Below are 72,089 nucleotides of genomic sequence, written 5' to 3'. Positions count from 1 at the left end.
CTGGAGCCCGACGAGCGATTTGGGGCCTGGTTCCAGGCCATGGAGCCCATCAGCTTCCATGACAGGTGAGGGGGACAGGAGTTGGGTGAGGGCAGGGCAGACTCTCTCTGATGGCCAGCTCCAGAGCCTGTGGCCTGGCTCGCTGATCAGCCTCAGAACTCGTAGCGTGGTGACCCATGGGGCACCAGGACTCAGCTGCTGGCAGGCTCTGGGAGGGGCACCTGAGGTGTGGCTCCTGGTAGCTCACAGGCCGCTCTGTCCTGTAGCTACTGGGTCTCCTGCCAGCTGGAGCCCGCACACCAGAAGGCGAGCAAAATGCGGCTCTTCAGGAGAAAGAGGAACCGGACATCCTCCAGTTCAGGGCCGAGTGAGTGTTGGGACCAGGAGCGACTGAATCCAGGGGCTCAGTACAGCTTCGGGCTAAGCATGGGCCTGGATCCCAGCTCCACTGCTGAGCAGGCCTGGGACAGGCCGCTCCCCTCTGCTCTCTGGGACTCGGTTGCATCCTCTGAAATGGGTGATGCTAAATGATGCCTTGTGCATCAGGGACAAACGAGGTGCTGTTGATGGACTGAGCACTCGGTACAGGGTTTGGATCAGAGTGCAGGGGGACAGGGAGTTGTGCCATGAATCTCAGGAAGGATCCCCAAAATAGTCTGTTTCTTCTCTTCAGCCACCATGCCCTTGGCGATGAGCCATCACACTCTGGAGACCACAAGTGCAGCTCCTCCTGACCAGCAGGGACACTGGCGCCCTCGGGGTGCACCGGGCCAGCTCTTCCCACCCTGAGTGAACGAGGACATCCTAAGACTTTCCCTGGTTTCCCCTAAATCCCCAGAGGGAGGGCACCACCCCCTCCCTCTCCCTGACATCACGCCAGCCACTGTTAACCCATTGGGAAGGAGTGATATTATTTCTTTAATAGTAAATGGTAGATTTGACTCTTACGTTATATCCTGTTTCTTTCACAGCCTGGGTGTTGTGGTGTGGTTCTTTCACTTCTTATGCTCATGTAAATGAGACACAGAATCTCACTTTCCTCCTTGAATTAAGAACTTGTGTATGGTCACAGCTTATTGTATGTGGGAGAAGGGAGGAGGGCCAGCCTCCTCCCTGGCTACTGAATGAAACCCTCAAGTCCCCCTTCCTCAGAGGACAGGTGCATTTCAGTGTGGTTCACCTGGGCCAGGAGCAGAGACAGCCCCTCAGATCTCCCTGGATGTAGAGGTTGGAAGGACTTTCCCAGGCAGAGCAATAACCACTGAAATGTGGGAGTCTTTCAAATAGCACTTACCAGGACCATGTCCTTCCCCAGGACAGCGGCTGTCTTTCTACAGCTTTCCAGGAAGAAGGAATGTTTTTTGCTTCTCTTGTTGAGGTTTCTTGGATCAGATATTGGAACTTGCCGTTTTCTAATCAGTGTCTGGATTCGCATCAACACTAAATGAGGAAAAAATGTAAAAAGGTAAAACTTTGCATGTGGAACAGACAAGGACAGAGGAAGACCAGGTGCAGATGGACTAAGGGCCGACAGGACATCCCCATCAGGCCGCCTCTAGGGCTCCCTGTTCACCCTTCGCCTAGACTGGAATCCTCCTGGGATCCTGGCCCATGCCCTTGGAAGTCCTTTTCCTGCTTGTTTCATGTCACTTTATGATGAAGTGCTGCTGTTCACGCCCAACTCTAAAGCTTTATGGATCAGATAATACCCAGTTCATAACAGTCATCTCAGACTGTCCCATAATTAGGTATTTAGTCCCAACCAGCACCAAGTAGCAAGAAAGGTGCCATTTCTCAAAAGGAAAATGGATATCTGCATGGTTTTGCTTTAAAATCCTAGGTGCATGCATTGTCATTCTCTTGTGGAGGGCTGCCAGAAGATCCCGAAAACAGCCCTAAATGCCAAAGACCTGCTGATTCATATGGCCTAAATGGTAGAATAGCTTATACTGTACCCTGGACCAGCTTCAGAGACTTCTTTTGCTCTGAGCCCCATTTGAAACTCAGTAAATATGCGAAGTAAATCACTCAAATGAGACACATATTGGCTCCAGAACCCAAAGAGGCCTACAAAGCATTGGATCTTTTTTAATGTTAATAGGTGGAAGATATATCAACTTAACTTTCACATTGAAGGAGGGATCTCAGTATGCCCCAGAACCCTAGAGCCCTACAAACCCACCAAGTCTTCATGGGGTTTATCTCCCACTCATATATCTTACTAAAGCTTCCAGGGTATTTGCTACTTCCTGCCCAACAAATCTATTAGCATGATTTCATGGATTATTTAGCCTCGATTATGACAGAGAGGGCTAGAGCTGAAAGCAACAGTGAATGTTTTGTTGACCCGATCATGTGGAAGCAAATTACTTCTTGGTTGATGTAGAGAGAATAAAGCATTTGCCAGAACAATAGTTGCACACCAGTTTTTAGAGACTGTGCTGTTTTGCTCCAGTAAGGAGACTACATCTGTAAAAGCAGCAGCATTTAGGATCACCACCTGATTAAGTGTATGAAAATCTGCTACCACTCTCCAAAACCCCACTACCATGCATACAGGCCAAGTCAACACACTTGCATCTCTCAAGACTTGCATGGTGCCATTACTCTCCACAGACTTCCTCAGGGATGCAATATTGCTTTTGATTTATTATTTTGGTTGAGCAGGGAAATTCCAGTGGTTTCCAGTTGGTCTTTCCTATTATATAAGCCATTGTTCTACAGGCAGGGAGCCAGTGTGAAGAGTCTGCTAGTTTGCAAATGTGTTCTTGAGAACTATAAATTCAGGTAAAATTTAGGTACAAAGAGAATTCCTATTGAGTTGTATGTGTGGACCCACTGGGCCCACTGTGAGAAGGAATCAGACCAAAGAACTATTTATCATCTAATCTCTATCAATCTCCACTCTGACTATTGGACCAAAAAGCATTTGGGATCCCCAGGAATTAACATCAACTCCAATTCTATCTTAGTCATTCCAAAAAAATCTGGCTATTTCCCTCTTCCCATGCACAGATACCTTGGTAAAGGGTCCCAGGTCACTTTCAGAAGGGCAAAGAGGAAGATTTACAGTATACTATGTTGGCAGGGTTATAGCATTCTTCCTCAGAGGGACCCCACTCATATCTCAATTTCGAATATCTATTCCTGCACCAGTACCAAACTGTTTCTATTAATACAGCTTTATAATGTGTCTTGAAAATTGATAAGGCAATTCCTAATATATTCAAAGATTGTTTTGGCATTCTTTTTTTTTTTTTTTTGGAAGATTGGCCCTGAGCTAACATCTATTGCCAATCTTCCTCTTTTTTCTTGAGGAAGATTGTCCCTGAGCTAACATCTGTGCCAACGTTCCTCTATTTTGTGTATGGGATGCTGCCACGGCATGGCTCGATGAGCAGTGTGTAGGTCCACGCCCAGGATCCGAATCCTCGAACCCCAGGTCGTTGAAGTAGAGTGCAAGAAGTTAACCACTATGCCACTGGGCCGGCCCCATATGTTGGCATTCTTATATATTTGCTAGTCCTAATGAATTTTGGAATCCATTTGGCAAAATCCACACACACAAAAATTCTATTAGCATTTTTATTGAGATTGTTTGGATTTATAAATTAATTCAGGGAACACAGAAATTTTTCATAACATTAAGTTATCCCATCAGTGAACATGATATATCTACTTATTTGGCCATTTTATATCTTTTATTAAATTCTATAATTTTCCCAGTAGAAGTCAGTACATTTTTGTTAGTTTTAGTCCTAATCGGTCTCACATAAAAAATTTAAAACTTTTATGGACTCACATTCTCATGCAGCTATTTCCCTTTCCACTTTATAGCCAAACATCTTGAAAGAGTTGTCTACACTACATGTTTCCATTTACTCACCTCACTTCCTCTTAAACATAAAGCAATTTGGATTCAATGAGCTCCACTTCATCAAAACTGCTCAGTCACTGATGACACACACAACTTTAAAAATCCACAAGTTTTTTCCTGACCCTTATCTTGCTTGATTTTTAAAAAATTTATACGTTTTCACTTTCAGTTTCCAGTTCTGCTCATAAGGAGCTTGGAAGTTACCGCTCCATCCTGATAACAAGTAAAAAGCTGAACAGACTGAAAAATCAACAAACAACTATTCTTGGATCCATAAGACAGGGGAGGACACAGGGTAAACTGCTGCCCCCAAGAGTGGAGAGATGGACAGGCAAATACAGAAAGCCACAGCTGACCAGAGCAGAGACTCGCGCGCAGAAACCACCTCCAGAACCAGGGCCAGGGTAGGAAAACCTGAACTGTAATGGACAGATTGGTGAAGGCTCAGTGTGGACAACTCTGAAAGTGAAGAACTCTGGGGTGATCCAGTCATAGAGGGGCCCCCAGAACATTGTGAGATTACCTCCAGGAACTTGACTAGGTTCCCACAGTAAATATCTGAGAAAAATCCCCTTGTGCTCCTGGCAGGAGGAGGGGAAAAGGAACCATTCACTCCAGAGCACTCTGTTCTTCTTAACAAGGCACACCCTCAGGGAAAACTGCCTAACAACAGCTTAACCTACTGGAGTATTATCAGAGCCTAACTGACCTAGGGGAGGGGAAATACGCAACTCCAGCCCACTCTAGCCATCCTGTCTCACCTAAGGGGAAAAAAGAAAAACTGAGAAACAGTCATGAAGTTCACAGTGCAGAGGCATAGGCTCACTGAAAAACTGAGACCTAATCTTAGGACTATAGAATGCTTCCCCTCCCCAACACCTCACTGCCACATCACTAAAGGCCTATTTACAGCAGTTCCTTTTACCCAGTGCATCATATACAGCTATCAAGAAAATTTACCAGGCATATACCAAAACACAAAAAACATAATTTGAAGAGACAGAGTAAGTATCAAAATCAAACATGGCAAGGATGTTGGAATCATCAGACTGGGAATTTAAAACAACTGTGATTAATATGCTAAGAGCTCTAATGGATAAAATAAACAGCATGCAAGAACAGATGGGTAATGTAAGCAGAGAGATGGAAACCCTAAGAAAGATTCAGAAAGAAATGCTAGCAATAAAAATCACTGTAACAGAAACGAAGAATGGCTTTGAGGCGCTTATTAGTAGGCCAGACATGGCTGAGGAAAGAATCTCTGAGCTAGAGGATATATCAATAGAATCCTTGAAAACTATAGAGCAAAAAGAACAAAGACTGAAAAAAAACAAACAAACAGAATATCCAAGGACTGTGGGACAACTACAAAAGATGTAACATACGTGTAATGGGATTACCAGAAGGAGAAAAAAGAGAGAAAGGTACAGAAGAAATATTTGGAAAAATAATGATCAAGAATTTTCCCAAATTAATGTCAGACACCAAACCACAGATCCAGGAATCTCAAAGAATACTGAGCAAGATAAATGCCCCCAAAAATTACACTTAGGTATATCTTCAAATTATAACCAAAAATAAAGAAAAAATCCTGAAAGTAGCCAGAGTATAAAAACATCTTACCTACAGAGGAACAAAGATGAGAATTACATCTAACTTCTCAGAAACCATGCAAGCAAGTAGAAAGTTGAGTAAAATATTCAAAGTGTTCAGAGAAAAAAACCCACCAACCTAGAATTCTATACTCTATGAAATTATTCTTCAAAAGTGAAGGAGAAATAAAGACTTTCTCAGGCAAACAAAAATTGAGGGACTATGTTGCCAATAGACCTGCTCTGCAAGAAATGTTAAAAGAGGTTCTTTAGAGAGAAGGAAAATAATATAGGTCAGAAATTCAGATCTACATAAAGAAAGGATGAGAGTTGAAGAAGGAATAACTGAAAGTAAACCAAAAACTGTTATTTTTCTTATTCTTAATCTATCTAACAGATAACAGTTTGTTTAAAATAACAATGTATTTGATTACGTACGCTTACGAATATGTATGCTTATGTGTGCTTACATATAAGTGAAATGAATAACAGCAATGATACAAGGGATGGGAGTAAGGAATTAGGATTATTTTGTTATTATAAAATACTTATGCTACCCAGGAAGTAGTATAGTGTTATTTGAAAATGGACTTGGATTAGTCGTAAATATATATTGCACTCTAGGGTAAGCACTAAAAAAGTTTTAAAAAACTGTAACTGATATGCTAAGAAAGGAGAGAAAATGGAATCATCATACAAAATGCTCAATTAAAACCATAAAAGGCAGAAAAAGAGAGGAAGACAAAAACAGGAACAAAAAAACAAAAGAAACAGGGGCTGGCCCAGTGGTGCAGTGGTTAATTGTGCATGCTCTGCTGCGGCAGCTTGGGGTTCGCAGGTTCGGATCCCGGGCGCACACCAATGCACCGCTTGCTAAGCCATGCTGTGGCGGACTCCCATATAAAGTAGAAGAGGATGGGCACGGGTGTTAGCCCAGGGCCAGTCTTCCTCAAGAAAAAAGAGGAGGATTGGCATCGAATGTTAGCTCAGGGCTAGTCCTCCTCACAAACAAAAAAAAAACAACACACAAGAGAAACAAATAGAAAACAGTAATGAATATAGCAAATATATGTCAGCTATATCAAAAAACACTTTAAATGTCAATGATCTAAATGTGCCAATTAAAAAACAGAGAACGTCAGAAGGGATCAAAAAAACATGACCTAACTATATGTTGTCTACCAGAAACCCACTTTCAATACAAAGACACATATAGATTAAAAGTAAATGGGTAGAGAGAAATATACCATGTTAACAATAATCAAAACAAAGCAACAGTAGCTATAGTAATCTCAGACAGAGCAGACTTTAAAGTAAGGAAAGTTATCAGAGATAAATAAAAGCATTATATAATGATAAAGGGGTCAATTCTCAAAGAAAACATAACAATTCTGAACGCGCATGTGCCTAACAACAGAGTGTCAAACTATGTGAGGCAAAAACTGATAGAACTATAAGCAGAAATAGACAAATCCACTATAATAGTTGGCGACTTCAACACCCCTCTCTCAGAAATGGACAGATCTAGCAGGCAGAAAATCAGTAAGGACATAGTTGAACTCAACAGCATCATCAATCAACTAGATATAATTGACATCTATAGAGCACTTCATCCAATGATAGCAGATTACACTTTCTTCTCAAGCTTGCATGGAGCATTCACCAAGATAGACCACATCCTGAGACATAAAACACCTTAACAAATTTAAAAAAATAGAAATCATACAATGCCTACTTTCAGACCACAATGGAATTAAACTAGAAATCAATAACAACACTTTACATGTTTTAAATTTACATAATTCACTCTTTGTGATGTATATTTCTATGGATTTTGACAAATGCATAGAACTGTGTATACCATCACAGTCATGATCCAAAAAGTTTCATCACCCCAAAAATTCCTGCTTGCTGCCTCTTTGTGATCAACCCCTTCCCACACCCCACTCCTGGCAACCTCAGATTTGTCTTCTATCTCAATAGTTTCGCCTTTCCCAGAATGTCATATAAATGGAGTCATACAATATGATGCCTTTGGGTTCTAGCTTCTTTCACTTAACAAAATACCTTTGAGATTCACACATGTTGTTGCATGAATCCATCAGGGTTACTTTCTCCCTTGTGTTGCTAAGTAGTATTCCAGTGTATAGATATACCACAAACCGTTTATTCATTTATTCACATTTGAGTTGTTTCCAAGTTTTAACAATTAAAAATAAAGCTGAAATAAACATGCGTGTACAGATTTTCGTGTGCACATAAGTTTTTAGTTCTCTTGGGTAAATATTTGGGAGTAAGACTGCTACTCCCATATAAGAATAAGTAAACATATAAGCACTGTATATGTTTAAATTTGTTTGTTAAAAAAACTATTAAACAGTTTTTCAAAGCGGCCATACTGTTTTATAGTCTTATCAGCAAAGCATGAGGATTCCAGTTGTTCCACATCTTTGTCAACACTTGGTAGTGTCAGGATTTTTTTTTTTACCTTCTAATAGACGTATAGTGGTGTTTCATTGTGATTTTACTTTGTGTTTCCATCATGAGTATTGGCATCTTTTCATATGCTTATTTACCATCAATATGTCTTTTTGAGTAAAGTGTCAGTTCAAAACTTATGTTTCTGTCTTTTGAGTTATTTCTTGTTGAATTTTGTGAATTCTTTATATTCTGAATAAAAGTCTTATTTTATTGAGGTATAATTGATATATAACATTATATTAGTTTCAGGTGTATAAAATAATGATTTGCTATTTGTATATATTGGGAAATGATCACCACAATAAGTCTAGTTAACATCTGTCACCATGCATAGTTACAAAATTTTTTCTTGTGATGAGAACTTTGAAGATTTACTCTCTTAGCAACTTTCAACTATGCGGTACAGTATTAACTATAGTTATTATGCTGTACATTACATCCCCACTACTTATTGATTTTATAACTGGAAATTTGTACCTTTTGATCTCCTTCACTCACTTTGCCCACCCCCAACCCCTCAACTTTGGCAACCAGCCATCTGTTCTCTGTAGGCATGAGCTTGTTTTTTTGTTTGTTTGTTTTAGATCCCACGTGTAAGTGAAATCCTACAGTATTTGTCTTTCTCTGTCTGACTTATTTCACTTAGCATAATACCCTCAAGGTCCGTCCATGTTGTCATAAATGGCAAGATTTCATTCCTTTTTATGGCTGAATAATATTTCAGTGTATATATACACCACATTTTCTTTATCCATTCATCCATCAGTGGACACTTAGGTTGTTTCCATGTCTTGGCCACTGCAAATAATGCTGCAATGAACATGCAATGAATATGAAGTCTTTTGTCAGAAATGAGACTTCTAAATATTTTCTCTCAGTCTGTAGGTTTATCTTTTCCTTCTCTTAACCGTGATTGTTTCAGAACAAAAAGTTTTAATGTTTATAATTGCTCACGTTTTGGCAGCATTTGACATTGGCTTTCTCATCCTTCAAGACTCAGTTTCAGGAGGCCTACCTGAATTAGGCTCCTCCAGCTCCTTTATCTTAGCAAATTTCTATCATATTACCCTATACATTTTCTTTATGGCACCTCTCACAAACTGTAATTATTTTATTCATTTATTATGTTTATTATCTGTATTCCCCACTACATTATAAGCTCCATGAGGAATGGGGGCTGCATCTGCTTTTTCACTAGTACTATCAATGACTAATACAGCGCCTGGCAAATAACTATGGAAAGGAAGGAAACAAGGAGAGAAAGAAGGCAGGTACAAATGAAGAAAAGGAAAATCTTGAAGGAGAGGTCCAAGATTATTCTGAGAATTCAACTTCAAGAAACTAGCTAATTGTTATGATTTAAATGGAAATAGAAAATACAGGATTGAACAGCAACTCCCCACTTCCAGCCCACCCCCCATCAGCCCTTGGCAACCACCATTTTACTTTCTGTTTCTGTGAGTTTGACTACTTTAGATACCTTATATAAGTGGAATCATGCAGTATTTGTCCTTCTGTGACTGACTTATTTCACTTAGCATAATGTCCTCAAGGTTCATCCATATCGTAGCATATGATAGCATTCCCTTCTTTTTTAAGGCTGAATAATATTCCATTGTATGTATGTACCACATTTTCTTTATTCATTCATCTGTTAATGAACATGTAAGTTGTTTCCACCTCTTGCCTATTGTAAATAATGCTGCAATGAACATGGGAATGCAAAATATCTTTGAGATTCTGTTTTCAATTCTTTTAAATAAATATCCAAAAGTAGGATGGCTGGATCATATGGTAGTTCTATTTTCAATTTTTTGAGGAACCTCATACTGTTTTCTGTAGTGGCTGCACCATTTTAATTACCATCAACAGTGCACAAGTGTTCCAATTTTTCAACATCTTTACCAACACTTGTTATTTTCTGTTTTTTTGACAATGGACATCCTAACAGGTGTGAGGTCATATCTCATTGTGGTTTTGATTTGCATCTCCCTGATAATTAGTGATGTTGAGCATTTTTCGTATACCTGTTGGCCATTTGTATGTCTTTTTTTTTGTGAGGAAGATCAGCCCTGATCGGATGGCACCCTAACATCGGATGCCAATCCTCCTCTTTTTGCCGAGGAAGATTGGCCCTGGGATAACATCTGTGTCCATCTTCCTCTACTTTGTATGGGACACCACCACAGCATGGCTTGACAAGCTGTGTGTCGGTGCGCTACCAGGATCCAAACCTGCAAACCCTCGGGCTGCCGAAGCAGAGCACGCACACTTAACCGCTGCGCCACCGGGCAGACCCCTGTATGTCTTCTTTGAAGAAATGTCTATTCAAGTTTTTAGCCCACTTTTTAATTGGTTGTTAGTTTTTCGGCTATTGAGTTTTATGAGTTTCTTATATATTTTAGATATTAACCCTTTATTGGATAACTGGTTTGCAAATATTTTCTCCCATTCTGTAGGTTGCCTCTTCATTCTGTTGATGGTTTCCTTTGCTGCACAGAAACTTTTCAGTTTGATGCAGTCTCACTTATCTATTTTTGCTTTTGTTGCCTGTGCTTCTGGTGATATGTAAGAACAAACCTTTTAGCAAGGTATTCCCGGCTTTCAAATTCTGACCCCAGCCTGCCTTTCTTCTTTGAGCTTCACCACCACGCCACTGCACACCACAGTGCAGGCCACTGGACCACTCCCAGTCCCTGAGAATGCCATGCACATGTATGTGTCTCTGCATATTGTCCTTTCTTCTTGGAATATTCACCCTCTGCTGTCTACCCAGCAGGTGCAGTATTACAAAAGTCTCTGGTGGCTTTCCTGATCCTCTTCCTCCCAAGGAAGGATTAGTTGCATTCAGCTTTGTTTGGTCCCCTATGTACTAGAGTTGTTTACAAAATTGTTTCCTGTTCTAGACTATATCCCAGAAATTAATATCTACCAGATAGTGTATGCTATTTTTTAAATAAATTTGGTCATTTTGTCTCGATTTCTCTATCTATAAAATGACAGTGCTTTTAAATTTGCTTGTCAATAATAACCAGCCGAAACTCATTTTTGAAATACAGATTTGAGGCTCCCTCCCATAGATTATGATTGCAGCGTTCCAGGAATTCATATTCGAAATGACCTCACTATGTGATTCTTATAATCAGGTATGTTTAAGAGAACTGAGTTAGATTACTCTAGGGCCCTACCCTGCTCTAAATTTTTTCCTTTTTTTGTCTATAATTTCTTACGGCATAGAAGAGAATAAAAGTGAAGGACAAAGGTGAAGGGCATGTTTTAAGATGACTAGCCGGAGTTTTGGTAACTGACACCCATCCCCTCTCCTTCAGTCCTTATTTTCAAGGGCAATTTTGAAATTTTAAGCCTGGTAAACATGTGGAAATATGATTAGAGTAAAGAGAAAGTAAGATGAGAAACTGATTCGATGTATATATAAATTACAAAAATACCTTAGACAATTTTCCATCAATAATCAAAATAACACCTTACACCGGTACAATGCTTACAACTTGCAAAATACTTTCCACTTCCTATATCTTTTTTACACTTTATAACCACACTGTAAGTTCAGCAGGGAAAAGCAGGACAGCAATCATTATTTCCATTTTATACAAATATTTTTTGAGTGCCTATGTCATATGAGGAAAAAATAGAGTATTTCATATAGAAAAAGGCTATGATCTTCTATGCGTTTAAAAGAGGTAAAGTTCTCAAACTGTATATGCCCAGGTAAAGAGTTATTGGACTGAGTTGGAAAGATATATTATCCAGATATTTCAAGGCCATCGAAATCTTCTTTTCCCACCACCTATGCAGAGTTATTTAGGGAACTGCTATAAATGCCCTCTTGACTTTTCAAATTTGAAATAATTTCAGAATTACAGAAAAGTTGCAAAAATAGTAGTTTCCATATACCTTTCATCCAGCTTCCTCTAATGTTAACATTTTACATACCACAGTACAGTTATCAAAATTAATATTGGTACAATACTAGTGACTAAACTACAGACTTGAAACATTTTTCCACTAAGGTCCATTTTCTGATGCAGGATCTAATCCAGGATCCCACATTGCATTTAGTTGTCAAGTCTCCTTAGTCTCCTTCAATCTGAGATAGTTCCTTGGTCTTTCTCTCTCTTTCGTGACCTTGACACTTTGGCAGAGATACTGGTGGAGTTATTTTGTCGCATATCCCTCGATTTGGGTTTGTCTGATGCTTTCTCATGTTTAGATGAAGGTTATGCATTTTTGGCAAGAACACCACAGAAATGGCATTGTGCCCTTCTCAGAGCATAAAGTCAGGAGACATGGTGGTCTCTGCCAAGTTTCTCCATGTAATTATTCCCCTTCCCTTGTCATTAATAAATATCTTAGGGGAAATACTGAGACTATGCAAATATCCTGCTTCTCCTCAAACTTTTACCCACTAATTTTAGCATCCTTCAATATATTTTGCCTCTGATAATTATCACTATGGTGTTTGTCTAATGAAGATTTTCTTTCTTCTTCTTTTTTTTTTTTTTTTTTGGATATCTGATCTTATTTGTTACTCTTAGAAAATTTCATTTTTGACTGGACTCAGACTTAGAGGTAGAAGCTCTCAGGACAGCCCCCGTCTCTTGGTAATCTGTTCCTGGTGTTTTTCTTTGGCCTCCTTCACTCTCTTGGCCAAAAGTTCAGCATATTCTGCAGCCTCTTCCTTGTTTTCTTAGTATACTGTTTCTTCAGAGCAATAGGCCGCCGTTTGTGTTGCAGGACACGTGGAGTAACAAGATGCTGAATCCTAGTGGATATTGACAGACAACGTGAAGGATTGTCACACTTTTGTGAGGCATGGAAGGGGATGGGCAGTGGAAAATTTTTTGGAGGGAGCTGAGGAATTAGAGTTCCTTAATATCATTTGCTCCTCCTTGTGAGTCCCATTCTTATGACTAAAATTTCACTTTCTGGCATTCAATGTAAAAACTCTGGTGTTAGACACAAGGTGGCAAAAAAAAATTATGTTGCAATGCAATGGGCTTCTTCAGTAACTTCCTGATCTGGTTATATATTCTCAGACCAAAGGCAAATTGGCTTCCAATAATTGTCAAATTTGCTCCAATCTACTTTCATCTGAGAACTTTGTTTAGAATTCCTCTCTTTCCTAATGTAGTTTCCAAAACTCCATGTACAGTAACTGCCACACTTGACATTTTTTATATTTCCCTACCAAGTTCTCTAAAGCCCTACCTCAGTGACTATATAGTTGGAGTTCTAAGACACTATTGGAGAAAGCCTGTGTAAATGATTTACTATTGCATAACACACACACAAACAAGTTCCCATTTTAGGGCAGGAAAGTCTTTATTGCCTGCTACCCCACCTTGATTTAGCCAGTTTCACTTTCTCTGAGGTTTGTTATTTCCAACCCCATTCACAGTCAAACTGGAGCAGGACTCTTCCAGTTGTAATTGGCTGAAATTCACTTAAACCAGTTTAAGCAAAGACATGACATTGTATTATAAGGATAAATTATGATAAATAATTCAAAGATAGGGAGCAGACTCGACCTTCTCAAAGGACTGAGATCAGGAACGGTAAAACTATCAGGAACAAAGGCAGCTATCAGATCCGTGTCTGATATGTCAGCACTGCTCCATGAAAGCACAGACTCTGGAGTCACACTGCCTGAGTTTTATTTTAGCTTTAGCCCTTACTTAATCTAGTCAAGCTTCTCAGTTTCCTTACCTATAAAGTAGGGATAACAGTACCAACCTCACAGAGTTACAACACTTAGAACACGGAGTGACGTGGTAAGTGATCTGAGAGTATTCTTGTTCTACAACACACCTCTAAATCTCCACATGCTGCTACCAAACATGGCAACCCTAGCCTAAATTTATAGGTTTCTTAGAACAGATCAGCTGTCTGATAAACTTTCTCAATCAAGTTTAAATTCTTAGGACAATCTGATTGGTCCAGATAGGGTTCCGGGTTTCATCCTTGCTAAAGCCAGAGGCGTTAAGTCACCTAACACTTATACACCTGCTGAGGCCCACCCCTAAACGTCTGTGGATATTTCTCAGTGGTGGGGGATCACAAATCAAAGCTAAAATCCCCCCCTCCAAAAGAAAAAGAAAAGGATTTTTCAGTACTTCTCTCAACTCACTGCTATTCTGTTCTTCCATAGTCACAAAAAGTCCTGATATGAGTAACTTGCTCAGTATCATATAGCTAATAATGAAGCTGTGGTTCAAAACTAGGTCTGACTCCAAATCCAAAATTTATTTTCACTAAACAATGCATTAGAGTTGTTTATATTTATTGAGACCATACTAAGTAGCTGACCCTGTATTTAACCAAACTTTTGAGATGCAAGACTTCGAGTAATTCAAAATTAGGTTTCCTGGGTTTTTTTCCTAATTTTTAATTTTAAAAAATTGGGGTATAGCATATGCACAGTAAAGTTCACAAAATTAAAATGTTCGACTTGATGAGCTTTCTCATACATATACACTCATATCCACCCAGATCAAGATATGGAACATTCCCATCATTTTATAAGGCTTCCTTATGCCCCTTCCAAGTCAATACCCATGCCCAGAAAGGTAACTACTATCCTGACTTCTATCATTATAAATTAGTTTTGTTTGTTCTTGATTTCATATAAATGGAATTATATAATATGAATTCTTTTGTGTCTATTTCACTCAACATAAATTATTGTTTGTAGCAATTTATTCTTTTTTACTGCTGGGTAATATTCCATTGTATGAATATACTTCACTTTGTTCCAGTTTGAAGCCAAAATGAATCAAACTGCTAGGAAGATTCTTATACAATGCTTTTAGGAGACACCTGCATTCATTTCTCTTGGATATACACTCAGGAGTGAAACTGCTGAGTTATAGGATAGGCATAAGTTTAGCTACAATGTACACTGCCTGTGAATTTTCCAAAGTGGCTGTAACCAATTTACACCCCCACCAGCAATAATACTTTCAGTTGCACTATAATCTTTTTTTAACCAAGGAAAATAATATAATCAGTCTATTGTGCTAGTCACATTTCTTAGTTCTGCAAACGGATTTTATTTGAGGCTCTTTTGTTGCTGGTTACAAGCAAGGCTTAGTTTTAGGCTAAGTTGTTACGTAGAATAGATCCTCCTCGTTCATTAGCACCCTTACCAAACCACAACCCCCACCCACTGAGATTTCACTAAAAGATACTACCTAGTTTGCCATTCTTTATAGCCGGGTTTCTCAACAATGGCATTATTGTCATTTTGGGCCAGATAATTCTCTGTTGTGGGGGGCTGGCCAGTGCATTGTAGGATCTTTAGCAGTATCCCTGGCCTCTGCCCAATATATGTCAGTAGCAGCCCCCACCCGATTCATTGTGACAACCACAAATGTTTCCAGATTCTTGCCAAATATCCCCTGAGGTGCAAAATCTCCACCCACCACTGCCCTGTTAATAACCACTATTTTCTAAGTAAATATTCTGGCCTCTCCACACTTCATCTAAACCAAATGTCATGAGTCAATGCAGTGTTAATACAATGATGTCCATAGTTTTTCAATACTAATGGCACATTAGAATCATCTTTTTAAAAGGGGAGCTTTGAAAGAACGCATATGCCAAGGCCCCACCTTAGAACAATGGAATGAAATCTCTTAAGGTAAGTCTTGAGCATTTTTCTTTTTCTTTTTTTTTGGTGAAGAAGATTAGCTCTGAGCTAACATCTGCTGCCAATCTTCCTCTTTTTGCTAAGGAAGATTAGCCCTGAGCTAACAGCTGTACCCATCTTCCCCTATTTTTGTACATGGTTTGCCACCACAGCATGACTTGATGAGCAGTGCATAGGTCCGCAGCCAGGACCTGAACCTGCGTACCCCAGGCCACCAAGGCAGACTGCGCGAACTTAACCATTACACCACCAGGCCGGCCCCTTGAGCATTTTTATTTTAAAGCTCCTTAGGTAATTCTAAACTTCGGCACAGCTGAGAACTACCTTCTTAACATATTACTCTTCCCAGGAATATATGCTTTCAAATAGATTTCTACCAAGGACTTCTCAAACATTAGTAGAGCATGAGGCATGTATCTGGGGAGTAAAAGACTCACAGAAATTCTCAAATTACACCAATTAAGTGTCTATAGCCCATAACTATAAACAGTGATATCTAGTGTTCTGTTCCCGATTGGAAAAAAAAAAGGTATATGTGTTAATTCTTACAGCTAACTCTAATATATTCGACCTCTCTTTCAAAGGGATATTTCCCATTGTCTTTGAAACACCTTAAATCTTTCACCTAAACAAACAAAAATCCACAAGCCCCCCCAAAAAAACAAACAGAAAAATTCATATTCACCCTCAAGTCAAAGTCCAACTGTCTGAGAGAGAAATTTAGACTCACTGATTCCATTTCTTCATTTATCACATCCCACTCCAATCTGGCTTCTGGTCCTATTATTCCAACAAAATAGTTCTTGCTAAGGTAAATGACCCTTATGTTACTAAATCTAATGGATATTATTCAGGCCTTATTTCACATGACTTCTCAACAGCATTGGACACTACTCACCACTCCTTCTTTGAATTATTTATGCCTTTGTCTTCCATTGCACAACACCCATCTGATATCTGCAACTCCTTAGCCAGCTCATCTTCCTCTACCTAGCCAAAAATTAATTTAAATTCTTCATTGCACACTCCTAGGTTGTCTGCTAAGTCTATCTCATGTATACTCAAGACTTTAATTTCTCCCTACATACTTAACAGTTAGTTTTCAGTCTAGATCTTACTTCTCAGCTCTAGACTTCAATCCAAAAGCCTCTTGGATGACTCAAAGGCATCAGAAACTCAGTAAGTCCTACACCAATGATCTCCACACCTACTCATCTCCAAACATATTACCTTTCAAATGGATGTCATCAGTCAGCTCCATTCCATTCCATTGTATGTACAGCTTCCCTCCTCCTCCTAACCTTGAATCCAATTGCATCAACAAATCCTGTGGGCTTTTCCTTCCACAGCTACTCTCTCCTCCTCCATAACACTACCCTGGTTCATCAAGTTATTTCTAATCTTTTACCTGTTGTACCTGCCTAATTCATCTAAGAATATTGCATCTACTTTGACCTGCCTCTAATCCTTTTTTGGAATTTACAGCTAAGGTAAATTTTTCAATTTGCAAATCTCATCATTACCATCCAGTTCAAAATCCTTCAAAGGTTTCCCATTGCTCCAAGGGAAGAACCTGCTTCTTTTCCTGGCCTTTGGGCCCTGAATGGCCTGGCCCCTATGCAGCTTCATCTTCCTCAGTTCTGTCTGCTCTAGCAGCACTGAGCTTCTTGCAGTCCCTTATAGGTAGGATGGCAATGTAATTTATCACCCAAACCACTTCTTTTTGTGTGTGTGTGTGTGTGAGGAAGATCAGCCCTCTGCTAACATCTGCCAATCCTTCTCTTTTTCTGCTGAGGAAGACTGGCCCTGGGCTAATATCCGTGCCCATCTTCCTCCATTTTATATGAGATGCCGCCACAGCATGGCTTGCCAAGTGGTGCGCCAGTGCGCGCCCAGGATCCCAGCTGGTGAACCCCGGGCCGCCACAGCGGAGCATGTGCACTTCATTCACCGCCTGTGCCACCAGGCCGGCCCCCCAAACCACTTCTGAAAGTGCAAAAAGTCTATCCTTGGCAAACTGGGATGTTAAGTTGACACCATCTTTCTGGCCCTAGAATTTTTGCTCATGTTGTGTCTTTTACTGGGAAAGGAGCTCTCCATGTCCCTTTTGCCTATATAATTCTTCAGTTCTCTGACCAAGTCACTTCCTTCCAGGACTTTTCTGACTACGGTTCTCCATTGTGAATCCTCACAGCGCTATATGCTTCTTCATACCATTTTTCTCAGTTATGATTTTGCAGTGTGATTGTTTTCTGCACTAGACTTGAACTCTTGAAAGTATGTTTTTGCTCTAATTCGCCTCCCCCACCCCAGCAGAGTGTCTGTATGCAATTTATTGAATGAATGTCAATATAATAAATAAGGAACACAGAGAGTCTGTATTCAAGGAGCTCACAATGTAGTATGGAAACAAATGGCTTATTACAATGACATGCTGCACTTACAGAATACACAATTTGATATCCAAAAAGGGAGGTAAGAGAGCTGCCTGATGTATCTCACATGGTGTCAGTACAATTGTGTCAGTTCTTGATGACTGACTTAAACAAACCTACAAGGTTTGTTCATAGGAGAGATGGACTATATCCACTAACAGTGAGAAAGATACCTTTCCAATGACCTGAAGAAATACGTGGCTAGAGTGTCGAGTGTCTGCTAGGAATGATGGGAGGCGATGCTGGGGTCAGATTTTGAACAGACTAAGTAATTAAAATATTATGCATGTATGCAAATGTATGTAGTATATTTAAATATACATATTTAGAGCAAGGGAGTGATTTCATTAGATTTCAGGTCTGAAAGGAGCCTACAGGGTGAGCTGGAGGGAAAGATATAGAGAAAATAGGGCCTAAGTAAACAAAGTAGTGAGGATTAAGAAGAAGGGCTGAAGACAACAGATATGAGATAAAATGGACAGTAAATAAAGGACTTGGGGGAGAGGAAAGAGTGACATAGCATCAACACACCAATTTCTTTTTTTTCTTTTTTGAGGAAGACCAGCCCTGAGCTAACATCCATGCTAATCCTCCTCTTTTTGCTGAGGAAGACCAGCTCTGAGCTAACATCTATTGCCAATCCTCCTCCTTTTTTTTTCCCCAAAGCCCCAGCAGATAGCCGTACATCATAGCCGCACATCCCTCTAGCCGCTGCATGTGGGATGCGGCCTCAGCATGGCCGGAGAAGCTGTGCGTCGGTGCGCACCAGGGATCCGAACCCCGGCCACCAGTAGCGGAGCGCACGCACCCAACCGCCAAGCCACGGGGCCGGCCCTCAATTTCATATTTTGAGGTTAGCTACTTAACTTTTTTCTTACACTGTGTGCACACTTAATTTTGTCAGTAGAGGAAGTAAAATCTTTGTATCCACTTCAATGCCTATTAAATTTTATACATAGTTGTCTCTTAGCAAGATCTTTAAGAACTTTCCATTTAAAATTTATTATGATTCAAGCATTTATCAGTAAAAATCTCCAAATACAGTGGCCATAAACAAGCTGGATGAGCTATTGGTAGATATCAGAACAATCTAGGATATTTTTCCAAGCACTACCTAGAACGTAGAAATTCTGCATATCAGAAGAGGGGAGGAATGAGAATGTCAGGCATGTGTAATTAGGAAAAAATTTCCTAGGTGACTGACTCCTGCTCCCTGCCCAACACTGGGAACCACAGCTCCTCTCTTAGAATTTTTATGATTAAGAAAACAGAAAATGTACAATAAACTTTCTGTGTAGGTTACTTAGGATTTCATGTGTTCTATTTATAGAGGACTTTGTAAATTTAAGTATATTTGGAAAGCTCTTCCTGTTTGGCAAGGACCTGGGGGATGACGTCATAGGTTGAGATTCTAGGGTATTTTAATACTGTCCTGATTGTTTTAGCAGCTTCTAATATGCAAATCCTCTAATTAACAAGAACATAATTATGAAATTAAAACCCCAACTTGGCATCCAAAACATTAACAGAAAGCAAGAGTTATCATTGTTTTTATGGTACACATCTCACAATTCTGGATAAGTGGTTCTCAATCTATCCCCACCTAAGGAAACTCATGGGTTTCCAGCCCTAGAAGAGCATATCAGAAGTAAGGACTCACAAAGAGCTGTCCTAGATTTTGTCAAAGTAATATTGTTTGCAAAGAATATGAAATGTCCCAAATGGGAAATTAGATAGGAATAAAAACTTCTGGTTGATGTTATTTTTCAGGGATTTTTGCTAGTCATGTGTTGAGATTATCAACTGTTTGTCTATTGTTTTTAGTACCCATAGGTAGAGACAAAGACCAAGTTTATTCAAACAAAGTGAAACTGAGAATTTAACTATGCAGATAACAAATGGTCAAACAAATACTTTTGCCTTATTTATCAAGTGACTTTTTAAAAGCTGAACTGGCAAGATTGTTCCAATTTTCTACTTACTTGTATTTCTCGACATTGTCAACAGTCATTCTAAAATTTTGTGGAGTCTTAAAGTGTACAATGATTTTACAAGAAATATAAATCTCCAAGATTCAACAGGAAACATAAACCTCCAAGATTCAACAAGAAATATAAATCTCCAAGATGCAATATTTTATTACAATTTTGGCAAGATTTTTTTCCCGCAAAAAAAGGATCTAGAGTTTATATGTAGCAATCACATCCAAATGGCAAGTCAGTAGTTAAAAAAGGTTTGACGTGGGCTTTCAGAAAACATACAAAATAGATTAAGAACATAACGGTAATTCTTTTTTGTAAGACAATTATAAAGTGTAGTATAATTGAGGACTTTATTATCTGAATTATATTTCTGATCACAAAATTCTTTATCTGGCGTGGCTACTGTTTTCCAGGGGCTTTTATTTTTCACTTACCACTCCAGTAATCCAAGAAAGAAATCAGAGGCACGGGAAGTTCCTATCATTAAGGCACTTTTATCATATTTTTAATATTAAAAATTAGCACTTGGTTCCTACTTGTAGGGCCTTCAGAGATGGAGATTTGTATGATCTTGTTATTCCTCACAACCCAGCGTTACAGCTATTTAATAACTAGGAAAAAAGGAAAGAAAAAAAGAAGTGGAGCACAGACCATTTTGCAAACTGTGGTAGTGTTCCATTTTGTTTCACTCTTCATTGGTCACAGACAGACTTTTTTTGGAGTAGACCAAGTGTACCTGTTTGCCGCCACCTCCTTCCCAAGGGTGAATATACTCTTCCACAAAACGAACACATACCTGGAGTCATGTTTTGAGATCTTTTTGAAGGCTTTGACCCAAACTGTTTAAACAGCTGGTAGACTAAAACTTGAAATCCCCACACGCGAAAAGAACTATTTTGGGAATGCAGCTACCCCCTTCAAAGTCATTTGACTTGGAAGGTTGGCCTTTACACCAAATCAAATAACTGAGGAATGGGGTTAGAAAGTTTCAAAAAGTATCATTAACCTCGAGCGATTCAAGACTGATCTGTGGACGAGGGGAAAAAAAAATGAAGTGTAAAAGAAATGATTAAAAAAATGCTTTCAAAAAGAATGAAGCGGGACATCCCCAGGCTTGAAAAGATAGTGTTTCCATCGCCACATCTCCAGGGTTGTAACTGAGGCCCGCAGTCACAGTTCAGGAAGAAACCGTCCACTAAGTGGCAGCACGCTACGCTAAGCCAGTTATCAACGTCCTTCGAGCAGCTTTTTTGTCGCCATTCGGCAGCGCACCCTCCTCCCGTCCTCCAGGGAGGGACCTAGAAAGGTTGTAAGAGTTTTCTCCTGAACCCACAAAGGAATCAAGAAGTGTCACAGGATGTCAGCAACTCCGTCTCTGTTTTCCCTCCGTCTCCTCAGGTGCCCCGCCCGCACAGGCCATCGGGCCCGCGAGGCAGCCTCTGTCGCAGGTCGCCTAGGCGTAGGAGGCGGCCGGAGGTGACCACAGCTGCCCAACAGTTGGGGTCCCAGGCTGCCCGGTGTGACGCAGCGGGCCCCTCTCCACCCCTCCCCACAGGCGCTCCGACGGGGCCGGGGCCGGGGCCGGGGCCGGAGAGAGATGCGGGCCAAAGCCTGGGCGACCGGACCCCACGCACGACCCGGCCCCCTGGGCTTATCCAGCGCGGCGCTTCTGCGGCTCCCCGAGCCCCAACACAGTCTTCAGCATCTCGTCATCCCTCTGCTTCCCCGGTTCCTCTCGGTCTCTCCCCCGCAAAGTCCTTGCGCAACTGTCCCGAGCGACAGCAGCGTCCACACCCGCACGCAGCGAGCCTCTAGCTGCCACTTCCCGGAACTCAACTCGCGGCGGGTGAGGGAGGGCACCAAAGCCAGCATCAGCGGCCCGCGGCTGTGGCCAGAGTCCGGCGGCCTCCGCGCGGCTGGCGTACGGCTCCCATCGGCGCGCGTGCGCGCACTCGCTCTCCGCCCCACCTCAGCACCAATCGCTTTCTTCCTACGGCCCACGACTCCACAACGTAGCCCCTCCCACCGCCCGCGCGCCGGCAGGAGCGGTTTGGCGTGCTCGCGCCTGCGCCCTAGTCAGTCCTCCTCGCGCCCAGTGGGGAAAGGGAGTGAGCAGGGGGCTTACGTCGTGCAGGAGGCGGCGGCTACGACGGAGACGGCTGCGCTTGCTCTCTCGGCGTTATGGCGGCTGCCGGGAGCCGATAAGTGGCGGGAGCGGGAGCGCGCGCGTGGCTGCGGCGACGACGACGGCTCCTTCCTTCTCGCTCTAGCTGCCCTCGCCGTTGGTGCTTCCATCATGAATGGATTATGGGATCCGCTCCACAGGGGGTCGCGCGTGGGAGCCGCGGGCCGGGGCTTCCCCCTCCCCCTCACGGACTCCTGCTTCCCCCCAGACGCCCGGAGCCCGAGGACTCACCCGGCGGCGGAGACCTGAGTGGGCTCCCTCTGCCCCCGCGAAGCCTGCACGGCCGCCGGTAAGAAAGGGGGCGGCTTGCGGGTCAGGATGTGGCGGGGAGGCCGGGAGCCGGCCGGGCGGAGGGCGGGGGCGCCGGGCGAAGGCCGGGGCGGCTCTGCGAGGGCCGGCGGCGGCGGCGGCCGGGCTCGGCGCGCGGGGGGCGCGTGAGTGGCGCGCGCCGGCGGGCGGCGGAGCCCGGGCCTCCTCGGCGTGGGCGCGGCGGGGCCGCGAGGGCAGAGCCGCGGAGCGCGAGCGGCGAGCGCTTGGCCGGCGCGTCGCCCCCGCCGCGACCCGGCCTCCCGGCACGTGGGGGGCGGCGGCGAGGGGGAGGGGCGGCGGCGAGGGGGAGGGGCGGCGGCCCAGGCGAGCCCGGGAGGGCGCGGAGCGGGGCGGCGGGAAGTGTGAGGCGGGAAGAGAGACTCGGGGACCGGGAGGGAGGCCCTGGGAGGGACGGGGGTGGGAGTGTGCGTCCGGCCGGGAGACTGACTGGAGCGAAGCTGCGATGGACGGAGGAGGGAGGAGGAAGGCTTCCAGCCTCCTTTCGAGCCCCGCTTCGGAAACTCAGCAGGAACAGAGCAGCTGTTGAAGGACCGGGCACAGGGGAGGAGGGTTGGGGAGGTTTGACTTCATTGTTGAGACGCGGGAAAGGCTGGAGAGAGCTGCGTGCGCCTGGAGCTGCAGAACTCAGGGCTGTGAGCAGGGCCTCAGAAAGAGGACTGACTCGGAGAAGGCAGATGAGGGGGAAAAGGAAGTTAGAATGTCCAGAGAAAGCCGTTTTGAGGAGCGAAAGGAAGGTGGAAAGGAAAGAACGAAGAGGAGTGAACTTTCTCAACGCAGAGAGACTTTCGGGAAAGAGGCGGTTTGTTAGAGTCCCTAGATTTTTAAGACTTGTTGAACAGTAAAGCTCTTTGACGGGTTGGAATTAATCTTTAACATGAGGAATAAATGTTGCGTGGAAGAGTTACTTTTTGGATAACCAGTTCTTGCAAAGAGTCTACTGGACCTTAGTCTCTGGAGAATTAAAATCTCGATCTAGATGTAGAGTTTGCTGTGATTAAGTTGGCAACAGCCTGTTTTCCTCCTCTTTTTTGTGGAATGGAGATCATCGTAGGACTGAATTCTCTTTGCTGAGGTCGGAGGACAGCTCTGCTCTCAGTCGGCTATCTCGGTCCTTTCTGGCTGGGGAAGGATCTGACGTCTCCTTCCCCCGCTTCTTCCTCTCCCTCCCCTGCCAGAGATCTCTTTGTTTATTCGCGGATGGCTTGTAGGTGACTCTCCAGTGTTGTGCTGAAATCTTGAAAGGTGGGAATGCTGTGTCTTGGTCCGTGATTTCTGCCCCAAACCCGTTACTTAAAAAATCATAGTGTATATTCCATTACCTTTTTTTTTTTTTAATGGAATCTCCGCAAGTCCAACCTGGATAAATATTATTTAAATTTTATCATTCCACTGTCGGCTTACCTGTGAAAGTACACATTTATTTTGACCTGTACAGTTTTTGCGAAGATTGTATGATACCCTTTTATTCTTCTGTTCTTATGTGAGCATTTTCCAAACTTTGCCTCATTCAAGTGTATGAAGTTCTTGGTGATATGAATTAGTGTTTGATTAAAGGTAACCTTTTCCCCCCTTACTTGGTTTGACAAAGTATCTAATAAGACTCCGTTTTCTATTCTTGGAAGGTATATATATGTTATATATTACCATTTTTCTTTAGTTAGCTAGTTATCCATAATGTGTATATATGTATCGCTACACAGCTGCAGTTAGTCTAAAAGTTTTGTCACTCAGCAGATATTCTGATTTCTTCTGTCAAAAATAAGCACTGGTGTGCTATAAATTCTAGTAAGTAGTCAGGAATGTAGTTAATGGAAGCGTAGGTATTTCTGATTGGCCTAGGTAGATTTGTATAAGTTCTAAATAGACTTATCTTTTTCTCTACAGGAAGTTTTCTTATTTTCTTAATATGTTTTCTTTAGGTGAATCAAAAAGGGTCCCAGGAAACCTGTGAATGTTGAAGAAAATTCGTCTGTGAATTTTTGGTATTCAAGGAGGAGTCAGTATTTATATTCATCTTTTAAACTGGGAAGATTTATATTTTATTTTAAAACTTCTTGATCTTTACAATGAATGGACACAGTGATGAAGAAAGTGTTAGAAACAGTAGTGGAGAATCAAGGTAAGCACTTTATTATCAAGTATTTATTATGAAGAGAATGGAAAACTTGTGTGACTCTTTTTAGTTTTCTTAGTAGATGGCAGTTTTCAGGTTCAAATTCTTCCTCTTAGGTATCCAAACAGTAAAAAGTTTCTAATATAAGGAGCTTTGTTGATAATACAGGTTTTAATTATTTTTTTCCTTTGAGATACACAAAGAAGAATTTAAGTATAGAAGTTTGTATTACTTAAATCTCCTTGGAGGTATATATTGTTTGGGTTAATAACTGAAGCTAGAACAAGTAGGAAAAGAGATTTAAATTGATTTGACTGTTAGTGCACTCTCTAAATAAGGGCAATAAGAATTTATTTCCTCATCTTTTTCTGGCATTTTATCTTCTACCTGTGCTGTCCAATATAGTAGCCACTAGCCACATGTGGCTGTTTAAATGTAAATTAATTAAAATTACACGATATTCAAAATTCAGTTACTCAGTCACACTAGACACATTTCAAATACTGAATAGTCCCATGTGGCTAGTGGCTACCATGATGGACGGTGCAGATAGAAAACATTGCTATCACTACAAAAAGTTCTTTTGGACAGTGCTGATCTGGATATTTGTTAAAGTATTGTTGCAACTCTTTTTTCCTCCTATTTTCTTTAATTTGAGTTTTAATTATATATGAGTGAGTTAAGAGTTCTTACTTGGGCCATGTCTTTTTAAGGAAGATATAGTTTATGGGATTAAGCCATATTAAGCTATTTTAATGTGAAAGAAGCCTCTTCAAATACAAAGACTCTTTAAATTCTTCTGTAGCGCCCAAATTTTGAGTTATCTGCATATTAATAATAAAGTCCGTGTAGTTATATATACTCATTGTATGTAGAGATCAGGAATATGGACATTGGAGTGAGACTGCCTGATTACTTATCCCGGTTCTACTTCTGGTTAGCTCTGTGAATTAGGACAAATTATTTAACCTCTGGGTCCAGCCCCATGGCCTAGTGGTTAAGTTTGGTGTGCTCTGCTTCAGTGGCCCGGGTTCAGTTCCTGGGCACCGACCTACATCACTCATTGGTGGCCATGCTGTGGCGGCGACCCACATACAAAATAGAGGAAGACTGGCACAGATGTTAGCTCAGGGTGAATTTTCCTCAAGCCAAAAGAGGAAGATTGGCAACACGTCTTAGCTCAGGGCCAATCTTCCTCAGCAAAAGAGAGAGAGAAAAAGAAAAAATTAACTTCTGAGGCTTTGATTTTTGCAGTTTTGAAATGGGGATTACGGTATTAGTTATCTTATTTGAAGTTGAGGATTAAGTGAGATGCTACATCTAAAGGTCTTAATATAGTTCCTGATATAATGAGCGCTCAATATTTGCTTATTATGATTAGCATTATGTTTTATGTAACATAGGGTACTAGATAACGAAAACATTAATTATAGTGATAGAGAAATGTGATGGACAAGAAACAGGAAAGTTTTGGCAGTTAGGAGGGTTTCAGAAAAAATGTTGGGGTAGAAAATGAAGCAGTGGTATATGTATTTGACCTGAGACTTGGGATTTTCTGGTCATTCTAGGAATACTTGAGTTTATCAGCTTTCACAGGTGCACTGTTTGGATAACAAGAACATCATAGAGAAGAAGGCGTAGTTACAGAAAGCAGCATGATTTAGCAGAACAAGTGTTGGTCTGGAGTTACAAAACCTGAGTTGACACCATCTAACTAGTTCTCTGAATGATTTCTCAACTGTAAAGTAATTAAGAGTTGAACTAAATGATTTTGAAGTTTCATCCTATCACTTTTACAATGTGTAATAAAATTTTAGATAACAGAGTTTCTGGTGATTCTAGTCAAACTCTGTCATCTAAAACTTTATGAATCACCAGAGTTCAGAGGTAAATTAGAAGACTTTTGAATCTCAGTTTTGATTCAGATCTCTACAGGTATATTGACTATAGTAAATGAATAGGAGAGTCACGTTGTCCCGCATTGTCTTATTCATTAGTGAGCAATGAAATGGTTGATAGGTAGAAATACCTAGAGGAGACACAGGAACAAAACTACCTGGAAAATAGGAAGTAAGCCTCTTGAGAGTAAATCCTCTTGTTGAGTATGCGGAGAGATCGCGTGCTGTTGTATTCTGACCGCTTACCTGTTCGAGTAATCTTTTATATATTTTACTGCCGTATCTAAAGCAAAGGTGAGTAGTAAGTCAAATTAGATGGTATAGTTGAAAAAAGTTAAACCCTGTGAAAGCGGATTTACTTACAGGAGTCTTTTATAATGCATACTCATTTAAAATAATTGCAAAGCATATTCTGTAATTATTCTGAGTCACCATTTCTACCATACAAGGTATGTGCTTCTGAGAAGTATGATTGTCGAGTTATCTAATTCTTTCAACTGCCTTGGTGTTTGTTTATCAGGAGGAGGAAGACCTGCTTCTATTTTGCTTTCATTTTCTTCCTTACTGCTGTTATGCTATCCTTTTCCTTTGCTCTACTGTCATTGTTACTAACCCTGAGACCCCCTCCCCAAAGCTTTTATAACAAGGCAGTACAGAGAAGGGAGATTGTGCCTAGTTAGTTAAAAGAGTGAGGAGGTGAACTTTACAGACATAGGGATTTTCTTTCAAACAACAAAAGTTTCAGTAACTATGAATGTTAGTATAGAGTGATGAGAATAGAAATATGCTCTCCTTTTAAAATTAATATACACTGTAAATAGTTTTTAAAGTAAAATTTGATTTTTATTGGCTAGAATTTTTAAATGTATTTTTGCTTTAGCGTTTCTTTTTTCCTTTATGAAAATGAAGTTTATGAAATGAAATAGACTTAAGAAGTCATTTAGCATTTTTGGTTGGTATAATTAGCTTTCTACTAAAAAAATGGTTTTTTGATTCTTTCCGTGTAGAAAGCTCTCTATAACCATTGACTGAAGGGAAGAAGAATACATAGGAAAATGTCTCTTGGGCTGTGCTATAACGGACAGTTTTGAAACTTATTTACTAAAAAATCTGGGTCAGGATGCACCTGTACATCAGTTTCAGCTCAGCACAAAGTTTATTATGTAACTGAAGTTAAGCTTTCTGAAGATACTATGGGAAGATTTCAGAGCGTCAGTTCCTCACTGTGTGGATGTGTTGTTATTTGCAACCAAATTTTTCAAATCCTGGGTAGATATTTTTTATTTTAAAATTATCTTGAATGATGATTTACTCCAGGACTAGATTTATGGGTAAAGACCAGAAATATATTATCATATTTTGCTCATTTTTGGATGATTGATACATGCTTAATACTCAGAAGAATTTCTCTGCTTGCCTGTAGATTAAATTTTTAATAAAATGTTTGTCCATGTAAATTTGAGAATTTATTTGAATCACTTTAATTAGTCTCTGTCTATTATGCTCTTGAAAAATTCTTACAGGGTGAGGCAGGTGGTTAGTGATGTGCTGTAATGGTCTCAACCATTTAGAATTAGTCTCTAGCTGGCAATGGAGCTTTGTTGACTGTAACCCTTCAATTTCCTTGGCTTATAGAAAATATTTTAATTATCATTTTATGGTTCAAGAATCTTTGGATCTCAGCTTGTAAAGTGTTGTGGGTAGGCAGTGAATAGGGACTATGATCACTGGAAATGTTCTCAATGAAAACCTCCTTTTTAGAAATTCAGAGTTTAAAAGGCTTTTTAGAGGCTTTGAGAAGCCCTGGAGCCTCAATGACCTGTGACATTTAAGGAAAACCGATTCAGAGTTAATTTGAACACAGGGCACAGTCTGCACCATGGATCTGTTAGTGTCCTGTTGAATTCCACTATGGTATACTGTGTTTGGAAACATTGTATTTATGTATACACATACCAGAAAGATTTCTTGCCATCAAAATCAGTTAGTTTCTTTCACTAAATAAATTTGAACAATTTTTAAAGTCAATACCAGTTAAAATGGTGTTTGCTGAGCTTATTTTGCAGTTATCTCAGAGTTTTAAAAAAAATGTCATTTTTTAAATTTCCAAAGTTTGTGTTAAGAAACATTTTAAGGAGGATGGGAAAGTGTGAAATCACAAAGCCAGAATAGCTAGAAATCATTGAGTTAAGGAAACTAGTTTTTAAAATTTTCTGTGATGTCATTAATTGCAGGAAAGTATGACTCTTTTACATCTCATTTTTTGTTATTCCCTATTTCTCGGTTCAGTATGTGCTTTCTTCATCGTTTCCTGTTTTTTCTCTCAAATATCCTGTGTATGCTACTAAATCTAAGATCATCTAAGATCGCTTCTTATCCTTTGAAAACTCAATAAATCGTTAAGCAGGAGCCTTAGTAATAGGATACTCTGTTTCCAAATAGAATTTACCAAATTAAAATTGTCACACAATTTCCTAGGATTGTGGTTAATCTAGGTTACTGTAAAGTATTTAGGCTTTTTTAACTGATAAGGCTAAGAGAATTGTATATGACTTGACTTTGCAAGACATTACTTTTATCTACATAGGTATGAGATCATGTGGGGGCAAACATTAATGTGTAGTTACCCCTTTTTTGTACAGTAGCCTCCCCTTATCCACGAGGGATGTGTTACAAGACCCCAAGTGGATGCCTGAAACTGCGGATAATACAGAACCCTGTATATACTATATTCTTTCCTATGCATTCATACCTGTGATAAAGTCTAATTTATAAATTAGGCACAGTAAGAGATTAACAACAACAATAATAAAATAGAACCGTTATAACCGTATACTGTAAAAATAGTTCTGTGAATGTGGTCTCTCTCTCTCTCAAGATACCTTATTGTACTGTACTCACCCTTCCTCTTGTGAGGATGTGAGATGATACAATGCCTACATGTTGAGATGAAGTGAGGTGAATGATCTAGGCATTGTGATGTAGCGCTAGGTTAATATTGACCTTCTGACAATACATGAGGAGGATCATTGAGCCATGATGATGTTGATGGTTGGATGTCATAAGCAGATGATGTCCATGGTTGTTAGAACACAAGCACTGTGATACTGCGATAGTCAATCTGATAACTGAGATAGCTACTAAGTGACTAATGGGCAGGTAGCTTATGCAGCGTGGATACGCTGGACAAAGGGATGATTCACGTCCCAGGTGGGATGGAGCGAGATTTCATCATGCTACTCAGAACAGCACGAAATTTAAAACTTACGAAGTTGGGAATTTTCTATTTAATATTTTCAGACCACAGTTGACTGCAGGTAACTGAAACTGTGGAAGGCAAAACTGCGTATAAGCGGGGAAGACTGTACTGTTGAAATAGTTGCTTATTTAAGATCTTGACGACTGGTGGGTTACATATGATATAGTTGGGTTTAAAAATAAGAGTATTTTTTGTGGTGAAGAGATAAAGAATAGATGGAGAAAACTTTTTTGTATTTTTTTAAGGAAAATTTAAAAACATGCAGAAATAGAAAAGTTGCAGCCCAAATTTCGGTCCTTGGACCAGCAGCATTGGCGTCACTTGGGAGCTTGTTCAAAATGTAAAACCTTGGCCCCTACCCCAGACCTTCTGAATCAGAATCTTCATTTTAACAAGATTCTCCAGTAATTCGTATTCATATGAAATTCATACGCATATATATGAAGCGGTTCATTCAGCACCTTGCCGCTTTTTTTGTTACTGATGTTGTTATACATCGTTTTTATTTTCTGGGAACTCCCAAAGAACGGTGTCATAGGCCCTGCCATCAAGAGGCTGGGTACATTTCATTGCTCTAGAAACAATAATGCAACCAATAATCATTGAGCTCTTAACTCTGACTGAGCCAGGCATGGTGCACAGTACATGGTGCATTATGTGAATTTATCACAGTTCATCCTCACAAAACTCCTGTGATGTTCACAGTATTATGAGTCCCATTCTCTAGAAGGAGAAACCAGATTTATAACCATTAAAAAAAATAAAAAAAAAAAAGCTATTGGGGCCAGCCTGGTGGTGTAGTGGTTAAGTTCACGTGCTCTCCTTCCGCGGCCCAGGGTTCGCAGGTTCGGATCCTGGGCGCAGACGTATGCACCACTTATCAAGCCGTGCTGTGGCAAGTGTCCCACAGAAAATGGAGGAAGATGGGCACAGATGTTAGCCCAGGGCCAGTCTTCTTCAGCAAAAAGAGGAGGATTGGCAGCAGATGTTAGCTCAGGGCTAATCTTTCTCACCAAAAAAAAAAAATAAATTTCAAACTTCACTTGGATTTCATTGACTTTTCCATTAATGCTCTCTTTCTATTCCAGGATTCAACCCAGGGTACCATGTTATGTTTAATTGTCAGCTCTCTCCAGTGTCCTCTGTTCTGTGAGAGGTTCTTAGCCTTTGTTTGATTTCCTTAACAGTCATCAGAAGTACTGGCTAGGTGTCCTGTAGAATGTCCCCCAGTTTGGATTAGTCTGATATTTTTGTTAGGATCAACTAGGGTTATCAGTTTTTAGCACGAATATCACAGAGATGAAGTGTTCTTCCAGTCACATCGTATGGGGAGCATAATATCCACGTGACATTACTGTTGATGATAACGTCCATCACTTGGCCAAGGTAGTATTTGCCAGGTTTCTCCACTGTAAAGTTACTGTTTGTTTTTCCCTTTCCGTGCTGTATTCTTTGGAAGCAAGTGACTGTGTCTGGCTCACTCTCAAGGGGGTGGAGGGAGTGGGAATTAAGTTCCATCTCCTGCTGGGAGGGAGTATCTACATATATTATAATGGAATTCTTCTGTAGAGAAGTCATTTCTCCCCCGTTTAGTCACTCATTCATTTATATAAGCATGGACTTATGTATATGTATTTTATACTTTGGGCTATAATCCAATAAATTTATTTTGTTGCTCAAATTGTTCTAGCTTTGCCCCTTGTGAGCTTTCTTTCGAGTTGGCTTCTGTGTCCTTTTTACACATTCCCATTCTTTTGCCCTCGAGTCACTCATTTCTCCAAAGAGCTCTGGTTCCTTTTATTGGAGAAAAGGGTATTAGAAAGCAGATTTGGGTGCGGGGTATGCTCATTGCTACTCAGGTGTCACTACTTCTAGGCCCTCTCAGCAGACAAAGCAGACAGAGCTAGTAACATATGTATATATAGTAAAGCACGTCTATCGGCATATCTATAGTTCTTTCTGTATCTGTCCATCTGTATACGTATTAAGGTAAACTTGAGTTTGTACTGATGTCTCCAGCTATAATCCTGAACTACAGGATTCATCCTAACCTTCCTTTCTTGCTCCTTTATAATTTCTATCTCCAACAGAGAAACCTGGTTCCCACCATCCTCTACCTACCATCCATACTCTTCACCCTCAGCATATGGGTAAAGCAGGTGCAGAATTGCTAGGCTATTCTCACAGAAGAAACAAATTTACCAACTAGAATACAGTGTTTACGTACAGTGTACAGTTCCTATTATATTTAGCCTTACAGTTTCTAGTCAAAACACCCGTTTTCCAAAGTTACTCAAGTTAGCTTCTGCCCCCCAACCCCCTTCAGTATGATGATATCATAAATTTATAATAATGTTAGATTCATTTGTCACAGTTTGCATTCCATCCTGGGATACTCAGTCACATGGGTTGATTTTTTTTAAACTTGCACGTATTACATACACTCTGTGCTACACGGTTTTGTGGGCTTTCACAAATGCATAGAATCATTTATTCTCCGCCACAGTACTGTCAGAATGATTCCTGGCTACCACTGATTTGTTGTCCTTGCCTACAGTTTTGCCTTTTCCAGAATGTCATACGATGGAAGCATGCAACATATGGCTTTCTGTCTCTTTCGCTTAGCAAAATGAGTTTGATGCAAATTAAGGTATAATTTACATGCAGTTTAACGTACAGATCTTAAGTGTACAGTTTAATGCATTTTGATAAATGCATACACCTGTGTAACCTATTCCTCTATCAAGATATAGAACATTTTTCTCACCCCATAAAGTTCCTTCTTGTCCCTTCCCAGTCAAGCCCAGCTACTGCCTCACCTCCCTTACCTCACACTTTGATGCAACCACTGTTCTGATTTTTTCCCCCAACAGAGATTATTTTCTGCCTGTTCTAGAAACCTATATAAATAGAATCATATAGTATTTACTCCTTTCTGTCTGGCTTCTTTTGCTTGGCATATTCCTACAAAAAATTTTAATTAATTCACAATAGAAGATGAAATACATATACAGTCTTTCCTATATACCAGGAAGTTTCATAAGTGCTTTACATATATCAACCAATTGAATCCTTAATACAAGTCTACGAAGTAGGCACTCTCATGTTCCCATTTTACAGATGAAGAAACTGGAGCACAAAACATGTTAGTTGCCTGAGGTGAGCAGGTTATTAAGTGGTAGAGTCTAGACTTGAACGCAAATGGTCTCTCTCCAGAGTCCATACTCTTAAACTCTATGCTACAGAGCACTGCCTGAGTACCGGGTATGATTTGTGGCACAAGATCTACAGTAATGGATCACACACACAGTCGTTGCCATCATGGTGCTTACAACCTAGTGGGGGTTGGGATGGAATAAATATTAGTCAAATAAATAAGTATATATAGAGTTAATTGGATGGTGATATGTGCTATTGAGACGAATATCTCCCAATAATGATAAGAAATGTGGGAATTGGAGACTTGCTCATTTATCTGGAGTGAGAATGAAAGCCTCTCTGTTCAGGGGACACTTGAGCAGAGACCTAAGTGAACTGAGAGTGAGCCATGTGGCTACATTGGGGGATATCAGTCTAGGCAGTACAGAGACCCTGACATTGAATTGTGCTGGGGTGAGGGAGCTACAGCAAGACCAGTATGGCTACAGTGGATGGAGCAAATAGGGGAGTGGTGGAAGGTGAGGTCAGTGATGTGATGAATCCTGATTATTTGGGGGCCCTGTAGGAAATGGTACAGACTTTCCATTATGCTCTCCATGCACTGATGTGTCACTAGGCCAGAATGATTCATGTTAACAGGACTAGGGTGTAGGGAAACCAAAGAGGGATACTGCATATTCAGTCACTGGAAGAGCAAGGAAGAAAAGGTGAGGGGAGGGGGGTGAGTCTGGGGTCATAGTGGGCAGAGGGGAGACAGCTGCACCACAGGGGCTGAGAAGAGCTCAAGGGTAACATCTGGACCCCAGTTCTCCTGCAGGGATATAGTCACGGCATGGACTCACTCTCCTCCATCCCTCTGATCTCCTATCTGGGCTCCCCGCTGACCAACCCAAACAGAAGCCTAAAGCAAATGAGCTCTTTGATATAGTCCATCAACCTCCCCAAGCACAGAGCAGCGTAGACTAGAGGGGAGAGTGCCAGTGTTTGCCATTCCTTATATACAGAGTGTTCCTCTGCAGTGTATTTCTCATGTGTGTCTTTAGGGATGAGGGTCCTCTGAAGGGTTTTCCATTTTGATGATATTCATAGAGTTTTCCCTTAGTGTAAATTGTGACGTGACTCCCGAAGGCTATCACTGAAGGCTTTCCTATAGCTATTGCATTCTTTAGGTTTCTCCCCAGTAGGTCATCTTCTGGCACACAGTAGAGTCAGAGTTTGTGTTGAAGGTTTTACCACATAGAGTGCACTTAGAAGGCTTCTCTCCAGAGTGAGTTAACGTGTGGGTTATTGAATGCTACTCCATATTGTCAGATTAGAAGGATGAGGGTGTGCTGAAGGCTTTTCTTCACTGAAGGCCAGACTCCAAGAGGATTCCCAGTGATCTCTGTCTCCTGGTATTCATATCCTGTGTAGTTCCCTCCCACTGTGTGGCAGGATCAGTCTGGGTGACCAACACAATCCAGATGAAGAGAGAATATGGCCTTCTGAGGCTAGGTCATAAAAGACTTATGGCTTCTGCATGGGCTCTTTTGGATCACCTCCTTTGGAGGGAACCTGCTTCCATATTGTGATGATACTCAGCACCATGGAGAGACCTACATAAGGAGAAACTGAAGGACTCCTGCCAACAACTGGCACTAATTTGCAAGGGATATGAGTAAGCTACCTTGGAAGTGGACCCTTCAGTCCCAAAGACTTTAGATGACTGCAGTTCTGGTTGACATCTTGTTTCTCATGAGAGATCCTGAGCTAGAACTACATAGTTAATCCATTCCTGAACTCCTGACCTACAGAAATTGAGAGATAATAAATGCTTGTTGTTTTGAACCACTAAATTTTAGGGATAATTTATTACACGACAAATAATTTATACATGCAATGTGAGTCCCGAAGATGCCCGAGGGATGGAAGATCAATGAATGCTTTCCCACAGTTATTATATTCATATCTACCTATTATGAATTCTCTTATGCACAGAAAGGTAAGAGTTAGTGGTGAAAGATTTCCCACAGTGATTGCATTCCTATGGTTTTTCTCCAGTGTGAGTTCTCACAAGTTTCTTAACAGATGAGAGATTATTAAAAGCTTTGCCACAGTCACTGCCCTCGTAGGCTTTCTCTCCGTTATGTATTCTCTTGTGCACAGTAAGAGAAAAGCTACTGCTGCAGGATATCCCACACTCATTACACTCATAGGGTTTTTCTCCAGTATGAGTTCTCACATGCTGTGTCAGATGTGAGCTCTTCCTAAAGGCTCTACAACAATCATGACATTCATAAGGTTTCTCCCTGTATGCATTCTATTGTGGACAGTAAGGGAGGAGCTCGTGCTGAAGCCTTTCCACAGTGATTACATTTGTAACGATTCTCCCCAGTATGAACTCTCCTGTGCCTTTTGAGGATACATCTAGTGCGGAAGATGTGAAAACACTGGTTACATTCATAGGGCTTTTCTCCAGTGTGAATTCTCACATGAAGTCTAAGGGATGAGGGATTACTGAAGGCTTTCGCACAGTCACTGCATTCATAGGGTTTCTCCCCATTATGTATTATCTTATGAACAGTGAGGTAAGAACTGCTGCTGAAGGATTTGCCACATTGATTGCAATCATAGGGTTTTTCTCCAGTATGAATTCTCTTGTGCTGAGTAAGATTAGATTTTGTGCTGAAGACTTTAAAACACTGATTACACTTGTTGAGTTTCACTCCAAGATGACTTCTCTCCTGTTGATTAAGAAATGAATGCTAACTATAATTTATAATATTTTTAATATTCAATGCTATCATAGGAATTTTTCTTCCAGGAATTCTGCTATGTATAACATCATTATAATTGGTGTTTTTGCCACTTTGAGTGCCTGTATATGATTTCTGCTGGTTTGAGTTCTCAGAAGTTAAAAAAGATGGATGCTTTGCCATAAGTCCTTATCAGATTCACAGAGCATCTTCTGATAAGTTTAAGACAAATTTATGTTTGAAACACTCAATATCTGAGTCACATTTATGGAAACATTTACTTTTGTGAACACTCAGGGAAGAAAACATTTTGGAGATAACTTATGCTTCTCTCCAAATTCACAAGAGTTTCAGGGTATCTCTCCAGAGGGACAACTTTTTCTTGGGAAAATGAATCCCTTGGTAACTTTGTGGCTTTTCTAATTTATGGTATTTTCCTACTGTGGAAAATCAGAAATCTTACCATTTTTAAACCTTTAGATTGTTCTTCTCTAAAAACATGCTGCTTAGAAGTTAACCCTTGGACTTTAAGTAGAGTCTCCAAATCCGAAACAAATTGAAAAGAAATTTAAGTTGATGAAGGAAAGAAAAGGTAAAATGCACACATTAGTGAAGGTAGACCCGAAGGAGTTAGAGATTTTCAGGAGGTTTACAATGAAAGGGACACGAGTGTGAAAATTTTAGGTTTGTATTAAAGACTCTAGAAAGATTGAGATTGATGCTGATGGAAAGAAGGAATTGTCAGGAATGTAAAGTGAGAAGGAACTAGACAAAGAGCTCATATGAGACTTAAATTTAAGAAGGAAGAGAGAGATCTTTTTCCCCCCTCTGAGGCCAAAGTAAAGTATGAGATAATGAACAGAAAGTTAGAGAAAAAGAAAAGGAGGTCCACGAGGAGGCTCATACTAAACGTTTTTGGCCTTCTTGTCGGAAAAAAAGGGCATTTTACAACTGTCTCTGATGGACATTTCCTAATGTAATACTCCAAACTGTCAAGCCACAGGCCAGAGAGGTTCCTGACAAAGACTCATATATACCTAGTGCTCACCTGGACAGGTGCCTGGGAGAATTCCTCTTTCCTCTGTCCTCGCTTTATCTTCTTGCCCCAATTCGGAAAGCAGACTAGGTTTATCAACTTGATTTCCTATACATGGAGAAAAGACATATGATGTAGGGGACTCTGCATGGGACAAGAAGCCTCACCATGGAACTGAGGCCCACACTTCTATAGATGAGCAGGTGTGACTTTAGGAGCAGCAGTACAATTATCCTTAAATTCTAACAAATATAGTAAAACTATCTTTCACCAAGAAAAAAAAATGCAAGCATCCTCAGTCAATATCCAGGGTGACGGGGGATAACTGGTCCCAGAAGTTCATGCCCAGTTTCAAATACAGACTTAAAAGCCCCAAAGCTTTTATCCATGGAGAACATGAAGTCAGGCCAAGGAGTAGATCTTCAGTTGATAGGGAAGGCATTAGACCACAAGCTCCAGGATGGTAGGGACCTAATTCCCTAATTCCTAATTCCTAGCACAGACCTCATTCACCACCATATTCCTAATTCCTAGCACAGACCCAGGAACATAAAGGTGCTTAAGAAAGACTTGTGAGAAGTGATGTCAGTTATTTCCCTTCTTCTACTGATTTGGGGCTTTGTTCTTCTTTTTCCAGTTCCTTTAGGTGCACTCTTAGATTGTTTGTTTGAGATTTTTTTTGTTTGTTGAGATAGGCCTGTATTGCTATAAACTTCCCTCTTAGAACCGCTTTTTCTGTATCCCATAAATTCTGGCATGTCGTATTTTCATTTTCATTTGTCTCCAGGTATTTTTTGATTTCCCCTTTGATTTCTTCGTTGACCCATTCGTTGTTCAGTAGCATTTTGTTTAATCTCCACCTATTTGTGGCTTTTCTGAATTTCTTCCTACAGCTGATTTCTAGTTTCATACCATTGTGGTCAAAAGATGCTTGGTATTATTTCAATCTTCTTAAATTTATGGAGACTTGTTTTGTGGTCTAATATGTGATCAATCCTGGAGAATGTTCCATGCGCATTTGAAAAGAATGTGTATTCTTTGGTTTTTGGATGGAATGTTCTGTATATATCTACTAGGTCCATCTGTTCTAGTGTGTCCTAAGGCCAATATTTCCTTATTGATCTTCTATTTGGATGATCTGTCCATTGGTGTAAGTGGAGTGTTAAAGTCCCCTATTATTATTGTGTTACTGTCTATTTCTCTTTTTATGTCTGTTAATAATTGCTTTATATATTTAGGTGCTCCTACGTTTGGTGCATAGATATTTACAAGTGTTATATCCTCTTGTTTGATTGTTCCCTTGATCATTATGTAACGCCCTTCTTTGTCTCTTTTTACAGTTTTTGTTTTAAAGTCTATTTTGTCTGATATGATTATTGCTACCCCAGCTTTGTTTTCATTGCCATTTGCGTGGAGTATCTTTTTCCATCCCTTCACTTTCAGTTTGTGAGTGTCTTTAGGTCTGAAGTGTGTCTCTTGTATGCAGCATATATATGGGTCTTGTTGTTTTATCCAGTCAGCCACCCTATGCCTTTTAATTGGAGCATTTAGTCCATTGATGTTTAAAGTAGCTATTGATAAGTATGTACTTACCGCCATTTTTTAACTTTTTTCTTTGTTTTAGTAGTCCTTCTCTGTTCCTTTCTTCTTCTCTTGCTCTCTTCCTTTGTGGTTTGATGGCTTTCTTTAGTGTTATGTTTGGGTTCCTTTCTCATAGTTTTTTGTGTATTTATTATAGGTTTCTGGTTTGTGATTACCATGGGGTCCATATACGGTAACTTTGGGGCTGCTCCCCGGCGGCCATGAAGTGCTGCAGCTTGTGAAGGTGGCGTTTTTTCTCTCCAGAATGGAATTTCTACCTCTTCCACCTCAGTCAGGATTGTGGTTTGTTGCAGGAGTTCCTCTTATCTAATTTTCAGTTCTCTCTCAGGGGTAATTTTTCTGCAAGTAGTTGTAAATTGGCTGTGTCCGTGGGAGGAGGTGGTTTCAGAGTCTGCTCATGCCACCATCTTGACTTCTCTCTCTCTGTGTAGGTTTACTCTTAGTGTTGTACATTCTATGGGTTTTGACAAATGTATAATAACATGTGTCCATCATTATAGTATCACAGAGAATAGTTTCACTGCCCTAAAAATCCTCTGCTCCGCCTACTCATCCCTCTTTCCCCTCTAACCCTTGGCAACTGATCTTTTTACTGTCTCCATAGTTTTGTCTTTTCCAGAATGTCATATAGTTGTGATCATACAGTATGTAGCCTTTCTAGACTAGCTTATTTCACTTAATGATATGAACATTCACATTTTTTACCACAGCTCTGTGCTTGATATACTACTGTTTACTTAATGATTTTCTTTCACAGTCAAGTCTGAGGACACCTGTGTACCTGAGTGTGGACACTTTGAAGAGGGGAAGAGGGATGTGCTCCTTAATGTAGCATCTCAAGAGGGCCCTATGTGGGGGGAGGTGCCCAGCCCATCAGCTGTCACTGTTCAAAACTTTCTGGCCTTGCCCAGGGAGTTACAAGGTGGCCAGGAGTGCAAATCCACAGAACCTTATCCAGTCCCCCACCACCACCACCAATGCTGTACCATTGTGTCTAAAAGCAGCTATAGCTGGGATATACTAAGTAATAAAAAGGAACAACCTACTGATACACGCAACACTTTGGATGGATCTTAAGGACATTACATTGAGTGAAAAAAAGCCAGTTTCAAAATGAAATTACACTGTATGATTTCCCTTACATAACATTCTCAAAATAACAAAATTATAGAGATGGAGAATAGATAAGTGGTTGCCAGGCTTGGGGAAGGGGAGGGAGGGATGACAATAACGGGGCAACAGGCAGGTGATGGAACAGTGTCTTGATTGTTGCGGTGCTTGTGCACATCTACAATTGGAATAAGTTGCCTGCGGCTGCACATGCGCACACAACACAAATGACTGCATGTAGAAACTGGTGAGAGAATCAGGCCTGTAATCTAGGAACAGTATTGTCCCAGTGTCAGTCTCTGGCTTTTCATTGTACTGTAGTTGTGATGTCACCACTGGACAAGCTGCTTGAAGGGCACTCAAGAGTCTGTACTATTTTTGCAACTTCCTATGAGTTAACACTTATTTCAAAATAAAAAATACCTTTTAAAAAAGCAGCTTAAGTTTACAATTATTTCAAAATGAAAAGTTTAATTTAAAAAAGCAGTGATCAGCTGAGTTGCAGTTCATTGTATATGACAACTAAAATAAGGAAATGTTAAACAGTTTCAGAGATTCAACTAGTGTTAGCCCACATCAAATAATAATTTAAAAAATCCCTTTAGCTTCAAACATCAGAACAAATAACTTCAGCTTATCTAAACTGCAGGATGCCATCCTGTGCCATTCAAAGTAAATGAGGATTAAAGTCGTGAACAAGAAACTGTCAAAGATAAACAAAGCTGGACACTAGTTAAGATGGTAAAGACAGATTTTATTTATTATGTCTTTTAAATGGTAAATATAGATTTTATTCAGGAACTATTGCAATACAGGAAAAGAGACCTCAGTTTAGCACTGGGCTCCATTCCAAATAAAAGATAGGCAAATGGGGATTTATAGCCAAGGAGCAGGGTCGGGACACTGGAAGGAAATTACTAAGAGGAAACATCAGGGATAAGGGGTTCTGGTTAAAGAGACCCAACAGGATTCCTGCTGGAGGCAGACCAGGGTGATCAGATACCAAGGATTGGGATGAGGAGTTTGATCAGATATCAAGGGTGTGGGGTTCTCTCTAAACTGATTTGGCAAGATTCTTGCTACAAATGGACAATTCAGGCCGGACACTGACAGATGCCAAGGTTGAGGCCTCGAGGGCTTAGAGGAGCCTGACTAGAGTTTAGTCAAGTAGAGAGTCTCTGTCAATGGTATTGTGAAGCCAGTAAAATTGTGGTATCATTTTGACACTGCTCAGAGTTTAAAGAAAAAGGAATTGAATTATTTTAAGTGCATGCATTAGGAGCTCTTTTAAAGCCAGAAATTACTGTAGATTTTCAAACTTGAAATGAAAAGGCTAATGAAGCATCCCACAGGTTATAATTTCTAATAAGGTAAATATTAATCTCTACAACCCACATAAACAACAAGCTCTTTAGGGGTCCCTTTATGTTTTTAAAAAAGAGATCTTGAGACAAAAAGTGAGAAAACCACTGCTAATAATGCCTAGTCATGATAGGTCCATTTCTTGTTCTGAGCTCATAAAGACCCATTGTGAGGGAAGCCCAAGCCCGTATGTAAGTCCCTGGCTAGGCCTACACTTTTGGTTCTTTTAGCCCAGGACAGTGGTTTTTGGTGACCTCAGGGACTTTGATCATAGTTGGCTTATTTCCTCTGTTCTTTTTTTTTCATTTGTTTATTTTTCTTTATTCTTTTTCTCTTTTTTTATATAGTTTGTTAGTATTGTTAGTTAATATTGTGAGTAGTGCTAGCAGTAGGTCACCATGCTGCAAGGCCTCAAGGCCATCTCTGCTGATAAGGAGACCCATATGGACAGTTACTGGTGCCTCAAGACATTGGCCAGTGCAGCTTTGCTAAAGTGAAGTTGGCCCAGCACATACATCCTGACTGAGACAGAGGTGGCCATGAAGGTTATCAACTAGAGTTAGTAGAGCTCTTTCAGCCTCCAGAGACTGTTCTGTGAATCACCTCAACATGGCAAAACTATGCGAAGTGATTGATTCAGTGGAATCGCTATACCTGGTCATGGAGTACATTAGCAAAGGAGAGGTGTTCCATCATCTATTGGACCACGATGACATGAAAGAGAAAGAGGCCTGAGGCAAATTCTGGCAGATAATGTCTTCTGTGCAGTACTACCACCAGAAGGGCATTGCCCACAGGGACCTAATGGCAGAGAACCTGCTTTTCGATGCTGACCTGATCATAAAAATGCCAGACCTTGGCTTAAGCAATGAGTTTACCTTTGGAACAAACTGGATTCCTTCTGTGGCAGTCCCCCTCGTGCTGCCCTAGAATGATGGATGTGTGAAGTCCGCAGTCATCTTCTTACACGTTCACTGGGTCCCTACCTTTCAATGGACAGAACTTCAGGGAGCTGCACTAATGGGTACTGAACAGAATATACCATATTTGTTTCTTCATATTCATGGAATGTGAAAATCTGCTCAAGAAATTCCTGATCCTCAACCCTAGTGAGAGAGGCACTTTAGCAGAAATTGCAAAGGACCCGCAGATGAATAGGGACCATGAAGAGGAACTGAAGCCTCATATCAAGCCACCTCCTGACTATAGGGACCCCTGGCTGAGTTGATGGCATTGACCTTATCCAAAGAGGCAGCCAGTTATGTCTCCAGCAAAAATGAGTTTATTCGCAATCAGCAAAGAATTACAATTTGAGGTCTGCAACCATGGCAAGCCATGTTCAAGACTCCAGCAGCAAAGGGAGGAGAAACTTGTATAGAGGGGAAGAAGAAGTTGGGAGGTCTATTGTAAACAAAGAGTCCATTGGAGGAGACTGGGAGTGTGAAGTGTAGTGGCTGAGTTGTGACAGTCTCACTGGCTGAGCTTCTTGCCAGTCAAGAAAGGAAGTTTCTTTTCTTCCTATTGGGCTCTGCTATCAACATAGGGTGTGAGAGCTCCCCCTTTTGACCTCCTGACTCCATTGTAATGAGGTTTCCATTAATTAATTTCCACAATGGTGTCTATGGGCTACACATGAGATGAGATCCAGGACTCATTGATGGGCCAGAAGTATGATGAAGTGATGGCCACTTATCTGCTCCTGAGCTACAAAAGACTAGAGCTGGAGGGCTACACCATCACCATAAAACCCCTGCCATCAGCTGGGCCAGCCAACAGCTGCAGTCCTTCCCATCCTGCAAGCCACAGCATAGGGTGTCTGCAAATCCAAAGCAGAGAGTTTAAGCCATTTCCACCTTTAATTCCTACTATAAGAGTTTGTTAGTGATGTTGAATGGATTCCGACTCCTAGTAACCCTGTGTACAGCAGAGCAGAACCCTGCCTGGTCTTTTTACACCCTACTCTTGCCTTCTGGAGCTATATCAGTCAATGCTCCACTGCTGTTCATAGGGTTTTCATGGCCAATTTTTTCAGAGGTGGGTGGCCAGGCCCTTCTTCCTAGTTTCTCTTCATCTAGAAGCTTTGCTGAAGCCTGTCCATCATGCGTGACCCTGTTGATATTTGAAATACTGGTGGCATAGCTTTCAGGATTGCAGCAACACCCAGCCACCACAGTATGACAATTGACAGATGGGTGCTGGGTTCCCTGACTGGGAAACAAACATGAGCCATGGTGGTGCACCAAATCTTAACCACTAGCCCACCAGGGCTGGCTACTATAAGAGAAGCAACACAGAAAATCAACAGCCTGGGGAGGGCCAGGAGTCAGGGCTGAAGTTCATCAGCATCACTTTTCAGAAAATCAGTGGCCTTCATAGGAAGACATCTGTGTTTCAGGTCAGCCGGAAAGACCAGGCAGGAAGCTCAAAGAGAGTGAAGCTATCAAACATCCAGTGGTGGTCAGCTAAGACAAGAAACAGTGTGGGGAATTCAAGCCATGCTTCCTGTACTTTGTGGAGCATGAATATCATAAGCTCCATGGAGCCCAACAACATGGTGCAGGAAGTCGACCAGGTGTGGGACACAAATAGTGTGGGTAGAAGCAGTGCAAGAAATATATGCTGCTGTTTGTGCATGGCAAGCCCAGCTGAGAGGACTTTGTACAGTGGAGGATGGAGGTGTACAAATACTGTGACATTCTCTCCATGGTTTTCAGACTAAGATGCTATCTAGCACCTCTATGGCCTTCAAAAGCATTGTGTCCAAAATAACTGCTGAGCTTAAAGGATGGCCAGGATCCACCTGGAAGATAAGAGGAGAGGTCCATTGGACCTAGGTGCAGGCCAGTCCCTCCACCCTCACCTGGGCAAAACTTCAGAGACTAAGTTGTTTTTCCTTCTCCCTTCTACTCTTGTCCCTCTTTTCTTCCGTGTTTATGGGTGAGAGGAGATGGTTCAGGGTTTCCTGCTAGGCAACTGAGAGGACACAGTGGAATGACCCCATAGGGGAAGGACTCATTACTCCTCGGCCTTAGGGAAGAGCTGGAAGGGAGTTAGCTTCACCAAGCACTTTCAACAGCTGACTCTGGTTCTGCATTCACAGCAGCTCCATGTGCAGGAGCAGGTTTCTGCTGTGTTCAGCCTCCAAGCTTCAAGAGTCCAAAAGAGCGTTTGGTTGCTGAAGAGTAGGAGTCACAAGCATTTCTGGTAGTCTATCATAGGGTACAGTAATCTTCCTACAGCTCAAAAAAGAGGTTTCAGGAGAATTCAAGGGCATGGGTGGATCATCTATTCTTCTTGAGAGCCATTTTTCCCATTTCAGCTGCTGGTGCCAGTTTCCACTCTGCTATCTGAGGACAGTTTTGATCTTGTAGCCGACACTGATGGATTTGTGTGAGCTGCCTAGAACTCTAAATAGCTTTGTTTCTTCCAAATCTTATAGTAAAATTGATGCTCCAGAAAGATGTACTACAGATATTATGCTCTTTTGAATCCTCTGTGCACAGAATTGGGGATGTGCCTGTGTGGCTGAGTTTCCTGTCTGTATAATGTAGGAGTTGGGCCTTCCACTGTGATGTTTTCTCCTTTTGATAACAGTGGCATGGAGCATTGGCTCTAAGAGGCCTGCAAAGGTATGGGTTATTCAGCTAGTCTGAGGGTCCAAGGAGCACTCTGAGGTAAGCCGGATGTCCTGGGGGTCCAGAGGGAGGATTTATGGTAAGAGACGGCAGCGTGGCTAGACTGAGGGGATAGAGGGAAAGGCGGCTTTGAAAGGGCAAGTTCTAGGTTCTCAGGTAGTGGGTATTTTCATTTTAGGCCATGAATTGATGGTTTCAGATGCCCATCAGGGAGCTTCTGCATGGGTTCATAAGAAGCCCAAGCAACCAAGACAGATTTTATTCAGTAATAACTATTGCAGTATGGAAGTGTGGAAATTAATAGTAGAAATCTTAACACAATTGGTGTTAAGGCCTGTAGGGGGAGCTCTCACACCCTATCACACATCCTCAATTAAACCAAACAGGAAGAGATGTTTGCATATTGGACAGCAAGTAAAACTACTTTACTATTGGAGGAACATTTCTCTCCCCACCTGGCAACAGCCCAGCCAATGAGAAATGCCACAGCTCAGCCAATGAGAAGCCATTGCTGCCTTGAACTGTTACTCTCCCCTAATGGACTTTCCTTTACAATAGCCCCTCCCTACTGCCCCCATTTTCTCTATAAAAGGAGCTCGCCTTTTGTGTTTTCTGGATTTGCCTACGGTTTGCCATAGCATGCAGATTCCAAATTGCAATTCTTTTGGCTATTCCCAAATAAATTCATTTTGAGATAAAATAACAGGCAAATTTCCTTTTTAAGTTGACAGAAGAGAGTCTAGTGTAAGTTCAGCCCAAATTCAACTAGTGCAGAGGTAACTACATGTTTTAAAGGGAGGATGAGGGAGTGGGGAGAGAAAGCAGGGAAGTGGAAATTTACAAAAAGCAGGAAGGAGGATTGGTCCATATGACTAGGCTATCTGGGTTTGCTAACTGCTTGTGGACACTGGCTCCCACTCTCCTAGAGAGACTGGGAGACAGGGACCCTATCGTCAAGTGTTGGCTGACACAGATGGTAAATTCCTTTGTGAGCTCTGAGTTTTCCCAGGTAGGAACTTCAAAGGAGAATGGGTCATCCCAGGGACACAGCCTTGAGTTGTTAGAAATGATGCCAGAGTTTGTTCAAGTCTCTTAGGCAGGGTGGTAAAAGAAATCATTTGTGCTGGGAAACTGCAGTCTTTATAGGCCAAGGTTGATGGTAGTGAAGAAGAGGGCTCAAAGGCACCTGATTTTTGTCAAGGAATCTTTGTCAAAACTTCATATGAATAGGTGAAAAAGTTAACATCAATGCAACATGGTAGTCAGATTAGAAAAATGGGTGCTAATGTGCACCTCCCTCCAAAAATCCCAACCACCACATGCTTTTCATAATAAAAATGAATAAAACAAAACCAGCAGCCCTGGCAAGGACAGCAGGCCCCAGGGGCTATTACTGGAGCCCAGGATGGTGTCGGTGTCCAGCCACCGCAGACCTCGGCTGCTGGAGGCTCAGGAGACCTCGCCTTCTGCGGCAGTCTTCTGAGCTTTCCCGCCTCAGGACAGTGGTGGGGAGCAGCGCTGGAGGTCCTGAGTCAGCAGCGAGGCCCACCGACTGTGCCTGGGGAGGAGGCATGTCTCCTGAGGAGCCTTAAGGAGAGGACACAGACTGGGTTGCAGAAGATGGACGGAGTCCAGGGGGCCGGAGGGAGCAGGGGGTCTCAGAGCACTGGGTGAGTGGCACATGTGAGGGCTGGTTCCCTGTGTGTCCTGAAGGGAGTAAGAAATATGAAGCCAAGAACTGGCAGAGGACCGTCATGAGGGATACGTGGTGGGCTGGGTCAAGGGGTTGTTATCTAGAAACAAAGTGGTCAGCCCAGAGGACACTGTGGAAGGAGATATCAGAAATTTACCTCCTGGTACGAAAGGAGAGAGAGAGCCAGCGAGGGGCTGGGACAACCAGGGAGGGCCTGGCTACACACATGCACATAGCCACTCACCCACACATAGAGGGGTGTGTGTGTGTGTGTGTGTGTGTGTGTGTGTGTGTGTGTGTGTGACCTTCTTTAAGAAAAAGAGGCAGTTCCAAGGCTTGTTTGTGTGTATGGTAGGAATGAACAATAGAGTGAAAATAGATTGATGTTGCCAGGAGCCGGGGTGTTCCTGTGGAAGATGGAGAAGGAAACTGGAATGGGGGGAAAAGGGAGAAACCTGATTGGATTGGATTAGAGGTATCAGTTAATTTGTATATTTTTTGTATATATTTTCTAGCTCTACAAACATCTAGAAGCAATGTCACTTCTTAAGTAGTGAGTTCATCTAGGGCTCAGATCCTAGTCTTAAATGTCAGTCCCCACTAAAATGAACTTGGAGAAAGCTGATCCCGGGGCTGGGGCAGAGAAAGCACGGTGTGCATCTGGAGCATCTTGTGCCAGAAAGTACAGATGTGCTCATAACTGATGGGGTCTAGCAAGAGGACAGAGAGGCTGGGCTGAAGAGGCTCCAACTCATCAATTGTGGGGCAATCTGAACATTAAAGTAAAGAATGACAAGAATTGCTCAACAAGCAAATGAGAAAATTCACCAAGCGTGCTGAGAGTCAAGTTTCTCTGTCAGAGAAAGGAAATTACAAAAAATACAGGCAGGGGAAAGGAGAGAATGAAAGAAGAACTCTGTGACCTTGTGGTTTTTACTTTGTATAGATAGATGGAACACACGCATGATAGATAGCTAGATGATTGATGGATAGGTAGATAGATGGTGCATGATAGATAAATAGATAGATAGGGAGTTGGATATGTGTGCATACAGATGATTCCTAGCTCTAGCTGCTTTGAGAGTTTAAGAAACAATACTCCTGTACCAATGAGCACTCCTAGCACCCAGAACTTGGTTTTTAGTATTATTTTCCACTGAAAGGAACCAAGCCTCCTTACAGAAATGAAGGACTCCAGGGCTGGGTCAGAGAAAAGATGGGTGTGATATTCTCATTTATAATAAGAAATATATATTTAATCTTCAACCTAAGTTCTGGAACAGAGCTCCCAAAACCCTTGGAATTTCCTATGTGATAAGGGTGTCTTTTCATATTCATAACAAGCCCCTTTCAACCACACCCGAGTTTAAATTATGCCATAACTTCTGAAAAGTCCCTAAGGATGGGGCTGGTTGCCAGGGGAAGCAACTATGTGATTAGAGGGTTGTAATTTAGCCCCACTCCCCTCCCCTGGAGGGGTGAGGGGCTGGAGATGGAGTTCAATCTCTGATAGCCAATGATTTAATCAATCATGCCTATGTAATAAGGCCTCCGTAAAACCCAAAAGGAGTGGGTTAGAGGAGCTTCCAGGTTGGTGACCACTTGGAGATGCAGGGAGAGTGGCATTTGGAGAGAGTAGGGAAGCTCTGCACCCCATCCCACATGCCTAGCCCTATGCATCTCTTCCGTCTGGCTGTTCCTGAGTTATATCCTTTTATAATAAACCAGTACTCTAGTAAGTAATCTGTTTTTATGAGTTCTGTGAGCTGCTCTAGCAAATTAATTGAACCCAAGGAGTGGATTGTGGAAACCTCTGATTTATCGTGCATTGGTCAAAAGCACAGGTAACAACCTGGACTTGCAGTTGGTGTGTGAAGTGGGGGCAATCTTGTAGGACTGAGCCCTTCACCTGTCAGATCTGACACTATCTCTAGGTAGATGGTGTCAGAATTGAGTTAATAGCTTGGTGGTGTTGAAAAGAACATACCGGAATGAGTCTCCAACATCCTCTACCAGAAAGTAAGGAAATGTTCAAGGAATGATGGGGAGATGCCAATTGTACAGAAAAGTCAGCTTTAAAGGACTCCCACTGGCCAAATTTGAACATCAAATAATTAATGGTGGTTACAGATTAAGGAAAATAGGAATCCAAGAGTATCTATATCTACACTGATATACATAAATAAATGAATGAATAAATGAAGGAGAAGAGAAAGCTCTACCCTACAATAGAGGTCTGAAATATTTCCCCACAAAATACTAATTACTTACTTATTAATTTAGAAGTACAAAACACTTATCAATCAACTTTATAGTGGAGGAGTCTGGCAGACACCATATTAACCAAGTGACGAAAGTTAACATTACCAGATATGACATAAATTTACACTATGTGCCTCCTGATACAATGCGGTGAAAAAAACACAGCAGCATCACTTTTGAGGTGTTCCTGCCCCCAACATTCATAAATCATGAGGAAACATCAGACAAACTGACTGATACTCTTCAAAAATGTCAAGGTCATAGAAAATAAAGGCAAGGTTAAGGAATTATTTCAGATTGAAGGAGACGAAAGAGTAAACACAACAGGTGATGGTAAACACAACAGGTGACCCTGGGTGGGACCCTAGACCTATAGAAGACATTATTTGGAGAAAAAGAGACATTTTAAAAAATGGCTGTGGATCAGATAGTAATATTGGACAAATGTTAACTTCCTGATTTTGATGTATGAGAATGCCCTTGTTTTAAGAAATACACTCTTCAGGAGTAATGGGCTGGCCCGGTGGTGCAATGGTTAAGTGCGCACGCTCCGCTTCGGTGGCCCGAGGTTTGCAGGTTAGGATCCTGGGCGCGCACTGGCGCACTGCTTGTCAAGCCATGCTGTGTTGGCGTCCCATATAAAGTGGAGGAGGGTGGGCACAGATGTTAGCTCGGGGCAATCTTCCTCAGCAAAAACAGGAGGATTGGCAACAGATGTTATCTCAGGACTGATCTTCCTCACACACACACAAAAAAAGTATTAAGGAGTAATGGGACCTGATGTTTGTAACTTATTCTCAAATGGTTCATTCCAAAATATAGTAATATATAAAGAGAATGATAAAGGAATGCAGTGGTGTCTGGAAAATGTTTAATAACTGGCTGTCTGGGGAAAAAAGTCTGTAGCATTTGCTGATTTCCATGGTGTAAGTAGTCCCACCGTGGCTGACCTCTGGCTGCCAATGTGACATTGCTAGTGGAGTTGGAAGGAGATGCACATGGTTGGCTCTCGGAAGACACCAGCTCCCGCACAGGACTCGTTTTATACAATTCCAAACAGGGCATTGGGCCATCTATTGTGATTTGTTTCTCTAACAAATCAAATAAATGCATTTTTGAACTTAGGAAAGTATGCTTGGCCACCTGTTATGATAAAATTATAGCCTTATTAACATATTGTGTATGATATTCAGAAAAATGAAGTTTCATTTTCTGTAATGATTTGCATTAGTTTGCAAATATTTTGGGATCCTACTCACAAATGTTTTTGTGATAACATTAAAGATATGTTCCTTGACTGTATGCGACCATTATCTATTCCTTTGAGATCATTTTTTTTTTTTTTTTTTTTTTTTTGTGAGGAGATCAGCCCTGACCTAACATCCGCCAATCCTCCTCCTTTTTTGCTGAGGAAGACGGCCCTGGGCTAACATCGGTGCCTATCTTCCTCCACTCTATATGGGACGCCGCCACAGCATGGCTTACCAAGCAGTGCGTCGGTGCGCGCCCGGGATCCGAACCAGCGAACCCCGGGCCGCCGCAGCGGAGCGCGCGCACTTAACCGCTTGCGCCACCGGGCCGGCCCCTCCTTTGAGATCATTTTTGTGCATTAAATAAGAAAAGCAGGGGCTGGCCCCGGGGCTTAGCAGTTAAGTGCGCGTGCTCCGCTACTGGCGGCCCCGGTTCGGATCCCGGGCGCACACCGACTCACCGCTTGTCCGGCCATGCTGAGGTGGCGTCCCACATACAACAACTAGCAGGATGTACAACTACGACATACAACTATCTACTGGAGCTTTGCGGTGGGGGGAAGGAGGAGGATTGGCAATAGATGTTAGCTCAGAACCGGTCTTCCTCAGCAAAAAGAGGAGGATTGGCATGGATGTTAGCTCAGGGCTGATCTTCCTCACAAAAAAAAAAAGAAGAAGAAAGAAAGGAAAAGAAAAAGAGAAAAGAAAACATATAGCTGATACAAAAGGCAACATTAAATCATTTTTAAATGACCAGTAGCTCCATCAGCACATTTTAAATGATGGGAAGCCTGGCCTTAAATTGGAAGGGATCTTAGACATTCAGCTACATGTTTTGTGAGCCACAAAGACTGTGCTGGAGGCCATTCAGGTGGCCAGAACATTCAGAGTAGACACCCATCTCCTTCCAGCCCATGTCCCATGACCCTTTTGCAAGTTTCTAAAAACAGGGCATGATATATTTAGTCCTCCCTACTGTTCACATTTTCCATGCCGTTATCCCTCAAGACTGGGAACCAGTGAACCCAGCACTTATGGGTGGATCCCAGTCCAGTGAACAAACACACCTGTGAGGAGTCTGCTTGTGAGGCTTCTCCTGCTTGAGGCAGCCTGGGGACACTAACTCACAAAGGCTGAGAGAGGACCTCAACCTCCACTGCAGGTGCAAGTCAAGTCATCATTGGCCACACAGGAATCTTACATGAGAAGACAAACATTCCCATGAATTAGGCACTCCCACACATTTTTGCCAGGCTTCTAAATTGGTGCAGCCATATTGAGGTCAATTTTGGTACTGTCAACCAATTTATAAATGTGAACATTCCTGACCCAACAGTTCCACATCCCGGAATCTGTTCTACAGAAATATTCACACCAGTACCTAAAGTTACTGAGGCTGCTCACTGCAGCAGTGTAAGGTTGGAAACCACCTACATGCTACTAGGAAACCAGATAAATAAAGTATGGGGTACTGTGGCACTGTAAATTTTTGTGGTGTACATAAATTTTTACAGGGATCATGTATTGCTTTTGTAATTAAAAAAGTAAGTCAGTGCTTCTTTTCTTTCTGCCTCATGTCGATGGGAAACAATCACAAAAAAATCTTTTTAAAATGTACAGTTGAAACCTTCTGATTTAACAGTCTTCCTACGAAGTAGTGACATGACATGTTTTTATGTCTTTTAGCGTTTTCACATCACTACCTTTGCTTGCCTCTGTGGCATCCTTCTTTCTTGTCCCTCAGTAGCATCTTGGGCAGGGCCCACAGTGTTCATATAAATTTAATTGTTAAATGATCTGTCCAGTTTGCAAACACTGAACTCACATCCAGTTCTGACCCCTGACGGGTTGGGGGCCTGCAATGGGGAGGGATTGTTCTGCCTCCAGAAACCTCTCCTTCCTCCCTCTGACAGGCTCTTGCTGTTCCCTCAGCACCAGAGGCAAGAGAGAGAGATGAGGGAAACATCGTGCAGCCACAGCCTCCTCTGGGTCCTCCCCATTCCTCAGTTCCTGCAGGTTTGGCTGAACCCCTAACCTCTGCTCTGCCTTTTCATTCCAGGACACCCCAATGCTCCTGTGATGCTGGACCTGTCACCGAGCAGACAGCGTGCTTAGAAAGGATGCAGCAGGGCCGGCTCAGTGGCTTAGCGGTTAAGTGCGCGCGCTCTGATGCTGGCGGCCCGGGTTCGGATCCCGGGCACGCCCCAAGGCACCACTTCTCCGTCCAACCCGAGGCCGAGTCCCACGTACAACAACTAGAAGGATGTGAACCTATGACATACAACTATCTACTGGGGCTTTGGGGGGAAAAAATGAATAAATAAAATCTTTAAAAAAAAAAAAAAGAAAGGATGCAGCAAAATGGCTCAATATGGCCAGCTTTCCAGATGTTCTTTGACCCACAGGAAACTCACACCTTGTTGTGTGTGCCTTGTTGGGGGGCTGGGCAGATTCTCTCCAAGGGCTAAACCCCCAGTTTTCCTTTGGGCAGATCAACAGTCTTATCAAATAAGATGCCAAGCTCTTCTTGCAGGTATCCCCCAAAGTTACCTAATGTTCTTTTAGGGTTGGCTTAAGGGAGTGGCAGTACCCCCCTTCTCTCCGTGGAGGGCAGGAACTTGCCTCTCATGAGCATTACATTCCCAAGGCTGGGAGACCCTCACATCCACCCCATCTACAGTTTTCTTCCCACCCCGCCCCCATTCATCAAAGGAAATCCGCTCCTCTTTTAGCCACTTATTTCACACATTTATTTCTTTTATTTATAGCTTATGGTCAATGCAAATTAATTCTATAAAATGAGAAAGCATGAAGAATCAAAACATAATTATGCAAATTAAAAATAGATATTCAACACAAAAAATACAAGTATAAAAGGTTCTTTCATGCACACACAGCAGCGCGAGATTCACCAGCTGTTTCAAAGGACAGCAATGCTTGCTTTTTGTCTTGAAGACCATGGCCTACCAGTTTCTAACGTCAAAAAACTGACTGATACATAGTGTTCCAAATGTAGCCATTTTGATTCTTAAAGGTTAAAGTATTTTCAAAAATTATGTAAAAGAATTATTGCAAACTTAATGATGCTGGTGTTCTCCCAGCATTCCTCCACCATGGGCATCTCTGGTTTGGCATCTGTGGCCCTGGGCCCAGCCTTCGCCCTACTCCCAACACTCCACTTGCTTCCTTCCTGGGCTCTTCCACTAGCAGCTCTGGACTGACTTCAGGCCACGTCGTGTCTGGTGGTGATGCCTACTTCCAAAGTCCTGGCCTGGAACTCAGTCCTGGAACCCCCCCCACGCTGATAAGACTTGGGGGACTCTTCTTCCAGCCACCGGACCCCTGTGTACTGGCTGCCACAGTCCACATGAGGCCAAGGAACTCTTACAGTCTTCCTCTTTCCCAGCAACAATTTGGAGAAGACTTTGCAGACCAAGGTCCAAAACCATGTCATTTCTGGGGCTCTGTGTATCTCTCACTGCTGCTGCCTCCCTGGGATGCTCTCCAAACCTCCCTTGGAGGGTGGATTTATAGAAGAACAGTCAGCGAGAGCCCTAGGACTGGGAAACAGAGAAGCAGCAGGTGACCTGGGCAGGATGGGGGCGCTGGGCGGAGTCTTTGCTCAGCCTGGAGCTGGTTTTGGCAAGATAAGCCCCACGCAAGCTGGGGCCCAGCTGTCATCTGCCTTCTAGTAACCTGGAAGCTTACAACCTCATTGTGGGGCCAGGTACTGACCACGATTTCAACTGTCACCTTCTTGCTGGACAAGTTGCTTTCAGTAGGTCAAAGAAGCAAGAGAAGAGACCAATAGCATGAAAAAAATCAAGTCAATGCAAGGAAATGGGTCATTTAAGTGGAATTAGGTCTCTTTGTTGGCAGCATGAGAGAGAACCTCAGGCACAGTAGAAAGGTAACCTAGACTTCAGGTTTCTGCTCTGCAACATGAAAAGCTTAGACGCATCACTCCCATCCTTACAACAGAAAACAACCGAATAAACTAAAAAACAATATCTCCTCTTAGATCTGTCAGAGAATTGAGGTCACAGGGCAGACAACTACCCTGAACACTGGAGAGAGGTGGATACAGAGAATCACAGGTTACCAGGAGCAGAGCCCAAGTGGAGAAGTCCGCTGGTGGACCCAGTACCAGCAGGAACACAAACTGTAGTTTTTCAACTGCTGGAGGCAGATTGTGGACTAGCTGGAGAGTTCCAAACTCCAGGGGACCCCTACACTTTCTTGAGTTTTACCTTCAGGAGCCTCACTGAGTTCTCACTGTGAAGACTGGAGGAAAATCCCCTCCTGCTATGAGCAGGGACAGAGGAAACGCCACCATTTTGAAATATGTTGGAGCACCCTGTTCTTCCTCCAGTTCTCTGTAACAAAGACCAGCACTCAAGGGAAACTATTTCCTCTGACCTGAGGAAGAACGATTAGCCAACTCCAGCTGCCTCTAGCCTTCCTGTCATAGGTAAGGCAGGAAAAAAGCTGAGAATCATTTGTGAAGGTCATATCTCAGGGGCACTGGCCCATAAGAAGACTGAGACCTAATCATAGAACCATAGGCCACTCCCCCTCCCAACACCTCACCACACAGCAACAGGACCCCTGCACAATAACAGCAGATTGCAGTTGAAAAGACTGCAAGGCTCAAACTCTATTTATGAAGGACTTTCTGGGTTAGATAAAAACAAGGACACGAGAGGAACCTGAGCTCTCAGAGAGCTACAGCCACAGCAAACACAGTGTAACTCCTAGCCAGGTCAACATAAATCATCACACTTAATCACAGCCAGTTTACCTTGGTTCCTAATACCTAATGCGTTATGTCCAGTTTTCAACCAAAATTACAAGGCACGCTAAAAGGCAAGGAAAAACAGTGTGAAGGGAAAAAGAAAGCAGCAGAACCAAATTCAAATATGGCAATGATTTTGGAATGATTAGACAGGGAATTTAAAATAACTATGATCAATAGGCTAAGGGTTCTAAAGGAAAAAGTGGACAACATTGCAATACCAATGGATAATGTAAGAGAGAGATTGAAACTCTAAGAAAGAATCAAAAAGAAATACTAGGAAACAAAAAGAAATACTAGAAATCAAAAACACTTTAACAGAAATGCAGAATGCCTTTGCTAGGCTGACCAGTAGACTGGATACGGCTGAGGAAAAAATCTCTGAGCTTCAGGATATGTCAATAGAAACTTCCCAAACTGAAATACAAAGAGAAAAAAGTGAAAACAAAACAAAACAGAATAGAACATTCAAGAACTGTAGGACAATTACAAAAGATACAATATATACATAATAAGAATACTAAAAGGAAGAGAAAGAGAGAAAGGAACAGAAAAAATATTTAAAGTAATAATGACTAAGAATTTCCCCACATTAATAACAGAGAGCAAACCATAAATCCAGGAAGCTTAGAGAACACTAAGCAAGATAAAAAACTAAAAATCTACACCTAGGCATACCATATTCAAATTGCAGAAAACAAAGACAAAAAGAAAAATCTTGAAAGAAGGCAGAGGATAAAAACACCTTACCTATAGAAGAACAATGATAAGAATTTCATCAGAATTCCGTGCAAGCAAGAATTGAATGAAGTGAAATATTTAAAGTGTTGAAAGAAAAAAAATCGTCAACCTAAAATTCTGTATCCAGTGCAATTATCTAGTACAAGATAAGAAAAAAGAAATAAAAGGCATACAGAGGGCCGGCCCCATGGCTTAGCGGTTAAGTTCGCGCGCTCCGCTGCTGGCGGCCCGGGTTCGGATCCCGGGTGTGTAATGACTCACTGCTTCTCCGGCCATGCTGAGGCCGTGTCCCACATACAGCAACTAGAAGGACATGCAGCTATGACATACAACTATCTACTGTGGCTTTGGGGGAAAAATAAATAAAATTATTTAAAAAAAGGCATACAGATTGAGAAGGAAGACATAAAAATGTTCGTGTTCACAGATGACATGTTTATCTGTGTAGAAAATCCCAAAGAATTGACAAAAACTCCTGGAACTAAGAAGTGATTATAGTAAGGTTACAGGATACAAGGTGAACATACACAAGCCTATTGCTTTCCTATATACCAGCAATGAACAATTGGGATTTGAAACTAAAAACAACACAGTACCATTTACATTAGCGCCGCACAAAATGAAGTACTTAGGAATAAATCTAACAAAATAGGTACAAGATCTATATGAAGAAATCTGAAGAAAGAAATCAAAGAAATTCTCAATAAATGGAGAGATATTCCATGTCCATGGATAGGAAGACTCAATATTGTTAAAATGTCAGTTCTTCCTACTTTGATCTATAGATTCAATGCAATCCCAATCAAAATCCCACCAAGTTATTTTTGCGAATATCAATAAAACTAATTCTAAGTTTACCTGGAAAAGAGGCAAAAGAATCAGAATAGCCAACACAGTATTGAAGAAGAACAAAGTTGGAGGACTGACACTTCCTGACTTCAAGACTTACTATAAAGCTACAGTAATCAAGACAGCATGGTATTGGCAAAGAAATAGACAAATAGATCAATGGTAAAAAATACAGAGGCTAGGAGAGTGACGTCAGCATCATGGCGGAATGAGTTTTCCCATGAACTCTTCCCCCGATAAGATACAACAAAAGGAACAGTCACAGACCAACAACGGAATCCAAGACAGTGAAAAGCTAGATCAGAAAGATCCACACTACAGCACATCTGAGAGTGGAACGTGCTAGGCCCCTGAAGGAAGTGGGGAGAGAGGACTCAAAAGAGTCACAGGGCTACCATCAACATCTGAGCACCCCAGAGAGCGGATAATGAGGGGCAAAAGAGAAGCCCCCCACACCAGGGACCCAGAGGGCAAAAGAGAGAGCCACCCCCTCCCCGCAAACTGGAACCTGCAGCTCAGCTGACCAGACCAGACCAAGCGATCAGCGGCAGACTAGACCAAGCAATCTGACCCGTGGATCTCAGCAGAAAAACCAAGGCAGAGTGCAGGAGGCTTAGATTACACAGCCTTTTACCACCACACAGTGGTGGCAGGTGGAAATTGCAACCAGAGATTTCCAGGATGAGGAAAAACAAAGCCAACACAGGACCCACAGTGCAAAGATATATGAAATCACCAGACCAGAAGGAAAATGACAAACACCCAGAAACCAACCCTGAAGACATAGAAATCCATAATCTAAAAGACAGAGATTTCAAAATAGCTATCATAAAAACACTCAACGAAATACGAGACAACACAGACAAACAATTCAGTGAGATTAGGAGTTTCTTCACAAAAGAGATTGAAATCATAAAGAAAAACCAATCACTGCTGATGGAGATGAAGAACACAATGGAGTAGATAAAGGAGAATCTGGAATCTTTAAAGAACAGAGCTGACAATATGGAGGAAAGAATTAGCATTTTAGAGGATAGGAATACAGATATGGTCCAGATGGAAGAGGAGAGAGAACTAAGACTAAAAAGAAATGAAGAAAGTCTCCGAGAAATATCTGACTCTATTAGGAAATGTAACATAAGAATTATAGGTATTTCTGAGGGAGAAGAGAGGGAAAGAGGAACAGAGAGCCTATTCAAGGAAATAATAGCTGAGAATATCCCAAATCTGGGGAAGGAGCAGGAAATACCAGTAAGCGAAGCCAACAGGTCACCTAAATATATTAACAGACAAAGGCCCTCTCCACAACACCTAGTGGTAAGCCTAGCCAGAGTCAATGACAAAGAAACAATATTAAGGGCAGCTAGACAAAAACAAAAAATAACGTACAAAGAAACTCTTATCGGGCTCTCAGTGGATTTCTCAACAAAAACTTTACAGGCTAGGAGAGACTGGAATGATATATTCAAAATACTGAAAGACAAAAACTTTCAGCCAAGAATACTCTATCCAGAAAAAATATCCTTCAAATATGATGGAGAAATAGTAACTCTCCCAGATAAACAAAAGCTAAGGGAGTTCATGGCCACGAGACCCCCACTACAAGAAATACTCAAAAAGGCCCTCAGGCCTTAACAAAAGAAGAGAAAGGGAATACAAAGCTTGGAGCAAGGAGAAAAATAGGTAAACAAACTCAGAAAAATAGTAGATCTTTACCGGAATAGGTTAGCAACTAGTTAAATACTAAAATCAAGGTCAAAGGAAGGAATTCACCAAAAATAAATTTAACCTCATCACTGTAAACACACAGCCACAACACAAGATAAAATAAGGTATAACAAGAACGACTTAGAAGGAGAAGAGGAAAGTGATTGAATTGACTTAGTATAAGGAAATAGGAGGCCATCAGATAATGGAATATCTGATACACAAGATTTTTTACACAAACATCAAGGTAACCACTAAACAAATAATCAAAACAAAATCACAAATGATAAACAAAGAGAAAACTAGAAGAGTCATAAGACAGAACAACCAAACTGAATTGGCAGTCCAAAACAAATGGGACAAGAAACAAAGGAAACACAAAAGAACCAGAAAATAAGTGACAAAACAGCAACATTAAGCCTTCATATATCAATAATTACCCTAAATGTAAATGGATTGAACTCTCCAATCAAAAGATACAGAGTGGCAGGATGGATTAAAAAGCAAGACCCAACAATATGCTGCCTCCAGAAAACACATCTCAGAACTAAAGCCAAGCACAGGCTCAGAGTGAAAGGACCGAAGACGATATTTGAAGCTAATGGCAAACAAAAGAAAGCAGGTGTTGCCATACTCATATCAGACAAAGTAGACTTCAAGATAAAACAGGTTAAGAGAGACAAAGAAGGGAAATGTATAATAATAAAAGGGGCACTCTACCAAGAAGACATATCACTTATAAATATATATGCACCCAACATAGGAGCACCAATATACATAAAGTAACTATTAACAAACCTAAAAGGAGACATTAACAACAACACAATAATAGTAGGGGATCTTAATACCCCACTTACATCAATGGATAGATCATCCAGACAAAAAGTCAATAAAGAAATAGTAGACTTAAATGAAAAACTGGATGAGATGGACCTAGTAGACATATACAGAGCACTCCATCCAAAAACAGCTGACTACACGTTCTTCTCAAGCGTGCATGGAACATTCTCAAGGATAGACCATATGTTGGGAAACAAAGCAAGCCTCAATGAATTTAAGAAGATTGAAATCATAACAAGCATCTTTTCAGACCATAATGCTATGAAACTGGAAATGAACCATGAAAAAAAACTGGGAACGTGACAAAAATGTGGAGATTAAACAAGACGCTACTGAAAAACCAATGGATCATTGATGAAATTAAAGGAGAAATCAAAAACTATCGGGAAACAATCAAAAATGAAAATATGCCATACCAAACCATATGGGATGCAGCAAAAGCGGTCCTGAGAGGGAAACTCATAGTGATACAAGCCCACCTTAACAAACAAGAAAAATCCCAAATAGGCAACCTTAAATTACACCTAACAGAACTAGAAAAAGAAGAACAAACAAAGCCCAAAGTCAGCAGAAGAAGAGAAATAATAAAAATCAGAGCAGAAATAAATGAAATTGAGACCAAGAAAACAGTAGAAAGGATTAATGAAACAAATAGTTGGTTCTTTGAGAAGATAAACAAAATCAACAAACCCTTAGGCAGGCTTACTAAGAAAAAAAGAGAAAAGGCTCAAGTAAATAAAATTAGAAATGAAAGAGGAGAAATTACAATGGATACCACGGAAATACAGAGGATTGTAAGAGAATACTATGAGAAATTATATGCCAACAAATTGGACAATCTAGAAGAAATGGATAAATTCTTAGACTCATACAACCCCCCAAAACTGAACCAAGAAGAAATGGAGAATCTGAATAGACAAATCACAAGTAAAAAGATTGAAATAGTAATCAAAAACCTCCCAAAAAATAAAAGTCCAGGACCAGATGGCTTCTCTGGTGAATTTTGTCAAACATTCAAAGAAGATTTGATACCCATCCTTCTCAAACTATTCCAAAAAATAGAGGAAGATGGAACACTTCCTAAATCATTCTATGAGGCCAACATCACCCTGATACCAAAGCCAAACAAAGACAATACAAAGAAAGAAAATTACAGGCCAATATCACTGTTGAACATAGATGCAAAAATACTCAACAAAATATCGGCAAACCGAATACAGCAATACATTAGAAAGATCATACACCACGATCAAGTGGGATTTATACCAGGGACACAGGGATGGTTCAACATCTGCAAATCAATCAACGTGATACATCACATCAACAGAAAAAAGAATAAAAACCACACGGTCATCTCTATAGACACAGAGAAGGCATTTGACAAGATACAACATCCTTTTATGATAAAAACTCTCAACCAAATGGGTATAGAAGGAAAGTACCTCAACATAATAAAGGATATTTATGACAAACCCACAGCCAACATCATACTCAATGTGGAAAGACTGAAAGCCATTCCTCTGAGAACAGGAATGAGGCAGGGCTGCCCACTCTCACCACTCCTGTTCAACATAGTACTGGAGGTTTTGGCCAGAGCAGTTAGGCAAGAAAAAGGAATAAAAGGAATCCAAATAGGCAACGAAGAAGTGAAACTCTCACTATTTGCAGATGACTTGATTTTATATATAGAAAACCCTAAATAATCCGTTGGAAAACTACTAGAAATAATCAACAACTACAGCAAAGTCACAGGGTATGAAATCAATCTACAAAAATCAGTTACATTTCTGTATGCTAATAATGAACTAACAGAAGGAGAGCTCAAAAAGATAATACCATTTACAATTGCATCACAAAGAATAAAATACCTAGGAATAAATCTTACCAAGGAGGTGAAGGACCTATACAATGAGAACTACAAGACATTACTGAAAGAAATCTATGATGACATAAAGAAATGGAAAGATATCCCATGCACATGGATTGGAAGAATAAACATAGTTAAAATGTCTATATTACCTAAAGCAATCTACAGATTCAGTGCAATCCCAATCAGAATCCCAATGACATTCTTCACAGAAATAGAAAAAGAAATAATAAAATTTATATGGGGCAACAAAAGACCCCGAATAGCTAAAGAAATCCTAAGAAAAAAGAACAAAGCAGGAGGCATCACAATCCCTGACTTCAAAACATACTACAAAGCAATAGTAATCAAAACAGCATGGTACTGGTACAAAAACAGACACACAGATCAATGGAACAGAATTGAAAGCCCAGAAATAAAACCACACATATATGGACAGCTAATTTTCGACAAAGGTGCTAAGAAAATGCAATGGAGAAAGGAAAATCTCTTCAATAAATGGTGTTAGGAAAACTGGACAGCCACATGCAAAAGAATGAAAGTGGACCATCTGCTATCATCATTCACAAAAATTAACTCAAAATGGATCAAAGACCTGAAGGTGAGACCTGAAACAATAAAACTCATAGAAGAAAATATAGGCAACACACTATTTGACATTGGTCATAAAGGAATCTTTTCTGATGAAATGCCTACCCAGACTAGGGAAACTAAAGAAAAAATAAGCAAGTGGGACTTTATCAGATTAAAGAGCTTCTACAAGACAAACGAAACCAGAATCAAGATGAACAGACAACCCACCAGCTGGGAGAGAATATTTGCAAAACATACATCTGACAAGGGGTTGATCTCCACAATATATAAAGAACGCACACAACTGAACAACAAAAAGCAAACAACCCAATCAAAAAATGGGCAGAGGAAATGAACAGACACTTCTCCAAAGAAGATATACAGATGACCAATAGGCACATGAAAAGATGTTCAACATCACTAATCATCAGGGAAATGCAAATCAAAGCAACACTAAGATATCACCTCATGCCTGTTAGAATGGCTATAATCACCAAGACAAAAAACAACAAGTGCTGTAGAAGATGTGGAGAAACAGGAACCCTCATACACAGCTGGTGGGAATGCCAACTGGTGCAGCCTCTATGGAAAACGGTATGGAGATTCCTCAAAGAATTAAAAATAGAGATGCCCTATGACCCAGCCATCCCATTACTGGGAATCTATCCAACGAACCTGAAATCAACAATCCAAAGAGGCTTATGCAATAAAATGAAGAGTAAAAATCACACGATCATCTCACTAGATGCAGAGAAAGCATTTGACAAGATACAGCACCCATTTATGATAAAAACTCTGAATAAAATGGGTATAGAAGGAAAGTACCTCAACATAATAAAGACCATATATGAGAAACCCACAGCTAATATCATCCTCAATGGTGAAAAACTGAAAGCTATTCCTCTAAGAACAGGAACCAGACAAGGATGCCCACTGTCACCACTCTTATTTAACATAGTACTGGAAGTCCTAGCCAGAGCAATCAGGCAAGAGAAAGAAATAAAAAGGATCCAAATTGGAAAGGAAGAAGTGAAACTGTCACTATTTGCAGATGACATGATTTTATATATAGAAAACCCTAAAGAATCCACCAGAAAACCTTTAGAAGTAATAAACAAATATGGTAAATTTGCAGGATACAAAATCAATGTACAAAAATCAGTTGCATTTCTATACACTAGTAACGAAGTAGAAGAAAGAGAAATTAAGAATACCATCCCATTTACAATTGCAACAAAAAGAATAAAATACCTAAGAATAAACTTAACCAAAGAGGTGAAAGAGCTGTACACGGAAAACTATAAAACATTGCTGAAAGAAATTGAAGAAGACACAAAGAAATGGAAAGATATTCCGTGTTCTTGAATTGGAAGAATTAACATAGTTAAGATGTCCATACTTCCTAAAGCCATCTATAGATTCAATGCAATCCCTATCAAAGTTCCAACAACATTTTTCACAGAAATAGAACAAAGAATCCTAAAATTTATTTGGAACAAAAAAAGACCCCAAATAAGTAAAGGAATCCTGTGAAAAAAGAACAAAGCTGGAGGTATCACACTCCCTGATTTCAAAATATACTACAAAGCTATAGCAACCAAAACAGCATGGTACTGGCACAAAAACAGACACACAGATTAACGGAATAGAATCCAAAGCCCAGAAATAAACCCACACATCTATGGACAGCTAATCTTGGACAAAGGAGCCAAGAACATACAATGGAGAAAAGAAAGTGTCTTCAACAAATGGTGTTGGAAAAACTGGACAGCCACATGCAAAAAAATGAAAGTAGACCCTTACCTTACACCATACACAAAAATTAACTCAAAATGGATTAAAGACTTGAATGTAAGACCTGAAACTATGAAACTTCTAGAAGAAAACATAGGCAGTACGCTTTTCGACATTGGTCTTAGCAACATATTTTCAAGCACCATGTCTGACCGGGCAAGAGAAACAATAGAAAAAGTAAACAAATGGGACTACATCAAACTAAAAAGCTTCTGCACAGCAAAGGAAGCCATCAACAAAACGAAAAGACAACCTAACAATTGGGAGAAGATATTTGCAAACCATTTATCTGATAAGGGCTTAATCTCCAAAATATACAAAGAACTGATGCATCTCAACAACAAAAAAACTAACAACCCGATTAAAAAATGGGCAAAAGACCTGAACAGACATTTCTCCAAAGAAGATATACAGATGGCCAACAGGCACATGAAAAGATGTTCAAAATCATTAACTATCAGGGAAATGCAAATCAAAACTACAATGAGATATCACCTCATGCCCGTCAGAATGGCTATAATTAACAAGACAGGAATCAACATGTGTTGGAGAGGATGTGGAGAGAAGGGAACTGTCATACTGGTGGGAGTGCAAACTGGTGCAGCCACTATGGAAACCAGTATGGAGATTCCTCAAAAAATCAAGGATAGAACTACCATATGATCCAGCTATTCCACTGCTGGGTATTTATCCAAAGAACTTGAAAACACCAATACGTAAAGATACATGCACCCTTGTGTTCATTGCAGCATTATTCACAATAGCAAGACTTGGAAGCAACTTAAGTGCCCATCTACCGATGAATGGATAAAGAAGATGTGGTATATATACACAATGGAATACTAAAGTCATAAAAAAAGTCATAAAAAAAGACAAAATCGTGCCTTTTGTGGCAACATGGATGGACCTTGAGGGTATTATGCTAGGCAAAATAAGTCAGACAGAGAAAGACAAATACCATATAATTTCACTCATACGTGGAAGATAGTCAATCACATAGATAAGGAGAACATATTCATGGTTACCAGAGGAGAAGGGGGTGGGGTGAGGGTGAAAGAGGTAAAGGGGCACATATGTATGGTGACGAATTAAGAACTAGACTCTTGGTGGTAAGCACAATGCAGTCTACCCAGAAACTGAAATATAATGATGATGTACACTTGAAATTTACACAATGTTATAACCAATATGACCTCAATAAAATAATACTAAAAAAGAAAAACTATGAAGGACGAGTAGACTTATCAGATATTAAAATATACATAAAGTGTCTTTAAGTAAAAAAAAAACCAAATAGGTAGGGAAGGAGATTCTATAGTGGTCCTAGCTAAAAGTAAAGCTGTTTCTTGGTTGTATGCAATCAAGTTTTACCCGATCAGAGGACTAGAGGACTTTGGAGGAGGATATGCCACGTGAATGGAACAGCATGAGCAAACCAAAAAGGTCAAACAAAAGCTGTATTTGGCAGCTGCAGGTGTCAGATCATTTGGAATATAGGGCTTGTTTAGAGGGAGTTGGGGATGAAAAGCTGAAAAGGGAGAGCGGGACCACATGGGAACTTCAATCCGTTAGAGGTGGACGTGGGCTCAAAGTCTGACCTGTGAAGGGACCCACAGAGTGGCTCTCAGTACACACTGCAGTACACTGCAGTACGCAAGGAGAGGCACAGTCAGGGCCATTACATGCATGCTGGCAACGGTGATGCTCTGAACATAGCGGTGACACCAAGGATGAAAACAGAGGGCTGGTTGTAAGAAGCAAGAGTCTGTGTTAAGACAAACCAACAGGACCAGGAGAGTGTTTGATTTGGGGTACATGGGGTAGCCAGCATGGATCTTATTGAGCTTGAATGGGGCAATAGGTATCATTTTAAAGAAATAAGATGGGAATAGGAAATATTGTTTTTCTGGGACATGCAGGTAAGAATTAAAGCTTAAATTGTTTTCTGTTTGAGGTGTCAGCAAGAAATGTGATTGCATATATTCAGGCAGGCAATTGGAAGTTGGAGTTGGGGCTGAGGCTTGGGAGGGGTGTCTGGGATCCAATGGGGATTTTGGTCTCATTTGGAGAGACAGGAGGACAGAAAGATTCTCTGACTCCTCCACCTCAGCCTCATGGTCATCACCCTGAGATCTTTCCCTGAGTTTCACAGGGCCAGAAATGTAATTGTGATTTTCATCTATGATTACGAATTCCACTTCTACTAACCAACACAAAAAACAGAAACTTAACCATAAATGATCATGTATTCATCTGTGATGTTAAAAGATACACTGAGGCACATTAAAAATTTTAAGAGTTTATTTGAGCAAAAAGCAATTCCAATTGTGCAGCATCAAACTGGAAGTGCTTAGGAGTGCTCCACTGACAGGAACCAAGGGAAAGACTTTTATAGAGAAAAGGCAGAAGAAAAGCAAGGAAGTTATCTGATTGGCTATACTTAAGCATTTGACTTATTGGAAATCCTAGTTGGCTATTTTTGGTTGATTGTCCTTAGGTTTTGATATCTTTGTCTTGAGACATTTACAGGCTTAGGTTTGGGTTTGCTTGGTAGGATGGTAAGGCATTAAAGCCACTCAGCCTATTGGCCTCCTTGTTTAATTAATTTAACAGTGATGAGAGTTATATCCGAAAGGAAACCAGTACTGCCCTTCAGTAAAAGGATCTCTAATGTTTAAGAGTACAGATTATGGATCAGAAGCCTGCTGAGAGAGCTAAGAATTACAGAAAGGGAACTGTAATTTCCTATCTGAGAATTTCTCCAAGATAAGGTAGCTTGCCCTTCTAAAGATATTTTTCCCTCAAACAGCCAGGTATAAAGTATCTGGAACTTACATTCCAAAGGCCCCTTCTCAAGTTTTGGGAAGGGGCCCATACTTACTCACCATGTAACCTTGGACAATCCAGCCAGCTCCTCAGAGCCTCAACTTCCTCATTTGTAAAAGAGGGGCTAATTTAATAATCACTGTACCTTCATTGCAGGATCACTATGAGGTCAAATGAGGAATAGGTATGAGCACTGTGCGATGCAAAAGTCAAACATTATTTTTACTGATTGTGTATTGCCTGTCACTAGACCAGGCAGATGAGAAACAGACTGACAAACTCAAAATCTTTGATTCTTTGTTTTCTAGGCAACTTGCATGGCACCACCTTTCTTACATGACAAGATCACTTGTTAAAATTATCTGAGTCCCATTTATTTATATCAGCAATCAGGGTATGAGACTAGAACATGAAAGGCTGTGCAGACAGCCTCTAAGATGGTCCCATTGGTCCCCATTTCCTGGTATTCATGCCCTCGTGGGCTCCCTTCCCAGTGAGCATGGGCTGGATTTAGTGACTCACTTCTAAAGACTAGAACTCAGCAGAGCTCACAGAGTGTCACTTCCAATTCCAGGTTATAAGACCACAGCTTCTGTGTGGGGTGCTTTTGCTCTCCCTCTCTCTTCCATCACTCACCCTGGGAGAAGTCAACTGCCATGCTGTGAGGGGCCTTTGAAGAGGGCCTGAGTCTGCCAACAGCCGCACGAGTGATCTTGGAGTGGAGCCTCCTCCAGTCCAGCCCTGAGAGGACTATCATCTGGCCAACAGCTGACGGTAACCTCCTGAGAGACATAACACCAGAGGCAAACAACTAAGCTGCACCCACATTCCTGATGCACAGAAACTGTGAGATAACAAATGTTCCCTGTTTTATTCCAAGCTGCTAAATTTTGGAGCTATTTGTTCCACAGCAGTAGATAGCTCATACAAACTTAAGGAAAAAATATTCACTGCTGTGCTACCTTCAGAACCATGAAAATGCCTGATAGTTCAGCCCTGGATGGATCATGAGACAAGTGAAATTAGAAGGAGGCTGATGAGAGAGAAGAGAGAGAATCCTATAAAAACCGTAAAGGCCTTAGACAGTGAAAACAAGGTTCACTGGGTGAGTGTGAGGACAACAATAAAAGAGTTGTGCCTAAATAATGGCAGTGTTTTCCACTCAGTTGTTTATAATTATTTATTCTGTTATTTGCCTTGGGTTCAGATACTGCAACTATCATATCATCAAGGGAGTTTTATCTTTTTTAATATGCATGACTTTTATTCCTCGATTTAGCTTTGTCCGTCTAAAATCAGGCCATGCCTCCTGTTTCATTCCATAGTAACATATTTAGAAAAAATTCTTGACCAAAGATCAAGGAAAATCCCTTTTCAGTGACACGCTCCAAATAAATTGATTGAAACTTTTATAAGGCAGTGAGTAAATGGTTCAGAAAGCCAGGTGCAAGTTTTCAGTCAGAAGGTTTTTATAAAGAAGGCTCTTTGATTTCTACTAAAAGTAACTTTGTAAGTAGGTATTAACTGTACTTGATTCCAGCCCACTTATACTGAAGCCTTGATCCTGGAGTTATTTAAAAGTCTCAGCACAATTAAAGACCTCACTGTTCTTAAGAGGTTTGGGAACCAAGTCACTGTTGCTCCCCATTGGATTGTGACTTTTTGTCAACCCAATATTGACAACAATGGCATCCAACTGCAGCTCTTCCTTCTCATATGGGGCACTAGAGAGCACTTCCATAATTGATATTACAAACATAACAGAGTGGCCAGCATGATAAACTCTCAGCACATACAGAAAGATATACAGACTAAAGAGAAAATTATGCTTGATTCCCTTCCCTTTCTGTAACACATAAATTATCTCATGGGAGTGAAATGGCCTAAGCCCTCTTAGAGATAGTTTACCAAGTCCATGTGGTCTCAGACAGTAGACTCTGTATCATACAGTAAAGCCAAGACTTTGCCTGCTAAAGGGGATTCTCCAAAGGTCCCATGACACATAAAATAACTCAGTTTCTACTCATCTAGATAAGGATACACACCAGTCCAGATATGTGGTCCAATTCCATGAGCTGGGAGAACTCCTATTGCTGTGTCATAGAGATATGAAGGAGTGTCCTCTTCTATGTCCCAAAGCTTTTGTTGCTGAGGCCTCATGAGTTACAAACAAAACAGCTAGCTGAAGATGTGGAATGCAGAGGTTAAAGAAATGTCAGTCCAACCAATATTTTTTGTCCATGTTCACAGGTTACCGGAAACATCAACTGAGCCACGGAGACGTGGTTGAACCAATCATCCACAGATGACTTTGTCCCATTGGGCATCTTTTCCCACAGTCCAACTGACCTTGTACTTTTCTCAGCAATCATGATAGTCTTCACAGTGGCCCTCTGTGGGAATGTCCTCCTCATCTTCCTTATCTACACAGATGCTTGACTTCATACACCCATGTACTTCTTCCTCAGTTCTTCCTCATGGACCTCATGTTGGTCTGTACCAATGCGCCAAAGATGGCAGTCAACTTCCTGTCTGGCAGGAAGTCCATCTCCTTTGTGGGTTGTGGTATACAAATTGGCTTCTTTGTCTGTCTCGTGGGATCGGAGGGGCTCTTGCTGGGACTCGTGGCTTATGATCGCTGTGTGGCCATTAGCCACCCACTTCACTATCCCATCCTCATGAGTCAGAGAATCTGTTTGGGATTGCTGGGAGCTCCTGGGCCTTTGGGATAATAGACAGTTTGATCCAGACGGTAGTAGTAATGACCTTTCCCTACTGTGGTTTGAGGGAGGTGGACCACTTCTTTTGTGAGATGCTATCTTTGTTGAAGCTGGCCTGTATAGACACATCCCTTTTTGAGAATGTGATATTTTCTTGCTGTGTCTTCATGCTGTTCCTTCCCTTCTCCATCATCTTGGCCTCCTATGCTCGCATCCTGAGGGCTGTTTTCCAGATGCACTCTGCTCAGGATGGTGAAAAGGCTCTGGCCACCTGTACCTCCCACCTGACAGCTGTCTCCCTCTTCTATGGGGCAGCCATGTTCATCTACCTGCGGCCTAGGCGCTACCGGGCCCCCTGCCATGACAAGGTGGTCTCTATCCTCTACACGGACCTTACTCCTATGCTCAATCCTCTCATTTATAGCTTGAGGAACCGGGAGGTGATGGGGACCCCGAGGAAGAGGCTGGACCATTGCAGAGTTGGCAGGCAGGCCTGAAGGTCCAGAGCATCCTGTGCCTGGTGCTGCCACCTCCTGGCTATGTGATGTTGGGTAAGTAATCTACTTTATGTGAGTTTCAGTTTCCTCATTAATAATCAGGATTATGACACCCAAGACTTGCAGAGGTCTTTTTAAACCCTAAAGCAGTACTCTATAGCTCTGATGAAAAACCAGCTTTTTCCCCTCAGTCTTTTTTGGACTAATTCTTTTGTAAAATACATTAAAATGGAATACAGGACTTTGTGAACTCAAGATCTGTGCAGAAGTAACGCATTGGGATTGCTATTACTTATTATTCAAAATTGGAACTACATCTGCTATCAGAGGATGCCCTGAGCTTAACTTCTTAATTCTTATTGCTAACGTCAATTCCTACATGCTTGGAGATTAATAAATACATTTGTAAACAACCCATGATTAATGAGTAAACTACGATGGAAATTAGAATGTATTTCCAATTAAAAATACTATTCCTCAAATCTTTTGGGGTGGAATTAAAACTATCCTTAGAGAGAAATGTATAATCCTAGATTATATATATTTATATATTATTGTGTATAATATAGAAAAGTTGAATTTCTAAGTTCTAAGCATTCATCACAAGCTAGAAAAAGAGCAGAAAATTAAACACAAAGAAAATAGACGACACAAAATGATAAATATTAGAGGAAGGCTTCACAAACTAAAAGACAAACATCGAAAGGATAAATAAAACTAAATTAGATTCTAATAAATGACAAATATACTCAATAAAATCCTAGTAATAATGTTCAAAAAAAGAGAAAAATTGCAACAAATGAATACCAAGGCTTAAAAGGGAATGAATTAGGGTCACTCTTTGTGTTGTACATTCTATGGGTTTTGACAAATACATAGTAATATGTATCCGCCATTGCAGATTCATATAGAACTATGGTTTCACTGCCCTAAAATCCCCTTTGCTCCAGGGCCATAGAGGTGTGTGTGACCTTTGTCAAAGTCATAGATGTTTGGGGTGATGGTGAATACAAAGATTCCTTCCAGCTAGTATCCTCTGCTTTAGGGTGAGGAAAGGGAGGAATTTCTCACAACGGCATTAATAATGGAGGAAACCAATGTTGAGGGTGCAGAAGTGGATCATCACAACATATTGATCCCGGAATGAGCATGGTTAAAAGAACTGAGGAAAAGGAAAGGAGGTCAATTTTTAGAAAATCAAAAATGCAACTTTATTTCTGCATTGATCTTGAGTTACTGATTTGGAATCTTATAAATTCAGCATGACTTTTGCTTCCCCAGGCAGGGCCTCATGGGCTTGTGGTGTTTCTGCACTCATGATTGGTGTGCAGCCCTGCATGGGTCACACATAGAATGTCCTGTGGCTGCCCTGGGCCCTGGGTGTGTGAGGCTGTCCCTCCTTATCTTGCACTTTGGAGGCTGTGATGCTGGAATGTTCTTGTCTGAGCCCTTAGTGACATGGGCCCTTTCTGACACTTGCACCTTACACCTGACATTGCCTCCTCTGATGCAGTTCATTTGCATCACTGCAAATGTTGTTCATGCAAATGACTTGACTCAGGATTGGGACCCAACCTGGCCAAGAGCAGATGGTCCCTGGAACCTTGTTATCATTGGACACGGATGAAATCATAGTGCTTAGGGCTGCCAAATAAAGGAAATGTGCATACCTCACTAAGACTCTATACCCTCATCCTTGGAGATTACATCCTGTGAGAGATGCATAAACACAGTCTCCTCCTTTCTTCCTTTTCAGGCACCTGAGAATGGCATTAAAGTAGACATGATTTCATGGCTCCCCATCCCACACAGCCTTACCTGTGGAAATTTGTACAGTTCCAGCAGTGTTCCAATCTAGGCAGAAATTGCACATGTTGTTTCAGTAAGGACTGCTAGAGACTTGCTCTCTCTCCTACAGGTGTAATTTGGGTTGTCTTTGCGCAGCCCTGAGACCCAAATGAGGGAACTCTCCAGTGCCTTCTGTTCATTGTGCAGGACATTATAGAGATCAACTCCCAGAGATATGTTGGGTAAAAGATGGGAGTTTCTGTTGATTTCCTCAATGGCAAAAACCAAGGCCAGAACATACTGCTAGTTCTTGTACTGAAACCTGCTGAGAGGGATGGGGCTCCTTAGGGAACAGACTCAAACCACAATTATCTTCAAATCCAATGCAATCACTTAATTAAGGAAGAATGCCCAGCCAACTCACTCCATCTGTGGCAACAGCTCTCCTGAAGCCTTAGAATTTATAGCTAAATCAAGTAACATCACCGGGGCTCTGGAACATCCTTAGTGAATTCCACACACATGGAGAAAAGTGATTAAGTTTATGAGAAAAGTTTAATGAATGGAAAAGCAGATCACATTCAGAGTGCGGTTTGTAAATGGTTCTTTGGTTCAGGATCCAAAATGCTTGTTCATTTGAACACATCATCAAATGCTTCAGAGAACAGCAATAATATCAACATGAGATTGGAGGTAGCGCTGGGGAGGAAGAGTAATTACACCTGAAGGCTCTGGGACAAGCAGAGAAGCATGGCTTCTGTGGGTTGAGAATGGTGCAGCAGAAGGCAGGCAATCAAACTGCCTAACCTTCGGCCCCATCAAACCTGTGTATCTGCCACCATCAACAACCAGGCAGCTAGGATGAGCTTCAGAGCTCCCATGAAGGAGGAATCACCGTAAGGCAGGCACATCCGGGAGAAGTATGAAGGAGTTAAAACTGAAAACACTTAGGAGTCTAAGAGACAGCCTTGTATGGTGTAAAAATTGAAAATGTGATTACAAAAACTGACTAAAATATAACATAAAGAGAAAATATTATACAAAAGTGGCCATGTGGCTTCAAGAGGACATCTGAGAAAAAAATTCCAAATATCCACCAGGCCTGGAAGAATTTACATGGGGTGTTGCATGCACGCCAACTTGCCCAGGAACAAGGTTTCCTGAGCTGGTGTGAATGGAGAGCAGAAGGCGAGAAGAAAAGCATTCAGCCTCTCGTCCTGCAATGAGAACAAGCTCTCCCTCCAGCATCCAGGTGCCTGAAGCTTCGGGGACACATGAGCTGAGCTTGACATCTGCCCCCAGGAGAGTCACCCCAGACCTTCCCTGACAACACACGTGTCATCATAAATAACATGTCAATTCATTTGAAAATTAGATGAAATTCACAAATTGCCAGGAAAATGAAAGTTACCAAAACTGTCTCAAGA

The 72,089-nt window shown here is 41.3% G+C and overlaps 1 long non-coding RNA gene and 1 pseudogene across 2 annotated transcripts; both read left to right on the top strand.

Annotated features, from left to right (window-relative positions):
* Positions 1-22,163: 22,163 nt before the first annotated feature.
* LOC131401897 (uncharacterized) lies at positions 22,164-41,846 on the top strand. 2 transcript variants are annotated; one of them, XR_009218095.1, is made up of 3 exons: positions 22,164-22,510; positions 24,471-24,670; positions 41,173-41,846. It is a non-coding gene; the product is annotated as an uncharacterized LOC131401897 (long non-coding RNA). The 2 variants fall into 2 exon arrangements; XR_009218096.1 differs by lacking the exon at positions 41,173-41,846 and adding an exon at positions 39,111-39,309.
* A 1,515-nt stretch (positions 41,847-43,361) lies between these two features.
* Positions 43,362-68,874, top strand: LOC131401861 (olfactory receptor 2V2-like; annotated as a pseudogene).
* The last annotated feature ends 3,215 nt before the right edge of the window (positions 68,875-72,089 follow it).

This window comes from Diceros bicornis (genome assembly GCF_020826845.1).
Source record: "Diceros bicornis minor isolate mBicDic1 chromosome 21 unlocalized genomic scaffold, mDicBic1.mat.cur SUPER_21_unloc_1, whole genome shotgun sequence".
Lineage (NCBI taxonomy): Eukaryota > Metazoa > Chordata > Mammalia > Perissodactyla > Rhinocerotidae > Diceros > Diceros bicornis.
Note: the sequence above shows the minus strand (reverse complement) of the source record. Positions and strands in the feature narration are given on the sequence as shown.